Source organism: Peromyscus eremicus, chromosome 6 (assembly GCF_949786415.1).
Source record: "Peromyscus eremicus chromosome 6, PerEre_H2_v1, whole genome shotgun sequence".
Classification (NCBI taxonomy): domain Eukaryota; kingdom Metazoa; phylum Chordata; class Mammalia; order Rodentia; family Cricetidae; genus Peromyscus; species Peromyscus eremicus.
Window position 1 is genome coordinate 7,230,152 of NC_081421.1, and position 65,722 is coordinate 7,295,873.

Sequence of the window (65,722 nt, forward strand, 5' to 3'; positions counted from 1 at the left end):
AGACTCAAAGTGCTATGCCTTCACCGTGAAAAAAAAATTAGGATAGGTTGAACTTTGCCTAAGCAAGAACACTGTATTGTCATATAAAGGCAAATATCTGTAATAGCAGTATTATAAGCCATAAATATGCTGGTTCATTTTCAAGCATGTTTTAAGAAAATTAAAAATAGCAGGTTGTGAAGGGGTACTATTTTAAATGTAAATGCTTAATATTTGTTTCAGTTTCATATACCAACCTTATTTTTCTTTGCCTTTCCTTTCTAATATTTTCATACTGGCCAGAATTCTTCCAAGGTGAATGTCAGTTAAGATGATTTAATAAGTGAATATATTTAAAGGTTTAATAAATCATTTTATGTTATTTTTCCATCTAGTTTTCTAATTATGAAATCACTGTGAATATTTATAGCTATTGAACTTAAGATGTTGCTGGATTCATTATATATTTTAAGAAATTTTTTAACATTGTGCCAGCCACTCTGCATTTCAAGGTAGCCATATGTTCCTTCCTCAGATTTGTTTTATTAACAGAAATTTAAAATGCATGCTTTATCTAATCAAAATTTTTCTCTAAAATCGTTAAGGTAAAGTTTACTTAGGTTTGTTCAAATTAAACAATAACTGACGTAAGTGCAATTCCCCTACACACACACACACACACACACACACACACACACACACACACACACACATACACATACACACTACCAGCTAAGGAGGCTGTTTTTCCAAATGCAGAGATAAAATGGATCATGGATTTAACTATTACAAAAAAAAAAAAAAAACTGAAAGCGAACACTTCCTTCAAGCTTTGCTTTTTAGTGAAATTGATAAGAAAATGAATGGATCAGAAATAGGAAAGTATAATATTAAAAGATAAAACCCAATGAAGAAAGACAAAAATTGTATGTTCTCTCTTAGGCACACATGCTCACATATACAAGCACACACATGTACACACATATGTCCAAACACACGTACACACATCCACAAATGTGGATAAAGCCTAAAACAGCTAAAAAGAAACCGTAAGCCAATAGAAATATGACATTCGATATGTCACATATATATTTGTAGATCAGAAAGACATTTAAAATAACCCTTGAATTGTAACTAAAAAAAAAAATTAAGAAAATACCAAAGACAATTAACTTATGAGCCAAAAATAAGTGAAAAAAAACCTGTATATGAATATATGAATGCAGGCTTTATTTTATGATCACATGAGCCTTCCGTTTTGCATCTGTGGTGACGAACATGGAAGGGAATCCATGGTGGAAGAGGCTGCTTAACTCACTGTGCCAGTGCAGTAAAGGGAAGAAGAGGGAACCGGGGTTCCACACCATTTCCATTCTGAGCATGCTGCAGTGATCCAATGTCATGTACCCATCCTCATCTCCAAAAGATTAACCTAGGTCTCATTTGTGCTATCAGCTGGGGACCACCAGGCTTTTGTGACATAAAAGACTTTGGGAGTGCATTCCAGATGCAATCCATGACAGGCACAATGATAAGTTAAATATCTGTATTTCATACACTCTTTTCAGCACTTCATACATTTGTGTGCTTGAGTGTAATGATAATAAAGAAAGAAAAGGAGATCGTAGACTAGAGAAGTTAGAGAAGTTGAATGGTGGGAGAGGGAATAGCAGAAATGATATACTGCAATATTCATATATAAACTGCTCAAAATATAAAAACCAATTACATTTTAAAAATCATGAAATAAACTGGTAAACAAAAGAAAAATATGCAACATTGCTAAGAACATGATAGATACGTACACTAAAATGAGTATGAGCTAAGAAATCATAATCTTAAAACTTTAAAAAACACACACCTAGACATTATTGTTTAAATGTAAAAGCATAGAAAAATAGTTTCATAATCAAATATTCAGATGAAAGTTACATATATATATATATATATATTTATATCTACCAGTTATTTAAGAATTCAGGCTGTGAACATTTTTATTGATCAAAGTGATACACTAAAAATGAAAATCATATTCTTGGAGAGTACATAAAATACTATAAATATTTATGTAAATAATTTGTCTTACAAGTATACATTAGCCTAATATCAACTTATGGAAATACATGGCAGTGGTGATATATATTAAAATTCAATAACATCTGTTCTTCAGCTGGCCTGACAGATAGCATATTTGGAATTGGAGCCAATAAAATTTAATCAATTCACTTGTGGTACATAAAGCCATGATCCTGTAATTTCAACTGAGATAGACACTGAAATTGATGAAGATGGTTATTAGTATAATCATCTTTTAAGAGACATGGATGATGTTACTAAAGATCTTAGCATATGCAAAACTTTTAAAGCATTATGCTTACAAATAGATACACGTTCAACCATTGAATATTTCAGAACATAAATTACTGCAGTGTTACATAAAAATAATTTGAAGCATTTTTATTATTTGAGAATATGGTTAGGATCAACTGTGTGAAAAGGAAGACATGATATTTTCAATTGGAAAGCAAGTCAAACACTCTGAATGTGGGTCTACTGGGTTGAGGAAGAGGCAACATTAAAAACCAAAGAACTTATATTTTGATCATTTGTTTTCTTTTCATTTGTATGAACTATCTGCTATGAATTTCAAAGGCAAAGTTTGGAGTAATTTGCTTTACTTTGTTTTTAATTTTAAAAATCAGTATCATTTATTTCAGGCTGGATTGTGCTATTCAGCAGGTGACTCGGGATTCTTTTGGGCATGTGCTCTCAGTTCTTCTGAGACTAGCTGTAACCCTGGCCCATGCCAAATTACCTAGGACTCAAAATCTAACAGAGCTGTATGAGAACATCCTTAGTGATCTAGATTTAAAATAAAACACACCCAATGAAACCAACACTCTGGTTCTATGGGACTGCACCCTGAAAGGACATGTATGGCTTTTAGTCGTACATTATCCTTTTCTGGAAGACAACTATCATTTGAAAAATCACAAATCTTGCATCAATAAATTATTTTTGGTTGTGAGCCTAGCCTTTAACGGCTGAGCCATCAATAAATTAGTTCTATAAATATACGTAGCACAAAGCATGCTTTAACTGTTTTACTTGTTTTGTATTGGGAAAAGAGATCACTATGGTAGGCAAAATTCTCAGATGCTCTGCATTCCTGTTCAGATGTCCAAGTTGTAAGGAAACACAGTTGCTTGATTCCTCTGTGGGGCTGGTGAATATGATAGACTTTTCTGGTGAATGGACTATTATATGCACAGATTTTTTGGAGGGCTGGGGGCTGGTAGTTTTTTTTTTTTTCAGATACACTTCAAGTTGTGAGAAGAAAATTATTCTAAGTGAAACTATCATGATCAGATCAGATGAGACATTAAGAAAAGTTGAAGATATTGAAAGGTGAAGAATGTAACACAAGTCTATACATAGCAAACTGTCAAACTAGCCAGAGCTCTACATGACAGTCCATGGTAAGGCCTTATAGAAGCTGGGAGTCTCCCTAAGCTGATAACTATAAAGTAGAGATCTCAATCTTTCAAACACAAGGGATTCAATTCTGTGCCAGGTAATGAGCTAGACAAGGATTGAGAGTCTCAGATGAGAGTGCAGCCCCTCACTTTCATTGTACCAAGCTGATCTGTAGAACCATTCAACAAAGACTGAAATAATTGATTAGAGACTGAAATAAGCAAATGAGTGTTGAAATTTCTTACACCAAAATAAAAGAGCTAATACAGTTACTTTAAGGCCCTGTGTATTTTCATTAATCATTGTAGATGATGAAATAGCAATGTATTCAAATGCAACAGTACTATTTTAGGAGTTAGCATCATTTTTAATATGCATGGATTTAAATAACCTAGAAGCCATGCCTCTGAGTATCTTTGAGAGGGCAGATTCCAGAGTAGATTAAGGAAACCTCCAGCAGACTGTGAGAATGTGGATGAAACATCAAACCACATTACCTGTGGGCCCTGACTTTATAAATGGGAGAAGGGATTGGAATGAGCTGGTTTACCCCATCATCTATGATTGGAAGTAGAGGCTGAGAATTCAACATGTAAGATCATCTTTCACTACATACTGTGTTAGTCAGGATTCTTTAGAGTAACATAATTTACAGAATAAATCTCCCCCCTCTCTCCATATATATATATAAAGTTGATGGATTAGAATGATTAACAGGATGTTGTCCATCTAATCCAATAAGGCCTGGCTGTGAATGGACAGTCCAGTAATACAGTAGTTGTTCAATCCGTAAGGCTAAATGTCTAAGCTCCTCTTCAGTATATGCTGGAATCCCAAACACCTAAAAACTAGGTGCTAATGCCAGTGAAGAGATGGACTTGCTAGCACAAGGAGAGCAAGTAGTCAAAGATGAATGCTTTATGCTGCCACATCCTTATATCAGTTTCCAGCAAAAGGTGTGGTCCAGATCAGAGGTGGGTTTTCCCAGCTGAAAAGATATAGATTAAAGATATGTCTTCCTATCTCAAATATCCAGATTAGAAGTGGATATTCCTACTTCCAATTAAGCAAACATCCCTCACAGTTGTGCCCACAAGTTTTGAGTTTCAGACATAGAAAAATTAACAACCAAAAACGGCTATCATGATAGTAGGTCCAGGGCTGGCCTTGTTTGTAGGAGATTCAGTCAAACAAAACAAAAATAAAAAAGAGAAAAAATAGGATATCATATGGATCCATTCTTCCATCTCTCTTTTTCTTCTGAGTGTGGCCAGTCACACCTATTCTAGCCATCATATACTCCCAACAGTGGACCTTAAATCTGTGAGCTAAAATAAAACAATTATCCTTCAAGATGCTTCTTCCAAAATATTTAAGCAGAGTACAAGAAGACATGTTCACCATCTCCTCCTTGTAGACATGAGGTGCTGAACCTTTGTCAGGCTACACACAAACATACTACTGTAAAACTAGGAACTAAGAAAGAAATGGTGACTATTTTTCCTAATAAAATAGAGTCCATGTGTGAACTAGAGAACAATAGCCATATTTAGCAACAGTAAATCGAAGAAAAAGTGTTGACATTTTTAAGAATATATAAACTGCCTGTGAAGTGGAGAACAATAACCTCTGATTTTATTTTACTAACACCTTCAATAGGTTTATGCATGGTTCTTTATTCTTCAATTTTTAAATTGTTTTTGGTAATTTAGTATTTATTTTTATACTTGTGAAAAATACAACTACTTAATTTTTCAGTGTTAAATGTTGGAAAACAGGCAAGAGTAAAATTAGTAATGTAACTTCTTATTTAATATATAGCTTTCATTTATATATAATTAAAAATAGTCAATACAAACATTATTACACATTCATAGACAGTTCATTCTGCTTTCTCCTAATGAGAATGGAATGGGCATCACTCAAACATGATAATAAAATTAAAAATATATAAAAATCACAATTTTCTTTTTTGTTATCCCTACAGTGAAAAACTAATGACAACCTATATCTAAGGAGGATAACATTTCTAAGAACTACTAAAAATAGAAAAAGTAACAAAGAATGTATTCATTTGCATACTATCTTCATTAGTAAGAGGATGCAATTATTGCTGCAGAAAAAGAAGTAAAACTTGTCTGCCTGGCAAATGGATGGAACTAGAAAAAAATCAACCTAAGTGAGGTAACCCAGATCCAGAAAGACAAATATGGTATGTATTCACTCATAAGTGGATGGTAGAAGTAAAGCAAAGAATAACCAGACCACAGTCCACAGTTCCAGAGAAGCTAGGTAACAAGGAGGACTTTAAAAGGAACACATGGATTGGCCTGGGAAGGGGAAATAAATGAGATCTACTGTGTAAACTGGAGGGTGGGGGAGGAGAGGAGAGTGAGAGTATGGGGGATGGGAACATGAAAGATCAAGATGGTCCAGTTGTGGGAGAGAGGGAGAGCAAGGAAGAGGTATCTTGATAGAGGGGGTCATTATGCGGTTAGGGAGAAACCTGGTGCCAGGAAAACTCCTAGGAATCCACAAGGATGATCCCAACTAAGATTCCTAGCAATAGTGGAGAGGGTGTCTGAACTGGCCTTCTCCTGTGATCAGATTGGTGACTACCCTTACTGTCCTCATAGAACCTTCATCCAGTAACTGATGGAAGCAGATGCAGAGATCCACAGGCAAACACTTGGCCCAGCTCCAGCAGTCTAGTTGAAGAGAGGGAAGAGGGATTACATGAGCAACAGGGTCAAGACCATAAAGGGGAAATCCAAAAAGACAACTGACAAGAGCTCATAGCTAGTGAGCCTGTATGGGACCAACCTATGCCTTCTGCATGTGGATGACAGTTGTGTAGCTTGGTCTGTTTTTGGGACCCCTACCAATGAGACCAGGTGTTGCTAGGGTTTTCCTGCCTGGCCCACAGTCAGGACAAATCTCTCTCACCCGCCAGTCCCACAGGCGCTCAGACCCAACCAAGTAAACACAGAGACTTATATTGCTTACAAACTGTATGGCCGTGGCAGGCTTCTAGCTAACTGTTCTTATAGCTTAAATTAATCCATTTCCATAAATCTATACCTTGCCACGTGGCTCGTGGCTTACTGGCATCTTCACATGTTGCTTGTCCTGGTGGTGGCTGGCAGTGTCTCTCTCACTCAACCTCCCACTTCCCACAATTCTCCTCTCTGTTAGTCCTGCCTATATTTCCTGCCTAGCCATTGGCCAATCAGTGTTTTATTTATTGACCAATCAGAGCAACACATTTGCCATACAGAACATCCCACAACCAGGATCTGTCCCTGGCAAGTGAGCTGGGTTTTTGGAGCCCCCTCCCTATGGTGTGATGCCTTGCTCAGGCTTGAGGCAGGAGGAAGGAGCTTGGTTCTGCCTCAACTTGATATGTCATGCTTTGTTGATTCCCACAGGAGGCCTTACCCTCTCTAAAAAATGGATGGGGGGGGCGGATAGAAAAAGGTGAGGGGAAGAGATTGCAGGAGAGGATGGAGAGGAAACTGGTTGGCCTGTAGAATAAATAAATTTTAAAAACTTGCCTTTCTTTATGACACTGAAGACCAACACACATTTTAATATATTAATTTTCATATAAAATAATTATTTTTGGAGTATTAATTTTCTATCATTTATGAGTATATGCCTGGGCATGCCAGGTGTCTGCAGAGGCCAGAAGAAGGGGCTAGATTCCCTTGGATTAGGCTTACAGGTTATTAACCACCAGGTGTGTAATGAGAACCAAACCTCAGTCCTCTGCAGAAACAGTAAGTGTTATTAACTACATTTTTCCATCTCTCTGGTCCTTATGTATGAAATTTAAGAAGATGGAAATGTCAATCACAGTGATAAAATTGTCAAGAAAAACCAGTGGGACTAAACAACAGTAGAATACATAAAGAGACATAAATATGCTTGCTGTATAAAAAACACTAAAACAAAAATCATATCAAAATCCAGCAAGAGCTGAATGTACATATATCCATATGTGCATAAAATTGAAAATAAAATGAAGCATAATTTACATATATCTTTTGCCTAAAACTTATTTTGCTAAAATGAACCATATGACTTTTCTCTTTTTATAAATAATGAATATATTTCTATTTATTTTTGTAATTATTACTTTAATTTTTCTCAAACAATAAACTTTTTATTTTACTCCACTTCCAACTCCTCTTAGATCCTCTCAATACAAAAGTTTCTTCAATGTATAAAATGGAATACTGAAATTTTTGAAGCAAAAATAACCTCAGTGATCTCAGATTTTACATTTGTGTTCACTATTATGAACATTGTAAACGTCTAAATATTCCTTAATGTTTGCTAGGTTGATGGAACATTATTACTCTAATTTTATTTAAAAGAAAATAAGGTGCAAATTCATTGTTTTCTGCTACAAATCCTCATCTTAGTGAAATAAGTACATTTGTAAATGCAATATTTTCACATAAAATTAATGCAACTAACAGAATTTTGTATGAGATTTAAATGTTTTCAAACCTTTATAGATACTTGCTCTGTACAAGTTACAATTTTAACTTTTAAAAGCATCACTTTAATTATTTATTGATAGTGAGTGAAGAACTGCAGATTAGAACCAGAAACCAACATCAAATTACCAAGAACATGGAAGATTACCAATACAATGTTTGAGTGTCTTTAAATTGTTATAAATACTTAAAAAATAACAAGAGGCATGAAATTAGCCCAGTAACATATAAAGCATGAAATGGTAATTGATATACTCTATGGATAATACATATTTATATATGTGTAGTTAGGGGAACAACAGCTTATGTTGTATATCCAGAAACATCTTTCCTCTAATCCCTACTTCATTCCATGCTAATTACATCTTAATGTGATGGGTTTATGGATGATTTTCCTTATCCTTTTAAATGCGCTTAGGGTACATTTGGAAACTCTATTCTGAGTGTATATTACTACACAAAACCTAATTAGAGCAATGAGCCTAAGTTGGACATATGCAAAGTTACTCAGTTTTCTCTACATTTCCTCATTTTTGAAAGTAAGTAGTTATTAATCATTACATTTTTGAATAATTAATTAATCATTGATTTACCAAAGAAAAATTTATTATATTTTCATGCTGCTTTTTGTTAATTAAGAGATGGTAGAAATATCAAAGAACATAAAAGATCTTTTTTTTTTTAATTAAGTTCTACATACAGGCACAGATTCCCCTGTTCTCCCCCCTCCCGCCCCCCTCACCTTCCCCCCCAGCCTGCCCCCCATTCCAATCTCCTCCAGGGCAAAGCCTTCCCCACAGACTGAGATCAACCTGGTGGACTCAGTCCAGGTAGGTCCAGTCCCCTCTTCCCAGGCCGAGCCAAGCGACCCTGCATAGGCCCCAGGTTTCAAACAGCCGACTCATGCAATGAGCACAGGACCCAGTGCCACTGCCTGGATGCCTCCCAAACAGATCAGGCCAATCAACTGTCTCACCCACTCAGAGGGCTTGACCCAGTTGGTGACCCCTCAGCCATTGGTTCATATTTCATGTGTTTCCGTTTGTTTGGCTATTTGTCTCTGTGCTTTATCCGACTTTGGTCTCAACAATTCTCTCTCATATAAACCCTCCTCATTCTCGCTAATTGGACTCCCAGAGATCCACCTGGGGCCTAGTCATGGATCTCTGTATCCAGATCCCTCAGTAGTTGGATGAGGTTTCTAGCACGACAATTAGGGTGTTTGGCCATCCCATCACCAGAGTAGGTCAGTTCGGGCTGTCTCTCGACCATTGCCAGCAGTCTGTTGTGGGGGTATCTTTGTGGATTTCTGTGGGCCTCTCTAGCACTTTGTTTCTTCCTATTCTCATGTGGTCTTCATTTACCATGGTCTCCTATTCCTTGTTCTCCCTCTCTGTTGTTGATCCAGCTGGGATCTCCCACTCACCCAAGCTCTCTTTCCCTCGACCTTCGCCCTTCACTACCCCCACTCATGTCCAGGCTGTTCATGTAGATCTCATTCCATTTCTCTGTCATTGGGCGATCCCTGTGTCTTTCTTGGGGTCCTGTTTTCCAGGTAGCCTCCCTGGTGATGTGAGTAGCAGTCCAGTCATCCTTGTTCCACATCTAGTATCCTGTTATGAGTGAGTACATACCATGTTTGTCTTTCTGAGTCTGGGATACCTCACTCAGGATGATTTTTTCTAGGTCCATCCATTTGTCTGCAAACCTCATGATGTCATTGTTTTTCTCTGCTGAGTAGTATTCCATTGTGTATATGTACCACATTTTGTTTATCCATTCTTCAGTTGAAGGGCATCTAGGTTGTTTTCATGTTCTGGCTATTACAAACAATGCTGATATGAACATAGCTGAACAAGTGCTCTTGTGGTGTGGTTGAGCATTCCTTGGGTATGTGCCCAAGAGTGGTATAGCTGGATCTTGGGGGAGATGGATTCCCAATTTTCTAAGAAAGCGCCATATTGATTTCCAAAGTGGTTGTACCAGCTTGCATTCCCACCAGCAGTGGAGGAGAGTTCCCCTAGCTCCACATCCTCTCCAGCATAAGGTGTCTTCAGTGTTTTTGATCTTAGCCATTCTGACAGGCGTAAGGTGGTATCTCAGAGTTGTTTTGATTTGCATTTCCCTGATGATTAGGGATGTTGAGCAATTCCTTAAATGTCTTTCAGCCATTTGAGTTTCCTCTGTTGAGAATTCTCTGTTTAGTTCTATAGCCCATTTCTTAATTGGACTGTTGGGCATTTTGATATCTAATTTCTTGAGTTCCTTATATATTCTGGATATCAGTCCTCTGTCAGATGTGGGATTGGTGAATATCTTTTCCCATTCTGTAGGCTGTCGCTTAGCTTTGTTGACCGTATCCTTTGCCCTACCAAAGCTTCTCAGTTTCAAGAGGTCCCATTGATTGATTGTTTCTCTCAGTGTCTGTGCTACTGGTGTTCTATTTAGCAAGTGGTCTCCTATGCCAATGCGTTCAAGACTACTTCCTACTTTCTCTTCTAGCAGGTTCAGAGTAGCTGGGTTTATGTTGAGGTCCTTGATCCACTTGGACTTAAGTTTTGTGCACGGTGATAGATATGGATCTATTTGCAGCCTTCTACATGTTGATATCCAGTTTTGCCAGCACCATTTGTTGAAGATGCTTTCTTTTTTCCATTGTGCACTTTTGGCTTCTTTGTCAAAAATTATTTGTTCATAGGTGTGCGGATTAATGTCAGGGTCTTCAATTTGATTCCATTGGTCCACATGTCGGTTTTTATGCGAGTACCAAGCTGTTTTTATTACTGTAGCTCTATAGTAGAGCTTGAAGTCAGGGATTGTGATGCCTCCAGAGGTTGTTTTATTGTACAGGATTCTTTTGGCTATCCTGGGTTTTTTGTTTTTCCACATGAAGTTGAGTATTATTCTTTCCAGGTCTGTGAAGAATTGTGTTGGTATTTTGATGGGGATTGCATTGAATCTGTAGATTGCTTTTGGTAAGATTGCCATTTTTACTATGTTAGTTCTGCCTATCCATGAGCATGGGAGATCTTTCCATTTTCTGACATCTTCTTCAATTTCTTTTTTCAGGGACTTAAAGTTCTTGTCATATAGGTCCTTCACTTGCTTGGTTAGTGTTACCCCAAGGTATTTTATGTCATTTGTGGCTATAGTAAAGGGTGATGTATCTCTGGTTTCCTTCTCCGCTTTTTTGTCCATTGTATATAGGAGGGCTACTGATTTTTTTGAGTTGATCTTGTATCCTACTATGTTGCTGAAGGTGTTTATAAGTTGTATCAGTTCCTTAGTGGAATCTTTGGGGTTGCTCAAGTATACTATCATGTCATCTGCAAATAGGGAAAGCTTGACTTCTTCCTTTCCAATTTGTATCCCCTTAATCTCCTTATGTTGTCTTATTGCTCTGGCTAGAACTTCAAGTACTATATTGAATAAGTATGGGGAGAGCGGACAGTCTTGCCTCGTTCCTGATTTTAGTGGAATTGCTTTGAGTTTCTCTCCATTTAATTTGATGTTGGCTGTTGGCTTGCTGTAAATTGCCTTTATTATGTTTAGGTATGTTCCCTGTATTCCTGATCGCTCCAAGACCTTTATCATGAAGGGGTGTTGGATTTTGTCAAATGCCTTTTCAGCATCTAGTGAGATGATCATGTGGTTTTTTTCTTTGAGTTGGTTTATATGGTGTATCACATTGACAGACTTTTGTATGTTGAACCATCCTTACATCCCTGGAATGAATCCTACTTGATCATGGTGGATAATTGTTTTGATGTGTTCTTGGAGTCTGTTTGCCAGTATTTTATTGAGTATTTTTGCATCAATGTTCATGAGGGAGATCGGTCTGTAGTTCTCTTTCTTTGTTGTATCCTTGTTTGGTTTGGGAATCAGGGTAATTGTAGCCTCATAGAAGGAGTTTGGTAATGTTCCTTCTGTTTCTATTGTGTGGAACAATTTAGAGAGTATTGGTATTAACTCTTCTTTGAAGATCTGGTAGAATTCTGCACTGAAACCATCTGGTCCTGGGCTTTTTTTGGTTGGGAGACTTTTAATGACTGTTTCTATTTCGTTAGGGGTTATTGGACTATTTAAATAGTTTATCTGGTCTTGATTTAATTAAGGTATGTGGTAACTATCCAGAAAATTATCCATTTCTTTTAGGTTTTCCAGTTTTGTGGAACAGAGGTTTTTGAAGTATGACCTGATGATTCTCTGGATTTCCTCAATGTTTGTTGTTATGTCCCCCTTTTCATTTCTGATTTTGTTGATTTGGATGCTCTCTCTCTGTCTTTTGGTTAGTTTGGATAAGGGCTTGTCTATCTTGTTGATTTTCTCAAAGAACCAACTCTTTGTTTCATTAATTTTTTGTATTGTTCTCTTTGTTTCTATTTTATTGATTTCAGCTCTCACTTTGATAATTTCCTGGCATCTATTTTTCCTGGGAGACTTTGCTTCTTCCTGTTCTAGAACTTTCAGGTGTGCTGTTAAGTCACTAGTGTGAGATTTCTCCAGCTTATTTATGTGGGCGTTTAGTGCTATGAATTTCCCTCTTAGTACTGCTTTCATAGTGTCCCATAGGTTTGGATATGTGGTGTCTTCATTTTCATTGATCTCTAGGAAGTCTTTAATTTCTTTCTTTATTTCTTCCTTAACCCATTGGTGATTCAGGTGGGTATTGTTCAGTTTCCATGAGATTGTAGGTTTTCTGTAGTTTTTGTTGTTGTTGAAATCCAACTTTAGACCATGGTGGTCTGATAGAACACAGGAGGTTATTCCAATTGTTTTGTATCTGTTTAGATTTGTTTTGTGACTAAGTATGTGGTCGATTTTAGAGAAGGTTCCATGGGGTGCTGAGAAGAAGGTATATTCTTTTTTGTTAGGATGGAATGTTCTGTAGATGTCGATTAAGTCCATTTGAGTCATGACATCAATTAAGTCCTTTATTTCTCTGTTAAGTTTCGATTTGGGGGATCTGTCCAGTGGTGAAAGTGGGGTGTTGAGGTCTCCCACTATTAATGTGTGGGGTTTTATATGTGATTTAAGCTTTAATAATGTTTCTTTTACATATGTGGGTGCCCTTGTGTTTGGGGCATAAATGTTCAGAATTGAGACTTCATCTTGGTGGATCTTTCCTGTGATGAGTATGTCATGCCCTTCTTGATCTCTTTTGATTGATTTTAGTTTGAAGTCTATTTTGCTGGATATCAGGATGGCTACACCCGCTTGTTTCTTAAGACCGTTTGATTGGAAAGTCTTTTCCCAGCCTTTTATTTTTAGGTAGTTTCTATCTTTGAATTTGAGATGTGTTTCTTGTATGCAGCAGATAGATGGGTCCTGCTTTCATATCCATTCTGTAAGCCTATGTCTTTTTATAGGTGAATTAAGTCCATTGATATTGAGGGATATTAATGTCCAGTGATTGTTCATTCCTGTTATTTTTTGGTGGTGATGTGTGTGTACTTTTCTTCGTTGGGGTTTACTGCTGTGGCTTTATCTATTGCCTGCGTTTTCGAGGGTGTATCTGACTTCCTTAGGTTGGAATTTTCCTTCTAGTGCTTTCTGTAGGGCTGGGTTTGTGGATAAATATTGTTTAAATCTGGCTTTGTCATGGAATGTCTTGTTCACTCCATCTATGATGATTGAAAGTTTTGCTGGGTATATTAGTCTAGGCTGACATCCATGGTCTCTTAGTGTCTGCATTACATCTGTCCAGGACCTTCTGGCTTTCAAAGTCTCCATTGAGAAATCGGGTGTTATTCTTATAGGTTTGCCTTTATATGTCACTTGGCCTTTTTCCTTTGCTGCTCTTAATATTCTTTCTTTATTCTGTACGTTTAATTGTTTAATTATTATGTGGCGAGGGGACTTTTTTGGGGGGTCTAGTCTGTTTGGTGTTCTATAGGCTTCCTGTATCTTCATAGGCATTTCCTTCTTTAAGTTGGGAAAGTTTTCTTCTATGATCTTGTTGAATATATTTTCTGTGCCCTTGAGTTGGTATTCTTCTCCTTCTTCTACCCCTATTATTCGTAGGTTTGGTCTTTTCATGGTGTCCCAAATTTCTTGGACATTTTGGTTCATGACTTTGTTGACTTTAGTGTTTTCTTTGACTGATGAATCTATTTCTTCTATTGTATCTTCAACGCTAGAGATTCTCTCTTCCATCTCTTGCATTCTGTTGATTATACTTGCATCTGAAGTTCCCAATCGTTTTCTCAGATTTTCTATTTCCAGCATTCCCTCTGTTTGTGTCTTCTTCATTTTTTCTATTTCCCTTTTCAGGTCTTGGACTGTTTCCTTCATTTGTTTCATTGATTTTTCTTGATTTTCTTTCAGTATTTTAATGTTCTCTTCCAGGACTTTTTTGATTTCTTCTAATTTGTTTGCCCTTTCCTCTAGTTGTTTACAGCGTTCTTCACATTTTTTTGTCTTTTCCTCTACACGAGCCTCTAGCTTCTTCATGATGACATTCATAAGGCTATTTTCTTCTGCTTCTTCCAATTTCTGATGTTCAGGTCTAGGTGTTGGAGGAGGGCTAGGGCCTGGTGATGGTGTATTGCTATTCATTTTGTTGTATGTGTTTCTGCCTTGACATCTGCCCATCTCCTTGTGGTTCGTTCTTGGCCTTATCCACACACTTGGTTCAGACAGAGCTGACAGATTCAGGAAGTCTCTCTCTCTTGTCCAGATGGGAGCTCTCTGTGCTGTGCTGTGCTTCAGAAGGAAAGTCCGGGGCAAGATGGGAGCTGGGGGCCGGCCTCTAAGTCTCAGGAAGAGGCTTGGGGCTCAGGCGGATGGGCGTGGGGGCAGGGCGTGGAGACTGCAGGGTCTGCCAGGGGTCTTAGAGAAGGGGATCCTTCCCGGTGGGGCTGTGCTTCAGAAGGGAAGTCCGGGGCAAGATGAGAGCTGGGAGCTGGGGGCCGGCCTCTAAGTCTCAACATAAAAGATCTTATACTGAATTTTAATGTAATCGTTTTAGTAATTTATATTTGCATCTGAGTCATTGTATTTGTGTTGGAATGTTTCTAGATGAGGCCTCCATATATGTTCGTCAAAAAATTTTATAAAGAGGCCCACTGTCAACTTCCTTATAATTTTTTTTGACATTCAATGAATGAAGTAGTCATTTAAAATATACAAATTTCATTATCAAAATATACTATTTTCTTTTTTTAACCTCATAAAATTTTATTTATTTGCTTTTTTAAGAAGTCACTCAAGTAAAATTATAGATAGGGTACAATTAATAAAATACAATGTGAAAAGACCTGAAATTCACTTTTCGTACTAAGCATATGGTTTTCCACAATATTTCCAAGTAGTAAACGGCAGAGATTATGGTATAACTTTAGAAAACTATTCAGTCCTGGACTGCAAAAATGAATCAAAGTCAGATTATTTTTAATTTATTATTTAAAAATGTTTATTTTTACTGAAAATTTCAAATTTTAAGGCTCTACCTTTTTATGCCTTACACCATGAGTCTAATATACAGAAACTAGGGGAAAAAAGGCAGATGCAATGGTGAAAATTATTCTCCAACCTCCAACCTCATTGTGGCATGGTATGCATCAAGGCTTTTGTCTGTCTGTCATCTGTCTGTCTGTCTGTCTCTTTCACACACACAAACACACACACACACACACACACACACACACACACAGACCTCACATGAGTAATTAATAACAACAAACTGTAACATTGCCTACTTAGTTTGACTTTTGTCCACAATGTCTAATAAAGCAGCCAAGGAGTTCTTGTGGACTTGTGAAGTATCTGACTTATTCAATATAGTACTTGAAGTTCTAGCCAGAACAATAAGACAACATAAGGAGATTAAGGGATACAAATTGGAAAGGAAAGTGTCAAGCTTTTCCTATTTGCAGATGACATTATAGTATACTTGAGTGACCCCAAAGATTCAACTGATACAGCTTATAAACACCTTCAGCAACATAGCAGGATACAAGATCAACTCAAAAAAAAAATCAGTAGCCCTCCTATACACAATTGACAAACAGGCTGAGAAGGAAATCAGAGATACATCACCCTTTACAATAGCCACAAATGATATAAAGTACCTTGCGGTAACACTAACCAAGCAAGTGAAGGACCTATATGACGAGAACTTTAAGTCTCTGAAAAAAGAAATTGAAGAAGATGTCAGAAAATGGAAAGATCTCCCATGCTCATGGATAGGCAGGACTAACATAGTAAAAATGGCAATCTTACCAAAAGCAATCTACAGATTCAATGCAATCCCCATCAAAATACCAACACAATTCTTCACAGACCTGGAAAGAATAATACTCAACATCATATGGAAAAACAAAAATCCCAGGATAGCCAAAAGAATCCTGTACAATAAAACAACCTCTGGAGGCATCACGATCCCTGACTTCAAGCTCTACTATAGAGCTACAGTAATAAAAACAGCTTGGTACTCGCATAAAAACCGACATGTGGACCAATAGAATCGAATTGAAGACCCTGACATTAATCCGCACACCTATGAACATATAATTTTTGACAAAGAAGCCAAAAGTGTACAATGGAAAAAAGAAAGCATCTTCAACAAATGGTGCTGGCATAACTGGATATCAACGTGTAGAAGGCTGCAAATAGATCCATATCTATCACCGTGCACAAAACTTAAGTCCAAGTGGATCAAAGACCTCAACATAAATCCAGCTACTCTGAACCTGCTAGAAGAGAAAGTAGGAAGTAGTCTTGAACGCATTGGCATAGGAGATCACTTCCTAAATATAACACCAGTAGCACAGACACTGAAAGAAACAATCAATCAATGGGACCTCTTATTTTCTTAAAATAGTATACTTAAAGCTATCACATGCTACTTAATATTTTTAAGGATTTGTTTTATTTTTTTGTGTGTATATGTGTAATGTCTGTGTGTGTGTATCTGTGTTTCAGAATATGTTTTCATGTACAAGTGTTCACATCTGTACAGTTTTGTGCACACCAAACAGGTTCCTTTGAAGGTCTGAAGAGGGCATCAGATTCCTTAAAGAGGGGCATTAGAGAGTCCCTACATGTAGGTGTTGGGCCTGAACTCTTAACATGATTGCCTGTTCTCCTCTTAATCTTCACAGGAACCAACAGACAAGGGAAGTCTTCCCAGGCTTTAATCCAGGCAATGACAGGCAAGAGAAAATAACTTCCCCAGGAAAGATTCCCTAATTATCTAATACCAAGTTATTATCCCTGAATTCACATTGGATTAAGCATATTATATATATATATATATATATATATATATATATATATATATATATGGAATATATCATAATTATAAATATTTGTAATAAAAATGAAAGAAAATTAGGCATCCGGCTATGCATTTGAGAGCAAGCAGGGAGTAGTTACATAGGACTGACTTGGGGGGGAAGATTAAGAGGAAAATGATAGAAATACATTTTGATTAAAAACTAAAAGAAATAATTTGGTTTTGAATTCTATATACAAGACGTGAAGTTTAATCATGTCTATTTGATGGGACTGAGAATCAATATGAAACGAGTCTCTTGATATGTCTATGAGGGAATTTCTAGATTGGGTTATCTGAGCGGGAGACACACACTAATTGTGCTTTCATAGTTCCATTGCCTGGAAACCTGGACTGAATAAAAGAGAAGAAATCAAGCTGAACACAAGCATTGCATTGCATTGCATTCATGTCTACATGTTTCTGTTTACTGGGTGCTGTATGCCCAACCTCATAATGGGATGAACTCTTAAACTGTGAGCCAAAGTCAGGTCTACCTTTCTTTAGCTTGCTTCTGTTGGATATTGTGTTCCAGCAGTATGTATAGTAAGTAGCAAACCCACAGGCCAACAATGTTGAAAGAGAAGGAGCCTAACAGTTGTTTAATTACTACTCTTTTCAGAACATGCTTGCTTCATTTCTGTTTTAATTCACGGCAGGCTTAAATTCAGACACAGTCGCATGGAAAAAGTCTGTGAATCCTTTTTTTGCTTTGTTATCAGAAGGTTACTGTCGTAAACAAATCATACATAATGCAGGACATTGAAGAGACAATGAGTAAGCATAAGGCTGTGGATCTTTCTAGACTTAATCAAAGGTGGAGATCTGCAAACTTGAGAAAGTCATTTGCAGTGTTGGTAAAGTATAGGAATTCCAGGAGGTCAGGGTAGAAGACATGCACATTATGTATGTTATGTTAACAGAAAATTGTGTAAATGTTGACTCTTTCAGCTTCCAATAATTCCTGAATTTATTTCCTATAGCACATAATTTCTAATTTTTTAGATAATTTGATATAACTATGCATTACAGTTTAAAATATAAAAGAGCTTTTATAATTTGTATGTGTATATATCATATATGTACACACATTTATATAAATATATATATATATATATATATATATATATATATATATATATATAATTCTGTGGAAATATCTTGGCTGAATCATTTCTCTCTGTTTACTCAGAACCAATTCTGTATGTAAGTATCAAATAAAAAAATCAAAAATGCATTATTTAACAAATTCAGAAAGAGGAAATTTAATTCTAGACAAAATACTTAAGAATAAATATATAATAATAAATACTAGCTGTGTTTAGTTTCTAATGGTAGATTAGTAACCAACAGATCAGGTATATATTTGCAATGTGGATTATTCTGCAACCTTAGATTATAATTTTAGACTATTTATAGAGCAATGATAATCACATTGGTTTATTTTAGAAAGTTTTAATGAGCAGGTAATTGTTTTAGGGGAATTCAGTTGTTCCAGGAGGGGGATTGTGAACAAAAGCATAAAAGCATATTTCTTACAGAAGTTTTAGTAAAAGTGTGAATCACAAAAACAAATAAACTTACCCAACTTTATGTGTTTGACAGCTATCACCAAAATCAGAATTCTGAAATAAAGCATGTAGATCAAGGACTGAGGTCAAATGAACCAGGAAATCAAGGTCATCAACACCATCATGCAAGTCATGTGACTCTACACGCAGCAAGGTGTGTTCCAAACTTTTTCTGGTATATGAAACTGAAAAACAATAGAAGATTGTTGATGTGCACTTAAAATTTAATTGGACAGTGTTTTAAATAAAATATTGTCTGAGCGTAAAACTGAGAAGGGCCCTGGCAAAGGTGATTATGCCTTTCGTGTGAGTATTTGTAGATGTGGTAGCATCCCCTAGAATTTAAGGTTAGAAACAAGAGGATCTGTGATTGTCTGAGTGTGGTACTGAAGAATGATATCTCACTTACTGATATGTTCCGCTATGTAAAGACAATGCGTTTACATCAACAAATTTTATGATAAACTTTTATTGAAAGAAATGTTTTCTTTTGAGTTATGTTAACTTTAGAAATTACAGGCAACTAAGCATTCTAAATTATACTATGATCGTCAATTTTTCTCTCTACCTTTTTTTGTCATAAGAAGGCAAAATTCGCCTGGCAGTGGTGGCGCACGCCTTTAATCCCAGCACTCGGGAGGCAGAGCCAGGCGGATCTCTGTGAGTTCGAGGCTAGCCTGGGCTACAAAGTGAGTTCCAGGACAGGCGCAAAGCTACACAGAGAAACCCTGTCTCGAAAAACCAAAAAAAAAAAGAAGGCAAAATTCTTACAAGATTATTCTACTAGTGAGTACTGTCTTTAAACACATTCAGAAATGCAGACTGTCTTTTAATGAATATAGCACCTTGAGAAAGATGAAAACTTATAGCTTTTAAGTCTGAAGGAAACAATGGATGGAGACCTCGCACACTTTTCTAAATTTTCATTTTAAATATTTTGGTTTATCTATTTCATGCAGTTCATCTGAGAACATAGTGGAAAGTGATCATAAGGGCCAGACGAAGTACAAATTTCTTGATAGTAAGTTTTGTTTATGAAATAAATAATGCATGACTCAAGAATAAAAGTGAATATAGATAATCAAGATGTAAACATACACACGTGCATGTACTCATGTTCTGTGTGTGTATGTGTATTTGTGTGTGTGTATGCATAGATTGAGCCACCCTATGAACCTATGAGATTATAATTTTATTCAAATTATACCAGAAATTCAGGCTAATATTTTCCAACAAACATCAAAATGTAAGTAGATATCAGGTATTAAATGTAGAAATTTGAACCAGTGTTGTAGTTAGGACTAGCAATATCATAGGAACATAAAACCATAAATGGAAGTTCCCAGACAGAAGTCACATACTGACTAAAGGTTCTAAAATGTGCATGGACTCATTTGTACACTCTGATTGTGGATTAGATTGTTAGAAGGTTACATGTCCAAATGCAATTTTTCTGGCTCAGTGGTATCCTATGAAATTATTATAGTTTGCATTGTAGTAAGTATATGCTTTTGTTTTTTATATAAACTCTAGGAATATGTTAACACACCATGAGATTACACTGAAAATAACAATGTATAAGATGTTGAAGATAGAACTCCAACAGTTTTTGCCTGCATTCCTGTAACCCAGCCACCTGATTCCCCACCAATATATTCTCAGTGCTTTGATTTCTAACTTTCTTTTGTTCTGTGACTTTGAAAGTTCACATAACTGCTTCCACATTGGAACATTATTCAGAATAACCTGGATCTTCATTCCTGGGCAAGTTACTAATATTTGAATCAAAATAAAATCTGCCCTTCCCCTTTTATACCAGTTGTGTTTTTTTGTGTGAGTATACTAGCATGTAATTATCTCAAGCACCACCACTATCTAAGTAGTAAGCTGAGTTATAAAAATGACACAAAACCTCACAATCAAATGGTCTCAAATTTGAAACTGAGAAAATAAAATTTAGATTGCTAATTTCATGAAAATCAGCTCCAAAATCAAAAGCAGAGACCTAGGATAGCCAGAAAATAGAATTTCAAAAGAAAGAGGATGTGGTGATATCTTATTTGTACTTTAATAAAGTTTGCCTGGCGATCAGGGGAAAAGGTCAGCCATTTTAAGTCAAAAAGAAATCAGGCAGCACACACCCTTAATCCAATCACTTACCAGGCAGGATCTCTGTGTGTTCAAGGCCATACTAGGAAACAGAGCCAAGTGTGGTGACACACGCCTTTAATCCCAGTACCAACCATAGTGACCTGGAGTTCTGTACAGACAGACAATGACAAGGAAGTGAGGTAGCTGGGCTAAAATAGCCAATGAGAGGGCAGAACAGGAAGGCAATAAAGGCGTGGGTAAGACAGGAAGTAGCTCACATTTGGAAGATGCTGAGTTGGTGAAGTAAGGTTGGCTGGTGGCTTTCCCTATTTCCCTGATCTCTCTAAGGCTTTCACCCCTATATTTGGCTCCGTGTTTTTTATTTAATAAGACCATTAAGAAATTCGTCTACAAGATGACAGTTAATATTTAAAAAATTGTTAATAATAAAAAAGAAGAGAACACAGAGAGCCCAGTCACAAGCTGTAGTTCACAAAAGACCTTGATAGAGCATGTTTCAGTAGTATGGTTTTTAAAACAACAACAAGAACAAAAAGGTAAAATGCTGAATAAGTGCAAACTTGTGATTAAGGAGGCTGATTTGAGGCTGTTAGCATGTGTCCCAATGAAGAAATGTTAGAATAAGAGAGATCAGGTTGGGTTTGTGTGTATGTGTGTTTTGTTGTTGTTGTTGTTGTTATATTGTTTGCTTGTTTGTTTGCTTGTTTTACAAATGTCAGGTACAAAAGAAAAGAGAGCCCATAATTCTTACAAGCCTCAAGTCGAGTTGTGGGTTTTCGTTTCTAGCAGAATGGGGTACTTGTCTTTGTTAAAGTGTTCATTGCTATCATAAAATATCATGACTGAAAAGAGCAACTTGGAGAGGAAAGTGTGTTTTTCATCTTATAGCTCTCAGATCACATTTCATCATTGAGGTAAGTCAAGAACTCAAGGCAGGAACCTGGAAGTACTAACAATTTCAATGGAATGATAATTACTGCCTTGTTCTCATGGGATACTCAGACTTCCTTGTACAACCCAGAACCACTTGCTTAGATGTGGCGAAGCCTGCACTGAGCAGTCCCCTCCACATAATCATTAGTCAAGAACATGCCCAAATGACTTGCCATAGGACAATCTACTAGAAGCATTTTCTAGATTGAGTCCCCCCCCCCACCCCCCGCTTAACTGACTGTAGCTTATGTCAAATTGACATGAAATTAACCAATGTATCATCAGTGGAGGAGACTCTCCCCAGCTCTAAAATGCTTTGTCCAGGCACCATAGGTGAAACTACAGTTTAAAGCTGAGCTATATCGGAGATCAGAAACAAGGAATAATCATGAGTCAGGGAATAATAATGAATTTAACCTTAAGCAGGTTAAATTCTCCTTGGAGAAAGTTCTAGAGAACAGGAAGAAAAATGATTGACAAGTTGAAATGTGTTGTTGGCACGAGGACACTTCAGGGAAATGCAGCTTTCCCTTCAGTGCCTTGGAGCAGACTCCATCAGCTGAGAAAGCTCTGGAAATTGAAGGCTGAAAGTCTGAAAACAATGGGTAGATTAACCTCTGGAGACATCTATGTGCCATAGAATTCAATGGTATAGACTCCAAGAGCACAGAAGCTCCAGTGGGATACTAGAAACACACAGATGCATCATTCTGGCAGAGTGATTAATAGGTAATGGGTTCTGAAATGCAGAGAAGGGACCACCTGGAGAGATCTCAGCCCAGAAGTCTTCTTTTCCTCCCAATATCCTGCAAAGATACAAAAGCCTAGAACATTAGCCTCCAGAAAGCAGAACCCAGGGAGTCTTGAGAGACTGGGAAGCCCTGCCCATCTTTAAAGCTGCAATGGTAAGTTTGGCCTGCAGAGGCTGTGTATGCAAATCAGGACAGATACTAAAGTTAAACAAACTTTGGTCAGCATCTGATTCCTGCCGAGTACAGACCCATTTCCATGTCAAAACAGAAATGAAAAGATTCCATACATTAAACAAATCTCCCCTCCTCCTTCAGTATATAATCTATAGTCTCTAATTTTGATACCCAGAAAGAAGCTGATATGACCTTTTTTTGTTTGTGATTTTTATTCCTACTTCACCAATATGTCCTCTTTACTATTCCCTTTCTAATGTTTTCATAGTATATTTATCTTATTAAAAAGCTTTATGTTCCCTTTTTATTACCTTTCTTACATTTACCTGATAATTTTCTATATATTTATTCATTATTAAGCAATCTACTTTCTTTTCCTTGTCTTTGTTTTGTTTAATGATTTTACTTTTAAGAAATTTATACATTTGTAGTAAATCTCCATCACTCACATCTCTCATCACTTTTTCCTTCCAACTCTTATCAGCTTCCCTTACAAATTCATGACCTCTTTTTTATTATAATTTTTTTTTTTGTGTGTATATACCTACATCAATGTGAAAATGGGAAATTTCACAAGGTCCCACTATTAGATGAAGAGATACAGGTAGACAGTGGCTGCCGAGAGAGGGAGAATCAGCATGTTCCTCAAATGAGTTCCTGCTTAAATTGTCCAGTCTCAAGTGGTCTGCCCTGGGCACATGTACATAGGAACTATCCTATATGTTCTGCCCTATAGGATATATATATAGATATATTATAGGATATATATATATATATCTGTATATATATTTATATATATATATATATATCTCCAAACATATCAAACAAAATAAAGCACAGAAAAATATTAAAAAGAGCAAATGTCTAATTAATATTTGAAAAAAAGAAAGTTTTTTATATCTGTTGCCATTTGGGTTATGGAAATTACAACTACATTTACTCTAAAAGCTTTTGGATATTTCCTTTATTATTGGGGAAAAAGACAAAGTATTTTACTCCAGGTTATTGGAGAGAAAAATCATAACCATCATACCCTGCTAGAGACCACACATCTACAAAACAGAATGGCTAACAAGAGGTGACTACAGAATCAAGGTCACCAAACTTTTCAGATTAGACCTGAGGCCCACTCAGATACACTTGCCTTGTGCTATGAACCCTGTCAAAAGCCTATGGTGCAAGGCCATATGACCTGGAGGAAGAGGAAGAAATGGCTTCTTCTGATTATGATGTGACCACTGTAATCCTGAAGACAGTATAGCTCTGACCTCCTGGAAGTGTCCCATTAAAACAATAGAGGTAGAGGGAGGGGCGAGAACAAAGGAGTGAGGGGTGGAGCTGGGAGACAGGAGTCAGCCTGCGTGTGAAGAGCTAAGAGAAGGTAATGGAGCTGGAGGTGAATATGATCACAACACATAACCTACATATGTGATATGGTAAAAAAATATATATATATATGTCAAAAGTATCTTAGTAATAAAAAATGATTTCAGTAATTAAATTAAAAAATAAGAATAGAATGGAACAATTTTTGTATACCAACAAACTAAACCTCTCAGTGACAGTGTAATCTCACATTGTATTTAATTTAAATGTACATTTTTACTGTAGTCCTACATACACTTTCTTCATGAAATCACAAAATACACAGGAACAAAATGAAAGTTAAGCGGGGCTTAATTATGTAGAAGAAACTAAATGATAGAGGCAGATACAAGGGGTCCTTACAGTAAGTTGTCAAAGAGGACTGCCATAGTGTATTGGTTGTACCTGGAAGAAAGTGAAAGGTAAAGTGAGATATGTTCCAGACAGTTATTGATGGTGCTACTTTCCTGATGTAAAGTATAAAACAGTACATGGAGGGAAAAGGGGGGAAAAGGCTTTACAATGACAAAGTTCCAGGACAGGGAGCAGGCATTCATTGATTAAGGCTGCATAGGTTGAGATTATTTTGGGAACAGATTTCTATTTGGGACTTGTGGAGACTATGAGGGTAATCAGAACTGAAACCTACAGTTGAGGACAAATGCATGGGATTTGTGGGGAGTAAATGAAGGTGGGAGTCACAACCTCACAACCGGTGATGCTTGTCACTCCGTGAGGCCGGAAAAAGAAGAAGAAAAGGAAGAGAAACAAACCAATTAATACACACTGTGTGATGTTTGCACAGGCCAGCGCTTGTCTCAATGCATCTAACCTTAAAGAAAGAGATTAAAAGGAGTATAAAGTGATTTTGTTGATGGCCTCCTGTAAATCACTGAGTATGGATGAAACATTTGGACATTACTAGGCTATGGCAATTGAAATTTGATAAGATATTGTGGATCTGTGAGGTAATCTACTAAAGTTAAGTGACCTTCATTGAATCAATTCAGGAACTTTCAAATCAAGAAAAGTCAGTATAATGCAATACTTAAATTTTTGGAGAATGTTGCCATAATTTCTAAGTCTGCTCTGCTTTTATACATTTGGTGAAACATACAAATCCTAAATATAATGGGGTAGCACTACCCTGAGCATTCAGCCTTCTCCATCTGAACAAAACCCTTAAAACTGGCAAACCACTATCTGTTTTTACAAAACAAGAAAGTATCTCAACCTCCAATCTCATTCTCTTTCCCATATTCAGCTTCTCACTTTCTCATTAGCTGGCAGCATCCTTCACATTCCCTCCTCACTTCTAGCTTTATGTTAGTGTCAAAATATGGTATGGAAACAAGATTTGAATTCTGTTTTAAAGTTTAAATTCATCACTTCCTTCGTTTCTCAATCATCCGGTTACATGATATCTATGGGTTCCAAATGAGGTTTCAGTGTCTATGCAGTCGCTAATTCACGCCTGGCTTTAAATAATTGCATATTGATTATTTGAGTGTTTAATTTATGTCACTATTTAATATTTGTACAGTAAGGCAGAGTACTGATGTGTGGCTATGAATAATAAAAAGGCCAAGGGATTTTAAACAGCTGATGTGGAAAGTCATTGCTTAGACAGAAGGACTATTTTACATTAAAACATATACTTTTTTATGGCAGAAAAAAAAGTAATGCCTCTTTGGAACTGGCAGCTTCATGCTCCTTTTATATAATACAAGTTCCCCAGAGTATTTGAATTATCTTGAGATATATCTTCATGCTGTATATCCTTTGCGAAAGCATGAAACGTATGCTGATTTTTGAATATAAAATATATTTTATGACAGAGAGCATTATCATGAAGAAAGCATTTTAAAAATAATATGATATGACCTCACAAATACTAGTAATGATGCCTTCTAGCAGCTGTGGCCTTCTAGGAGCTCAAAAGATTTCTGTTTTGTTTTCATAAGTTGCTAGTTCTTTTCTATTTTAATGTCACATTAATTAGATTTTTATGAGAATACTGCTTATTTTATAGTTACAATTTTGAGCATTGCAAATAATTTTGAAACTCATTGTACTTTTACAATATAGAACAATGTAAATATATATACAAAAACATAAAAACCATGCAGATATTTATTTGACCAAAATATTTCATCTATACACACTTAATACATTGATAAATTTTTTCTATGAAAAACCTAGGGCTATGATTTCTACTTTGTCAAATTAATCATCATTCTACAAAATGATAAGAAAAAAATGATAGTTTTGCAACATTGTATCATCATCAGATATATTTTATACTCAGACATCATATTTATATATAGCATTATTAGCTAAGTGCATTGATAATTCTGTGAAATATTTCTATGAAGCAAAGAAATAATCAATGAAAATAGCATCAAATCCTTCAGCCAGCCCCTTCTCATGAAATGTATCTGCAATATCTCTACAATCCTGAGCAAAGCTGTTTAGGCCAGAGTTAATTCTGCTCAATCAGAGTTTATTGAGTCTTTGGAGCTGCATTGTTGACTACACTATAAATTAAGGCAAGGTGGCAAGCAGATTCTAGAAAACCATTGCCTCTATTAGATCCAAAAGTAATGTCTCAAGGTCTGATAGTTCAGGTGTCCCTCTTCTATAATATGTATGTCATATATTACTTAGTTAAAAAACTTGCATGATATAACAAAAATTGAGGATGTAAGAAATAGAGAATTCTTTTTAGGATAACTAATAAGAGAAATATGTTGATATTGTTGTATTTGGAGTTGATTGAGATGTAGTTTGGAGGGTAATGAACATCAGACAGACATGAAAGAAGATTTCAGAAGATATTGTACAATGCTAAAGATAATAAAATAACATACAAGCTTCCGATTCTCTCCTGTAGGTAAATCCCTGGTTGGTTGCCCAGGAAATATATGGTACCTAGGATAGGGAGAGCAGCCAGGCAACCAGAACTACAAGGCTAGAGCAGAAACACATATGTCTTTTACATCATTTTGTAGGAATCATAAACATTTCATTTGTCTATTAACTATTCCATTATTAATCAAAGAAATTCCAATTGATGAGAAAATAGAATCATGTCTTTTAGAAATAAGAAAGTTATTCAGAAATCTGTTTATAAGGAAACTAAGCAAGAGAGATTAGGAAAAGTATGAATAAAGAACTCAGGAGCTGCTAAGAACTATTTACAGTGCCAAGTATGAAAACTTTAAAATTAATCATAAGAATACTTACTATCTTCTATGCTGTCAAATATTTTTAAATCTTATAGATCTAGGGAACCCTTAAGGATTACCATAGTTTGTTGAGCGTTGATATCACAACTTGCTTCAGAATGGTGTCATAATGTCAGGCAGTCAGCCAAAATGTATTGATGAGACATTGCATGATTTCTCAAGTAGTAACTCCCATGATATTTGCATATTTAAAGAGGTCAATGGTATTGGTATGCATGTGTGCATATGTGTGTGAATATGCATGCATGTGTGTGTGTGTGTGTGTAACAATATTAAGTAATGAAAAGGAGACTGTGAATTTGATAAAGAACAGGCAGGGGAGGGTGTGTGAGAGGAAGAAATGGAAGGGAAAAAATGTACCTATATTTTAAGTTTAAAAAAAAATAGGAAAAAGCTCATGCATTCATTTTATTTAGGCAACCCCATTTTCTTGAATGTCTTTCCAACATCTCTCTTCCATTGTTAGCTTTATTATCAATATGATATTGGTTTCAAATTACGTTCTGTCAAATTCTTACAGTTTTGTCAAGACATGCTTTCTATTTGAACACAACGTTCTAGTGGACAATTTCCTAAAAATTCTAACTCGGCTACTGAAAACATTTTAGTCTTTCTTCACACAATTTGTAATTTGAATTTGGAGACTTGATTTCAACAACAACGTGTAGTCCACTCTGCTCTTGTTGATGGAATGGGGCTGGAAGGGGGGGGGTTCTTTCACTTTAGCCATGCACCAGGGAAGTTTCAATAATTCCTTTCTTGTTCTTTGGCTTCTGAGTCTATGGCTTTCATGTTTCTGCAATTAGTACAATATTCAAACCGCAAATCATTGAACATGACCACCAAACACTGATTCTAGGTTCTTAGTCAAAACTTTTCTTTCTACCCCTGAAACTAAAACCAGATGTGAAAATAACAATTTATTTTTTTCCTCTCTCAGTCTATCAGCTGACCCAAATAGAAATATCACCACAACTGGTTTGCAACTTTGGACTCAGGACTGTTCTATCAGTTAAGGCAATAAGAACATTTCAGGTTATTTCCCACATCATCTTGCCCATCCTTCGTACATTTGGTTTGCATTTTTGTACTTTTGTGGAACTGAGCCTAAGCCCTTACCTGCACTAGAAGAGTACATTAGCATTAAGCTACAACTCAAACCGCATTCTAGGGTTTTTTTTTTTTTTTTGAGATTATTATAGCCACTGAAAAAATGTTTGCTGTAGATTAGGTGGGGATTTTACATGATTTTTTTTTGTGGGAAATATTCTCAGCATCTATATTTTGCTGACAAAAAAGGAACATCATATAATTTAGAAGATCCATAAATTTAGTTGTAAAATTATTCTTGAAATGTTGTATAGGTTAATTACCTACTAATCAATTCTTTTATAAATTCTTGGGAAATTTCTATCATTTTCCATTGCTATAAGTCTTAAAACAATATTACAAAATTGATTTACTATGATTACCAATGACCTAATAGTAGAGAAATGCGTAAAATCCAAGTGCATTAACACATCCAAAGGGAAAATTTTTATAAATTCCAAAGAAATACTTAAAGATAATTTAATAAAACCATAGCATGCAGGCTGTGATGATGAATATAATTAATTTCAGAACTTGGGAGACAGAATGAAACATATCTTTGTGAGATTGAACCAAGCCTAGTCTACATAGGGAGTTCCAGGTCAGCCAGAGCTACATAGTGAGACTCTATCTCATAAACAAACCAAGACAGAAAATAATACTCTAGCATTAACAATAAATTCTCTGCAAAATAAAAGATAAAAATAGCATTATTTTATAAAATATAAATTAAATGTACACAAAATTTAGAACGTAATTAAATTTAAAACTCAAAAGAAATAACTTCAGACACTCTTTTGTTGTTTGTTTGTTTGGTTTGTTTTGTTTTGTTTTTCAAGACAGAAGTTTCTCTGTGTAACATATCTGGCTGTCCTGGAACTCATTCTGTAGACCAGGCTCTCCTCAGATTCACAGAGATCCACTGCCTCTGTCTCCTGAGCGCTGGGATTAAAAACACCTGACACCATTGCCTGGCGAGACTCATTCTTGTAATGAATTTTGAGTATGAAATAATAATAATAAAACCAAAAGTTAATGATTTACCTCCTTTTCTACTTATGTTTCATATATTAAAATTGTGTCTGACTCAATCCTTGAAATACAGCTAATGGACAGTAAACATAAAATCTGTTCCTTTAAAAGTTCACTTATTGCCAGATAGTAGTGGCACATGCCTTTAATCCCAGCACTCAGGAGATAGAGGCAGGCAGATCTTTGTGAGTTCAAGAACAGCCTGGTCTACAGAGTGAGTTCCAGGACAGCCAGGGTTACATAGAGAAACTCTGTTTCAAAAAAAGCCAAAAAAAAAAAAATAAAAAAGAAAAGAAAAGAAAAAAGAAAAGAAAAGAAAAGAAAGAAAGAAAGAAAGAAAGAAAGAAAGAAAGAAAGAAAGAAAGAAAAGAAGGCAGCTCATGTATGTTGTAATGAGAAGAGCTACAAATCGGTGGCTATAATACAAATAAACTGAAGAGCAAGGAGCACTCAATGATAGAAAGAGAACAATTTTGGCATAACTGTCTGTGATATTTTTTTGAGGAAGTCTTATTTTTAATGAAAACACAATATTATAAAAAAGAAACTTATCACAACACATGAAGAAATGTCCTGAGAATGAACTAATACAAGCTGAGGTAGCCTGATGTGTTCTGATGACATAATGTGCCAACACAGGTGACATTGGTGAACTGGATTGGTGATGGCGGACAGCAAGCATCAAGTCTGAGGAGGGTATGTATGTTTCTTTCCTGGGTTGGTTAAAATTCCTTAGACAATAAGGTCTTGAAGGTGGACAGAGGCAGAGAAGCTCTCGCTGACAGTGTCTGTCACTCTACCGACTCTGCTGTCACTGTACCGACTCTGCTTTGTACACATTCTCCGATATTTTTTGGCCTGCTGGTGTTGTCTTCATTCTAAAGCTAAATGGTTATTGTGTGCTCCAGAAAAGTGAAAGAGCTAACAAGGTTAGAGAATATAATTCAGTGACTGTCCCATTTTAACTTGCTCATAAAATCATAGATATTGATTTATTTACCATGATTCGTGTCTCCAACTCACCTAGTTGTTCTTCCTCATCATCTTTTATTCACTGAGATCCAAACCATGTGGTTTCCGTCATCACCAGATGTTAAAATGTTCACTTCACCCATTCAAGTTCATTGATGTAGTTGTCAAGACTCTCAGCTTCAATTCTAAAAGAATCCTGAAAATATGGTTTTAATAGTTTAATTTATCTTTCAATCTTACTTGTTCCACAGTGCAGCTTAAAACTTTTCTGTTAACAGTTTGTGAAAGGAAAGCAAATAATCTCTGTAATTAAAGTTATCTTACCTACTTTGCCTTATAGTTTATTAACTTCTGGGTACATAGAGGGGAACAAAATATTAACACACATTGCAAGGTATTGGTATCATTGGTATCATAGATAATCATAAGCAGTGTTATTCTTTTAATTTTCATTATTCAAATTAGAAAATATGATTTCACATGTGGATTATAGAGATCAAACAAATATCCTTATGTTTGGCTGGTACCATTTTTATACATTGAACTATCTCTCCACCTCATACTGTTATTTCTTTAAATTCCCCTGTCCCATACCTATCCACTATGCTCTGGTTCAATAAAGAAAGGGCATGAAGTGGTATTTACTTTGAGAGTGTTATACTTTTTTTTCCTGATGCCTATTCTTTGTAGTGTCCTCAGTTTTTTAACATCCAATCAATCACATACAGTGCATTGGGTCAAACAAACTTGTTTAGGGGAGTGAAAACATGTAGTCTGTTATCTCTCATAATCAAGAGCCTCCAACATTCCAGGGAGTTATCTGTCATTGGGCAAGTGGGGCTTATAGGTTACCTTTGGCTCTTACAATACATAATTGATATGGCTGGGATAGACCCAATTATGCTATTTTGTGGGAAGTGTATGGAACTTTGGTTTGGAAAAGCGATTAAGGGGCTAGTGCTTAGGGAGCTATTCTGTAGAAATGTAGACAACAATGTTGAGAGAAATGCTGGAAAGTGGGAACCTGACCTAACATTTCAGGAATATCTGAGAGTTTCTCAAAGACTTTATCAGGGAAATATTTGTGATAGATACATTGTATTAAGAATCCATGGAGGCAAGAATCTCTCAGGGAACGGTAAATAGAAGATATTTCCTGGTTGGCTGGTGGGCATAGGAACTTGAGGTTTTACGTTGGGTTTGGAGGAGGGGGGCAGTACTGAGAGAGATGACTAGAAAAGGGGGCATTTCAGAGTCTGGTAGAAGCCTGACACAGGGAAACTTCCAGGAGTCTCGAGGGATGGCCCCAGCCAAGACTCCTGGCAGAGTGGGTGCATAGCCTGAACTGGTCATCCCCTGTGGTAGGATTAGTGACTACTCAGGTTGTCAACAGAGAGCCTTCATCCAGTGATTGCTGGAGGCAGATTCAGAGACTCCAGGCCAAACATTGGGCCTAGCTCAGGGAGTCCTGCTGAGGAGAGGGAGAAAGGATTATAGGGGCCAGGGGAGTCAGGGACATTGGAGGCAAAAATCATAGAAATGGCTAGCCTGGCTCTTGAGAATTCACAAAGTCTGATCCAACAACCGGGGAGCCTGCATGGGACTGACCTAGGCCTTCTGTATATATGAGACAATTGTGTAGCTTGGTCTGTTTGTGGGGTTCTGAGTAATGGCAGCAGGAGATATCCTTAATGCTGTGCTGGCTTTTGGGGACCTATTACTAATGCTGGATTGCCTTGCCTAGCCGGAATACAGGGGGGTGATATTTGGTCTTAGGGAAGCTTGATATGCCATGATTTTCTGATGCCCATGGGAGGCTTGGCCTGTACCGAACAAATATGGAGGAGGGGTGCATTGAGGAGGTGGTAGATGGGAGGTGGAGGGAAGGAGTGGGAGGAGAGGAGGCAGTAGAGGCTGAGGTCAAGATGTAAAATAAAAAAAATGAATGAATAAATAAATAAAAAGAATCTATGGAAGAGCCAGCCATGGTGACATACTCCTTTAATCCAAGCACTCTAGGGAGGCAGAGGTGGATCTTTGAGTTAGAGACCAGCCTGATCTACAGAGTTAATTTCAAGACAGCCATGGCTACACAGAGAAACCCTGTCTCAAAAAATAATAATAATACATAAACAAAAAAGAATCCACAGGGGAAAACCTGAACTTCATGGGAAAATTGATATTAATGATAGTTAACTGGGGCTGAAAAATTAGCTATTGTTAAGGAATGACTATCAAGAGTTGAAATATTCTAGGGAATGTTTTCCCTTGGTCAGCACTGTAGTGGGTAGCCATTCCAGCTTTGGTCTGGAAGTCCAACCCCCAATGAGGCTTCGGTAACTATCACGCCTACAAGGCGGGGCCCAGAGAGGGACATATTAAGTATTAGATTCAGGTTCTTTAGGATAGGACACCTTTTGGAATGATCTTTGTAACATATCATTTACCTACGCTCTAGACTTCTCTGGATTTTAATATGTGTTTCTTGCTTGATATTATTCACATTGATTGTAGTTCCATCTTATCTAGGTCATTGTCCCTCATTACTCCTGGACAATATTTGATAACCATTCCTTTATATATAGTCTTGTATTAAGTTAGAACCTTCTTATTTAGACAAAAAGTGGGAGATGTAGTGGGTAGCCATTCCAGCTTTGGTCTGGAAGTTCCAACCCCCATTGAGGCTTCGGTAACTATCACGCCTATAAGGCAGGGCCAAGGGAGGGCCCTGAAGACTGGAGATTGGGATACACTGCACTCTCTTCCTTCTTGGACCGTGGACACTAGAGGTAGACCGAGGAGAGTTCTCCAGAGAACAGCGCCAGACTGCGCTGCATCTTTCACAGAACCCGCAACCCACCTATCCCTTCATTTGTAAGTTACACCATTAAATAAATCTCCCTTTTAACTACGTGGAGTGGCCTTAATAAATTCACCAATACAGCACACAGAAGTTGTGGTCCAGAAAGGACCAAGGCTACACCTTGAGTTAGAAGACAAATTAATATGTAAGAATCTTTATGTGGAGCTGGATTTGAAAGTATGAAGGGATTGTGGAGGAGAGCTGAGGCTTGTTTGTTGTGAGAGACTGTGAGAGACCATTGGTGAAGGTCCACTCTCATTTGTAAGGAGAACCTAGGACTGAGCTAGTCATGGAGAGAAGTGAGGCTTGATATTGAGAGAGACCATGAGAAACTATTGATGAAGGTGAACTCTCAATTGTGCTAGAAAATCCAGTATATGTGAGATGTCGGGATGTTGAACGTCCACCACTGACAAAAGCTGGTGTGGAATGGAGCTGTCCTTGCCCAGAAAATCACGAGTGATTTCCAGATGCCATATACTGAGTTACAGAATTCAATTTGTGCTACTATATTTCTACTTTGATTTGAATTAATTGTAAATGTGCCTTGATTCTTTACTCTGGAACTAAGAATGTATTTAATTTCCTTTTAATTTTATAAGAGCCAACAATAAAGACAGTTTGGATGTTTTAGACAGAGTTATAACAACTTAAGTGTTGAAATTGTTTAAGGACTGTAGTACTTTCAAAGTTGCCCTGTGTTTTACATTGTGATAATAACATGAGATCTTGGGGGAAAACAAAAAGTTAATGTTACAGTATAATTGACATTTATTTCTGTGTCAAGATGACAAGTAGACAATTGTGCTGGTTTGTTTCTGTCAACTAAACATAAATAGAATTGCCTAGGAAGAGGCAATCTAAATGAAGGAAAAGCCCCCATCAGTTTGCTCATTGGCCAGTCTGTGGGCTATATTCTTGGTTAATATGGATATAGAAAGACCCAGTGCCCTTCGATGATGCCTGCTTTAGACAGGTGGTCCTGAGTTATGTGAAATCAAGTTCAGGTAAAGCTAGACAATAAGTAGCATTCCTCCAACTTCTCTCCATGAGTTCTACCTTGACTTTCCTCAGTGGTAGACTGCATAAGCCAAATAAACATTTTCTTCCTAGTTGATTCTTATCAGTGTTTTATCACAGCCACAGAGAAGTAACTAGAACAGATTGAGAATTTCTGAGAAAAGTAAAAAGATGAGAATGTTATATTTCAATTCATATTGATAAAATAGTTTTCTAAATAATTTTATTTATTGCATATACACAAAATTTTAGGTTATTATAATACACTCAAAAATCAATTACATTTCTATCAATTTTTGGTATCCTGTAATGGATTTGAAAGTCTTAAGAGCAGATATGTACCTTTTGTGACAGCTTTAGATAGTTCTTGCAGATTTTCTTCTGTGGAGTTTCTACATAGTCCTTGACTAGCAGCCAGTTTTCAGACTCTCAAATCACTCAGACAGTCCCACAATGGCAAAAGCCTCCAGTTACACATAAGCATGCAAACACTTGAACATACATGCATGCATGCACACACAAACACACATTTGTTCATAGATACATGATATAAATTCATACATATATCTGTAATAAAAATTGTAGTGAAATGTTATATTTTAAAAAAACTTTCTATTTTGTGTTGTTTTTGCCTCTGAATATACATACATACCTATATACATACACATACGATTACCCATTCATGAACATCTGCTCTTGTGAGTATGTAAATAGGATACCTGACCTTTTCCACATAAAATATTAAATTAAGATGAGTACAGAACATCTTGTGTAATATCTTTAAAACAAATTTCCCATTATAAATTCATATCAATTAGAGGTTGCACATATATTCTTTCAAATCATATATATGATAACATAATTTATTACAAAAGGAATGAAAATACCTGAAAGATAAAAATATGAATTTAAATCATACTTCAAATAAATTAAACTTCTTAAATTTTGTTTTCACAACAAAAATATTTTTTAAAATGTTTAATTGTTTATCTATGTGTATGTTTGTATATCTTTTTATACAGTGCCTGCCCAGGTAAGGAGAGATCTCAGATCCCTTAGATTTGAAGCAATAAGGTTGTTTCCTTCTGATTTGGATGCTGGGGAGTCAACTACTGTTTGATGCAAGAGTAGCACATGCTATTAGCCCCTAGTCATGTACCTAGCCCAGAATAGTAGTATCTGGTTTTTACACATACACAGTATCACAGAATTTGGTAATAAATATCTTAAATCAAATAATAAAATATTTTGAAATTATAGGCTGTGATAACTGAAAACCAAAATGAATACAAATTGAAGATTTTAATCTACTTTGTTAAGGATTAATTTTTAAATGTTAGCATGATAGAAATTTTTATTTTGAGCATTTTATAGAAAACAACTATGTTGGTTGAGAGCTGATTAACATGCACATAAGTATCTGTAATATTTATTTGCATGATTATCTTTTCACATTGTATATAATATTTTGCTTGTTTGATTTAGTTTTGCCAATATTTCTCTCTTCAACCTGGTCTGTCCTGGAGCTGACTAAGCAGCTCAGGGTCATCTCAAATTCACAATTTTAAATCTCAAGAGCTGCAATTACAAATATTTACCCATGCGAAGCTTTGTGGGAAGAAATGTCTTTTAGCCCACAGATCACTAGGAAATTCAGGGATCTTATTCACAAAGAGGTGTTTCATCAAAGGAGGAAATACCTGTTTTACACTCAGGGGCAGGGTGTGGATATTGCGATGATCTTGCTATCTGTGGAAGCAGACCTCACACAGTTTGTGCTATAGACGAATGAATACCACACTCAGAATGTTTATCCCAAACTCTTCCCTCCCTAGACCTGTATCTTTAGCTCCTGGTTAATAACATCTAATCTGAGGGTTAATGACAGGTATTTTATAGATGGCTGGTCTCTATGCAATTGGTCAGAGACCACTCTATATCCTATTTTAGCTATAAAACCACCCTCACAGTCACATGTGCTTTGTAAAGGAGTTTCTAAGTAGTCATAGCTTAAGCATGATTGTACATCTGAAATTGGAAAGATTGTTGCCAGGAAACTTAGAATTGGAATGGTAGTTGCCTGGAAACTTTTTTCCGAGTTGTACTGTGTTTTCAATATGTTGACAATGAACAGCCTGGCATCAGACTCCCCAAGTCTGATCAAGGTTGATAAAGTCAATCTGAACAGAGTCTTCCTTCTCATCTCTTTGCAGTTTGATTCCTTGTCTGGACACCTGCATGGTACCTCTCACCCAGCAATATGCCCTTTATATCATGAAATTATATGTCATGTTTGAGTACAAATAGCAATGATATAGCCAAGAATGAGAACAATAACCTGCGTGATGTAGACTGAGGAAACATAAGTGGATACACTCAGTCTAATACAACTCAATTTCCAATTACATGTCTGAGTACGTTATCATTAAAAAATGAAAAGTCATGATAGTATACAAGTTAATTATTAAATAGTATAAATTGATGAGTAATAGTTTAGAAAACAGTAGCACAATATCCCATTTTAAAATGTATTCTGAGATTCACATAGTGAGTGACCTAGGAACTTGCTGGTTTTAAAAGTTAAGGAGGTATGATGGACAGGGTCTTAAGGCAGTTGTAAAAGAACAGTGCGTTAAATCAAATAGTGAAACAAGCATTTCAGACCTTTCTCAAGTTGATATCCACTTTTAGGGACATGTACTGAAAACAGGAAGAGTGACTCAGTGTTCCTTAACAAGCTATCGACACCATGTCTAAGATCTCCAGGAGGCCCTGACCTTAGGATAACATACATCATTAGATGCAAATGCTTTGGGATAGGCAAGAGTGAAATTTACATGCACACGAGGAGAGCTGAACTGATAAACAGTGCCCCAAATAGAATAAGTAAATGATAAATGTTTCATTTCATATATTACTTTTAAATACTAATCTTTCTTCCTGAAGCAATATTAATTCAATTTATGAAAAATATTTTTCTAAAATCATCTACTTCTTCTGGTAAAGGTTAAACAGTTTCTTGTCAAATAAAAGCATGCTATTTCTTAAATAAAAGGGCAGGTATGTTAATATAACTTGGATTTACTTGCATATATGTCTTAAGTCTTACGGGATGATTGGATGAGATGACCTTTATGACCATCAGACTTGAGATTTATGATTTTACGATTAAATATTTTTATGTATTCTTATCATATATAAAAGCAAATGTCATATATTACCACCTATTCTAATTAATCAGTATTTTTTTTGTATTTATACAGGAGTTATTGGGTAAATAAGAACAACCACTTCTTAAAGGGTCACATTTACTGATAATAAACAATGTAATTTGCATATAGCTTATAGGAGTCAGAAGTTTCAAGCTGATTAAAAGTAGATTTGAAAGTCCCATAATAGGTAGGTTGATATGAATCAACAGCCTACCATTCTTTACCAACTATTTGTTCTGCATAAGGTGGTTTTAAGACTGTTTTTCTGTAGATGATAATCAATACAGAGAACTATAACTGGCCAAAGTGCACAGAATAAGAGACTATGGAGTACTTAGTACTAAATGTGGTATCTTTATCACATTCTTTCTTCAAAGGCACAAAAATGATTGCAGAAAAGAGGCTAGAAAGAGTGTAGAACGCAGTGTCTTCTGGACACAGCATTGCAGCTGCACATATGAGCTCCCAATGGCTGTGATAGCATGAATCCCACCAGTGCAAACTCAAGCCAGAAAAAAAAAAACAAAAAAACAAAAAAACATGTCTGAAGGTGGGGAGGTAGGCACAAGCGCAGACTCCTATCCTTAACTGAGGAGCTGTTGGCTCTTGACAGTTGCTGTGAGAGGGAGAGTCAGTTTTCTCTAAGAGTGTGGTCCCTGCTCCAGTGAAAAATCACAAAACAGTGTTGTGGGATATTTATACACTGTGCAAAGATGTACATGCTGTGATTGGTATAATAGAAAGCTGAATAGCCAATAGCTAAGCAGGAGATATAGGAAGGATTTCCAGGGAAAGAAAGGAAGAGGAGAGGTTAGAGATGGGCAGGAGATACCAGTGGGACTCTAAAGAAGTTGGAAATATGGTAAATTAGCCACATGACAGAAAATAGATTAAAATAAATGAGTTAATTTAAGCTATACAAGCAAGGTAGGAACAATCCTAAGCTATAGGATAAGATTTCTTAGTTAATAAGAAGTCTCTATGTCATTATTTGGGAGCAGGCTGGTGGGACAGAGAAACACTTGTTACAAAATGGCAGTACAAAATAGATTGGATAGATTTTGAGGAAAGAAGAAAAAGAGGAGGAAATGAGTGATAAGGGAAGGGTGAGAGTCTTAGAGGATGTGGGAGGGAGATGAATATATTTAAAATACACTATACACAATTCTATAAGAACTAATAGAAACAGAATTTCCATACAAGAAATTTTCCTGTATTTTCATAAATGATGCTATGAACAATGAATAAAATATGTTATATTAAAATATCTCTCCAATTACAAATTTAAAGTTTTACTTTTGCATGCATAGAATTACTTATATTTTTATTTAATGTCCTAAAGTAGACAAGGCAGGGAAAGAGAGATGGGGAGGAGAGGGAAAGAGAGAGAGAGGATGAGAGAGAGAATATTTACTTTGTTTTAAATTCTTTTTCATATACAAAAAACTATGTAAAACTAAAAGTGATAATTCAAGATAAGGGCAAAAATCTGCCTCATTTCTTAGAATGGCTTACTAAGGTCCTCCTTCAATATATTAGTCTAGATCTTAAAATCCCAGAGTGCAGACAGCTCCTTATGAACCACTTTGTATCACAGAGCTTTGCTGTGGGATATTCTGTATGGCAAATGTGTTGCTAATTAGTCAATAAATAAAACACTGATTGGCCGTTGGCTAGGCAGGAAGTGTAGGCGGGACAAGGAGGAGAATAAAGCTGGGAAGTGGAAGGCTGAGTCAGAGAGACACGGCCAGCCGCCACGATGACAAACAGCATGTGAAGATGCTGGTAAGCCACGAGCCATGTGGCAAGGTATAGATTAATGGAAATGGATTAATTTAAGCTGTAAGAACAGTTAGCAAGAAGCCTGCCACGGCCATACAGTTTGTAACCAATATAAGTCTCTGTGTTTACTTGGTTGGGTCTGAGTGGCTGTGGGATTGGCAGGTGAGAGAGATTTGTCCTGACTGTGGGCCAGGCAGGAAAACTCTAGCTACAGAGCTTCCCCGACATAAGGGCAAAACTTAAACTCTTGGAGAGAGGCCCGCTCACTCTACAGGCAGAACTGTTAGCTGTGGCATTTAAAGTGTACCATGGAAGAGATGAAAAAGCCCAAAAAAGGAACTGCCGGATGCTGGCACATGCTGTCCAACCGGCTCCCCAAAAGCCACCGGGTCCGTATTTCAAGTGCGGGAAAGACAGCCATTGGGCCTGGGCTTGCACCACTGCCCCAAGGGGGCACTGATAGGGCTTTGCCCAAAATGCTGCCAAAAAGGCCACTGGTCAGCTAACTGTCCTAATGCACCTAGCAGCATGGCAACACCAGATCAAGGCCACCTTCTGGCTGACTTTCTAGGCTTGTCTTTCAGTGACAACTGACACTGCCCGGTTTCTACCCTGGCCACTCCCATCTCATATGGGGAACCCAAGGTAGCAATAATAACATTTGGGAGAACCATCTCCTTCCTTCTGGACACTGGAGCTACCTATTCTGTACTGAGGGAGTACTGGGGCTCTACTTCTCCTTCTTGTCTCCTTGTTTTCAGGGTGTGGGGACAGCCTTACCTACCTCATCAGACCTCACAACTTAATTGTTTTTTCAGAGGCATTCCTCTTACACACACATTCTTAGTGGTTCCAACATGCCCTGTGCCTCTAATGGGAATGGATTTTCTAGCTAAGGTAGGAGCATCCATTTCATTTGCTCCCCAGACTCACCAGCAGCTCCTCTTCTTCTTCTCCTAGCCACCCACCCTACTAACTCTAACAGTTCTTTTCTGAGTCAGCCTCTTAGGTAGACCCAAAAGTCTGGGACACCCAGAACCCTTCTATCTCTAGGCATCATCTGCCTATTACTATCCAGTTACAGGACCCTACCAGATATATTACCCAAGTTCAGCACCCTCTCTCACTCAAGAGTCTAAGAGGACTTAAGCCTATCATTTCTGACCTCAGGAGAAAAGCTGCTCCACACAAACTCTTTGCCTTCTAACATCCCCATACTTGCAGTTAAAAAGTCTAATGGAACCTACCACCTGGTTCAAGACCTCTGGCTTATTAATTCTGCAGTGGTCCCCCTCCATCCGTTAGTGCCTAACCCTTATACTCTCCTGTTTACTGTCCCTTCAGGAACCTCTCACTTCTCAGTTCTAGATCTCAAGGATGCCTTCTTTTCTATTCCTCTCAGTCCTCGGTCTTAAAATATCTTTGCTTTCACCTGGACTGACCCTGACACTCATCTGTCCACACAACTGATCTGGATTGTTCTGCTACAAGGATCCAGAGACAGTCCACACATATTTGGTCAGGCTCTGTCCTCTGACCTGCTCTGTCTGTCTCTCCCTGACTCTAAACTAACACAGTATATAGATGACATTCTGTTCTGCAGCTCACCCTTACAAGTTAGCCAAACTAATACCTCTGCTCTCCTAAATTTCTTATCCAGCTGAGGTTATAGGATATCCCCTTGTAAAGTTCAGCTGTCCACTCCCTAGATCACCTATTTGGGTCTGACCATTACTCCAACCCACAAGGCTATTACTGTAGATAGAAAGCATCTAATTCAATCTTTTGCAGTCGCTTCTTCTAAATGGGAGATTCTGTCTTTCCTAGGAATAGCTGGCTTCCTATGGTCTTGGGTTCCATCTTTTTCTCCCTTGCTTGCCCCTTATATGAGGCAGCTCAGGGCTACCCACATGAGTGCCTCCTTCACCCTGTTACTAAACCTTTCCAGAAGCTCCAATAAGCTCTTCTCCAGGACCCTGCACTTCATTACCCAGACCTAACCTATACCTTCTCCCTCTCCGTAGCAGAGAAGGAAGGATTTGCCCTTGGAAACCTCGGGCATCATCTGGGACCCTCCTTTGCACCTGTAGCATATCTGTCGAAGGGATGGGCACCCTGTATTTGTGCTTTAGCAGCAACCGAGCTCCTTATTCGTGAATCAAAGAAACTAACCTTTGGGTCACCTATTACTGTCTTTTCTCACCATAACCTGTCCCATCTCTTAACTTATAAAGGCTTACAAACTTTATCTCTCTCCCAGGCTATTTCTTTCCAGGTGGTATTACTAGAAGATGCCACCCTTACTTTCCAGACCTGTCCACCCCTTAATATTTCAAGCCTCCTCACTCAACCTAATGCTGACTATTCTCCTTCTCATTCCTGCACCGAAACTTTGGAGGAACTGTTACCTCACCCTTCACACAAACAGGAAGGCACATTGCCTCAGGCTACATATACAGATGGCAGCTCCTTTTTACATGAGAGGACCCATAAGTGGTCAATGCCGTAGTTTCAGATACTGAGGTAACAGAAGTACAGTCATTACCTGCACACACCACTAACCAACAGGCTGAGCTGATAGCTCTCACTTGTGCCTTCCAATTGGCATAGGGGCAATCTCTAAATGTTTACACAGACTCCAAATATGCTTTTCATATCCTCCTGTCCCATGCTGCTATTTGGAGGAAGCATGGCCTCCTCACAACAAAAGGGGTATCCATATCTAACTCAGGCCAAATAATGGCCATGCTAAAGGCTTCCCACCTCCCCAAGGCTATAGGAAATATTCACTGCCGGTCTCATCAGACCAATAGCTCCATCATCTCTAAGGGGAAAAATCAGGCTGGCCAGGCAGCCAGGACAGTGGCCCTCCAGGGCCAAGTCTCACCCCACCCACTGCAGGGAATCCATTCAGTACAGCTCACATCCTCACAGGGGACCCCTGGCACTAGGCAAATTCTGTCCTATCTATACCAGCTCTTTCACCCTAATCGTCTTGCTCTGTCTCAATTTGTAAAAGCCCACCTGCAGCCCACCTATAGCTGAAGTTTTCCTGTGTCCCACCTGGCCCATGGTCAGGACAAATCTCTCACCTGCCAGTCTTGCAGCCGCTCAGAACCAAATAAACACACAGAAGCTTATATTAATTAAAACTATTTGGCCATTAGCTCAGGCTTACCACTAGCTAGATCTTACACTTAAATTAATCCATAATTTTTATTTATGTTTAGCCACGTGGCTTGGTACCTTTTCTCAGTTCTGCCTTGTCATCTTGCTTCTCATAGCAGCAGCTGGCAGTGGCTCCTGACTCAGCCTTCCACTTCCTAGAATTCTCCTCTCTCCTTATCCCACCTATATTTACTTCCTGCCTGGCTACTGGCCAATCAGCATTTTAATTATTAATCAGTCAGAGCAACACATTCACAGCACACAGAAAGACATCCCCAGCACTTCCCCTTTCTTCTTTTCAAAAAGGAAGGTTTTAACTTTAACATAGTAAAATTACATATAACAAAACAATTATCAAGCAAGACTTACAGTTACAATATCTAGTCTATTTATAATATCTAGTCTATTTGTATTTGGCAAAATTAAAGAAGATATCCTATCTATCCAATATTTGTGAGTCTAAGGTTTCATATCTAACTTATCTTTTATCATAACTAGGGAAATTATAACTATCTAGTCTTCAACTACATCAAAGACCTCAGAAGGATATAATATTACCTAAGTAAACAGGAAGTGCATTATAAGCAAATTTCAAAAAACTAGAATGACAGAGACAGCTGGTTGCCTGGACAGTCATCCAAAGTTGCCTCTACAAGTTGGGGCATCTGTCTTCAGCCCACAGGCCTAGAGTCTCTCAGTCACTTCTCTTTGTGTCCTGTAGAATGTCTGGCAGTTTCTTCTGTGAAGCAGGAACCTGAAGGACCATTTTGCCAAGCAAAGTTCAGTGGTCACCTTCCTATGGGTCCTACGTGTCCAGTCAATCAAACAGTCCAAGCAAGAACAGTTTCTTGTCCAAATGACAATTTTTTCCAAGAAGAAGATAAACTCTATACAGAGTGTCTTCGATGCCCATCCTCCTCTCTGAAGTAAATCAGTGCTGCCAGGAGCAGACATGTCTCATTGTCCAGAAAGTCTAAATTTTTAAAAACATTTTAAATGCCATATTCTGTAGGTCTTTGAAATGTTTGAAGATTACCTATCTATCTGAAATATATCTATGTATGCCTAGAAGACTTAACTAACATGGCTGCAAGTTTGACTATCATAGATGACTAATTATTAATCTGTATTTTTTTTTGAGACAGGGTTTCTCTGTGTAGCTTTGCGCCTTTCCTGGAACTCACTTGGTAGTCCAGGCTGGCCTCGAACTCACAGAGATCCGCCTGCCTCTGCCTCCCGAGTGTTGGGATTAAAGGCGTGCGCCACCACCGCCCGGCTAATCTGTATTTTTTAATTATCCATTACAATCTAAATGAGTTACATGAACATAATACCTCCAACAAGAGTAGAAAAATATATACAGTGTAACGAAATTAAGTTTAAACTTGTATCAATAAACTAAAATCCATAACAATGTAAAACATTTCTAAACAATTTGTTGCTCTTTAAAAGTAGGTTTATTAATCTACCATTTCATCTTATACTGTCCCTTTTTCTTCTTTAGAAAAAGATTGCATTTATAATCAACCTGGTTTAAATAAAAATAAACATTCATAAACAGCATTTTAAAAATTTGGGTGTAGCTTCTCATACTATTCCTAATGGATGAGGGTGCTATATTCTTATGGGGACACACAAAAAAAATTTAGGATTATGGAGTAGTCCATGAGGGTGTATCATCTGAACCAGTTGCCTTGAAACCATTCTGGATGTTGGATCATCTGGGCCATGGTGTCATCAGAGACCTTTCAGGGGGTCTTGGCTGGTTTAACCTGATGTATCTTAATCTGGAACAAAGCCATAGCCTCTTGCTTGATGTGGAAACAAAATCAGAGCCTCCTGTCCAAAGAAGCATATTCTTGGATCCAAATTTTGAAATCAAGATACCTTTGAAATATACATATTGGTTTAACAGTCCTTGCCCACCCCCAATCCACATTGGGGATCAGGTACTTCTTTCCCCTTCAGGCCAGTGCCCTTCACCCATTTCCCCTAAATGGCTAGGACCCTTCAAGGTAATTCTTGTAACCCCCACAGCTGCTAAACTTGAGGGCTTTCCTCACTGGGTCCACATGTCTCGTCTAAAAACTTTTATCTCACCTCCATCCCAGAAGAATCTCTCTTCATACACAGTGACACAGAGGACACTGGGATCCACTGCTTTTTCACCAATTCCAAAGGAGTGAGGTATCACCTCATAAGCTCTTCCTTTCCTAATTAACCGCTCACCTAATTGTTATAGGGTCACCACAGAGCCAAAGGCAATAGGATCATCAGGTGTATCTAGGTGGTAAGGAAAAAAGAACAGTAATAATCAAAAGATATTTACACGCCCAGACCCAAAAGTGTCTGGGCTCTGCAAAAACAGACTCTAATGTAACAGTCTATCACTATTGAATGCTCTCAGCAATTGATCACCTGTGTCTCCTGAATACTAAACTAATAAAGGAAACAGGCGCCTTAAATAATCTACCTCTAATAAAGCTTATCTCAGGTAAAAATTAAGCAGAGTACTAAACACTACAATGATGATTAATTTTCTCATGGCTGCTTCTTAACATGTTCAAAAATTTTCCCAAGCTCCAGAAACCAGCTTAAATCCATCTGGACAGGTCGGATCTACTTCAGATAAGTGCCAAACCCAAACTTCCCTGGTTTGGGAACACTCCAAAGAAAATAAAAATAATAATGATTCTTATTTCCTAAGGTTTTTCTGTCTCACCAGTATCCTGTCAGCCAAAGAATTCCAAGACAGAAAAGATGGACAACTCCAGGGCAGCAGACAACAGCCCACCATCCCAGGACACCTGTCTACTTCAGAAGCCCCCTTCCCTATTCCCTCCAAGAGCCAACCGATGCCCACTAAGTCAGCTGGAAGCAGTTTTCAAGAGAAACAATGCCCCATACACACTCATCCACTATCTTTTATAAAAACAGAGTCCAGGATGATAAGAATTCCAGCCACGCTCCCATGGTCATACATGCCCTGGCAGGACACTAAGTCATTTCCACCTACTCATTTCTGGGTCATACATCTTACATAATCCTTGCACTGTGTGGTCATGTAATCATGTGCAGTGTGACTATGTGATCTATGCACATGCAAGGAGTATCCACGTGGGCCTGGGTGTGCATGTGCAGGGTGGCCCTGAAAAAGGCAGGCCCCATGTCCCCTTGCCCCCTTCTCCCACATGTATCCTATCAGCAGGCCTGATCACATCTATCCCTTTTTTCCTTGTCTTAATAAAACTCTTGTTAGTGGATTCTGTCGTGTTTCGTGACTTTCCCTCACAGGGTAAAAGCATCGCTAAAAACCATCAAGTGTCACTTGTGTTTTTGATCTAGCCATTCTTGTAGGTATAGGATAGAATCTCAAAATTGTTTTGATTTTCATTTCCCTGACGGCTAAGGCTGTTGAACATTTTTTTAAGTGTTTCTCAGACATTTGTGATTCCTCTGTCTAGATCCATACTCTAATTTTAAATTGAATTATTTTGTTTGTTAATGTCTAGTTTCTTGAGGTCTTCATATATTTTGGATATTAACCATTGCCAGATGTGGAGTTGGAGAAAAATTTTTTTTCATTCTGTAGGAGGCTGTATAATCTAGCATATGCCTTTGGTTCACTGTGTAAGCGTCATTGCAGATTATGTGTGTGCTTTACTTACAGCTGTGTCCCAAGGCCTTTTCCTAGAAGAATTTTTCAATAAACATCTGTTTTTTGAGACTGAAAGCAACATTTTATTGATATTTTATATCTATATAAGAATTCATTGTCTATCATATTACATAGTAAGTGATCCTTCCCTGACACATTATAAAACTGAATAGAACCTCAGAGATGTGATATTATTTCCAGTGAGTATTTTATCAAGTGAGAAGCAATGGTTGATAAAAAAAAATCACTCCCATACTTGGGAAATATATATACACTCTGAAAATCCTCAGGAACAAATCATTCAATAAGAAATTCATTATATAGAGTTATTTTCTAAGTAGTAGCATGCAGTAAATAAAGCTGCAGTTGGCCTAATTTCTGCAGATTAGTTTTACTTTAACAGCCAAGAAAACTAAGATTTTTCTGAAGATCTTGAAGAAATCTTAGTATAATTCATTGAGGATTATTCAATATTCTTAATAAAAATGTTTTAAATACATTTTAAGGGATAATGATTTATATTTTTTGCAGGTGTTGCATTGTAAGATCCTTAGAAAACATTTGGCTTCTGATGACCTACCTTGCTTAGCACTAAAATGTAATTTTATTTGTAAGTTTTAGCTTAATAGTGGAGCTAGTAAAAACTATAAATTCCTAATTAAAATTGTTTTAAAAATAATCAAATTATGTTGCTTCTGTTACACATACCTTTAGATAAGTCAGTCTGTCTTAATTAGAATCTGTGTATAGTGACACAAAATTGAGGAAACTGATAACCATGACTAATATTAATTAACAAACTTAGGGAAAAGTTAAATGCTACAGTAATTCCGGCTTAAGTTTCACTCAAATGTAATTTCATTTCTCAGTCAAATATTTGTTGAACTCTATCATGCATCAACTACTATTTTAGACAGTACAACTTAGTAAGTAGATTGTGTAATTTTATAAAAAAAATATGATGAGCAAGCAATGAAATGTGTAGCATCTAATTATTATGTGTGTCGTGACTATATACTATAGGATTATATTGACCAGACATTTACTGAAAGTGGACACTATTTAAGCAAATTATTTTGCAATGGTGAAGAATCCATTTGAAAGTCATTTACATATTTTTGGAAACAGTGATTTGAGAGCATGCATAAAGATAAGGAGAGAAACAGTATCAAGCATCAGATTTCCTTTAAGATGGTGTGTGCTGTCCAAGAAAAATATAGAAACATAAATTAACCTCTTGTCCATGAGAAGACTCTGATAAACTGTAGCTAGAGTTTTCCTGCCTGGCCCACCTCAGGACAAATCTCTGTCACCCGCCAGTCCCACAGCCATTCAGACCCAACCAAGTAAACACAGAGACTTATATTGGTTACAAACTGTATGGCCATGGCAGGCTTCTTGCTAACTGTTCTTACAGCTTAAATTAATCCATTTCCATTCATCTATACCTTGCCACATGGCTCGTGGCTTACCGGCATCTTCTCATGCTGTTTGTCATCATGGCGGCTGGCAGGCTGGCAGTGTCTCTCTCTCAGCCTTCCACTTCCCAGAATTCTTCTCTTTGTCCCGCCTATACTTCCTGCCTAGCCAATGGCCAATCAGTGATTTATTTACTGACCAATCAGCAACACACTTGACATACAGACCATTCCACAGCAATAAACTTTAGTGTGTATACAAAGTGTATAACATTTTCCCACTTAATAGAAATAACATGGCAAACAACATAGCTATATACATAAATTGTAAACTGAAATCACATAATAGATTACCTTCATTTCCTGTCAAAATAATCTGAAATGCTCTACAGAATGAAAATGGGGCTTTTGCAGGAATTCTCAGGATTAAAATGTTAGTTACTTCATATTCCAAGTTATTAACAAGCCTTGCTATTTTAAAATATTGAGCAGCTCAAACTTCTTAAAGTTTATGTTTCAGTATAGTCTTTACTCATCCACAGATATTTGGGTATAATAGGAAGTCATCTTTAGAGATAAAAGAAAAAGTATGCATGTGTACATGTGTGCATGCATGTACATACATGAACATGCTATTTTCATAGACTTGGCTTTGAATGTAGACAAATTGTATGTGTTCATATCAGTTTGGAATTTTACTTGTGGGGGAAAAGACTACTGTCGATTTCTATTCACATTTATATGGCTGCAGATAAAAGAGACTAGACAACTACATGTAGGGCAGTTACAGGATATCCATTTGTACCACAAGAGTCCTAGAGGCATTCTGCCTGTTGCTGATATATAAAATTGGCAGCCATATTCTATACTAGAAGGATGGAAGAGAGTAATGGATCATAGCAGGTGCTGTAGATGACACAGGAAGATACAGCTGCTACAACCAGTGAGTACTCTTAGAAAGCACCATTGTGTCACGTGCATGCCATATACCTGTGTCTAGACCACACCAATGGCTAAGCGTAAGAGCCCTTTGTCCTTAACTGCTTCCCGGTAGGTTCAGCTCCTTTGGAGAGAAGTAAAGCAGGTGGCATATGGGAACAAGCAAACCAGCTTGAAATAAAGCCTTGTGCTGAAATAATATGATCATGAAATATTTGACAGCAGCAAGTGTTTTAATTAAAAGTTATACCTTGTAGTCACTCACCTGCACTGAGAATTTTTTTTCCTCAAAGTAGAATCCAAGACAAGTACCACTATAGGTAGGGAGAGAAGATAAGAGGAAAGAGAATGGCAGGGAGGGTTGTTGAAACAGCCATTGTGTGGATTACTGTGGTCTCATATCACTGAGGACAATACCAGGAACAATGAAGAGCACATCAGAATTGTCTTGGATGAGAAAAGAGAAAATTGGGTTACTTATAAATTAACATAGATTAGTTTCCTGGGTGTCTGCTTCCATGTGGGTGCTTGGGAACTGTTAATTTTATAGCAAATATGCCCTGCTGCATGAGTGCTACATATAGAGTCAAGAAAGTCCACAAGAAATTGATGCGGAGGGCAATGAAGTAAGGGTTGTTCTCTCTATATCCCCAGTTCTGCCAGTCATAGCCATCAGATGGCATCAGGACACTCAGTTTAAAGGGTTACTATACCAGGCAAATACCAGTTGGCTCCTTTTCAAGAAATACATAAGAGGCTAAGGTCATAGAATAATGTGTAGCTTTCACACAATTGGATATATATATATATATATATATATATATATATATATATATATATATATATATATATATATATATATGTTTTGTCTATTGTTATGACTAATTGTTCAGATTCTATTTGGGATAGGATTATAAGGAAGTTATGACTTATCAGGAGTAAAATGTGTACTAAAAATACCAAATTACTTAAAGTAATTTTATTATTCTGCTTAAGGCCTTGTTATCCCTACTTACAAGAGAAAACACACAAAAGCTTTATTTCTAATTTTCATATCTAGGATATAAGGATGACATTTAATATTAAATTTCCAATGACATCTGTTGATAGACATAGAATAAGGTTAATTAATAAATGCATTGTGTTCAACAACCAAGGATGAGAAGTTGATAAGGATTTTAAATGATGAGCATTTTAATAAATATGCTTGCTATAAATGTACCATTTTGAAATATTCTCATTTATGTGGCCATCGAATTCTTCTAAGCCACAGTGGGTTGAGATGTCATATTTTAACCTTTCTTCAATACGAAACATCATTCAGAAATCACACCTTGTTCTTCTGGTAGCCTTCTCATGCTCTGCTTTATGTTTTCATGTCCTGTGACCTTGTCCAATAGGACTCGCTCTTCAACAGGAAAAACAACATTAGGTATGCATTCAGACCTGCCCCAAATCAGATACTTCATCTCTATTTCTTTGAGCAACAAAATAGAAGCTTAAGGTTTTCTATTGTCAGGCATCAAATGCAATAATTTATAAAATATACTTATTAGGAATAAGTCTCTTATTTCACTTGTGTAGTCTATTTAGTGAGACATCTTACTTCTCTGCTTGTGTGAATTTTCTTCATTATCCATGCACAACTGCTACATTTTGTGTACCACAGATGAGTCTTCTGATCTTATATTCTTTGTAAGTTTAGCATCAACACATTTCAGAGTGTCAGAGCACTGAATGGCAAGTACTCTCCTAGATTATGACCAGGCTGAGACATCTTAGCAAAACATGAACTGAAACAAAAACTATCCATATATGATAATTTCTAGATCTAAAATTTCTCAAATACACACTGTGTGCCCGATATTGTATATTATATTTATATAGAATTCATCTAATTTAATCTTGAAAATAACTTTATCATTATGGTACTTTATCCTTATGAATGATCATTGGATAACCAAAACTTTGTGGCTGTTAAATAAACATACCATCAATATATTAGTAAAAGATACTGAAAATACGATTTTGAAAAATAAAGCTTAAGTTCAGCACATAAAAAATATAGAGTTCTTAATACTCGATTGTAATTTCACATACTAATCTATAACCAAAAATCAGAAATCTTAACATGAAACTGTAATCCAGAGAACATCCTCTGCTAACGATCTGCCAAGACTCAGGTATCTATCTCATGTGTAACCTTTGAATTTGATCACAGAACTCCAGGTGTGTGGTTGTAACTCTGGCCGCATTACAGAGCACCATCGGTCCTTATGAAGATGAAAAATGGAAGAATATTTTATACTCTTTTTCATGACTCTGACAACTAGAAAACAGATGATAAATGACTTCAAAACTAGCTTGATCCTGTAAAACTACTATTAACACCAATTGACAATGTCCTTTTTTAAAATCAGCACTAAGTACTAAATTTTAAGGAGAATAATTACACCATCACAAGTTAGACTTGCAAAAAATAGATAAATAATATAAGAAGTAAGACAGGAAGTAAATCAATACTTATTAAAGAAAGATGGAATGATAAGGAAGAGAGGAAACTATGGAAATAACAGGAAGAAACAGATATCAAGAATTATTTCCAAGTAGAAAACAGAACTGCAACAATAGCAAAACTTTTCCTCTCATACATTATCTAAAATGTATTGGCATCACATTTTTAACAAAGACTAGAACACAGTATGCTGTTTGGAAGTGCCATTTATAAGAGGGAAATAGTTAAATATTAATGGAATAAATGGCTTTCAGAATGTAAGGGAAATAGGGAGTTTAATGTCATAGAAATCTACATAAAATCTCCATTATAAACAAAACCTGACCGTCTATTTTATGATTATGTAGTACTTATCAATTAGAATATGAGAATTTTCCCAATTTAAAAATTAACAAATTTTCGTAAATGCCATAAACTGAAAGCTGAAAAATTCAAATTATAGTCTAGTAACATGTACAAACTAATTTAAAACATCCTGTGGCCAAGTATGAGACAATCTCTAGGTTGTAAAAGTCTATTTATAATTTATAACATTTGTGTCTATAACTATGAATGAACACGTTCAGAGCAGTATCAAAAGAAGTCCAACTAAGTTTGACATATTGGGGACTGATTATTTCACATCTGGTCATAAATATACAATTCAATCTATATGCAATGGACAATTATATTTATAAATAATTGGCTATCCCCAAATAATCAAATTTAGCATGGTCATAGGACCTATGCCCTATGTCTGTACATATATCCTTACAGTGTATTGTCTTTATTCTTACATATTTTCCATGTAGGAGCATCTATACACTCTTGCTGTCTTCATAGTAAAAACAGAAGATATATATTCAGCTACAATTCATAGTAAGGAACAATTAAAACAGTGCCACTAAGAGCAAAAAGAAAGATATGAGTGAAAAAGAACTTCCATATTAATCTTGAATTGGAGTGAGCAAAATATTTGGAGAGTTGAACAAGGATTACTCTAAAGGTGCAAGTTATGGGGCTATAGATTAAGCTCAGTGGCAGAGTATTTGCCAAGCACGTACAAGGCTTTGGGTTTAAGCATGAACACCACAAATAAGTTAACCAGTAATCAAATACACACAGTGATGGTTAAATCTTATCTTGGTGGAATGTAGAATCTACTAAGTTCAACTTCCTGTGGTAGATCTAAATATAGATACATGAGGAAGGCAGAGTGTTATGATGTACCCATCATAAATACATACATGTGTGTAAATATGCATGCATAAAACAAGTTCTCTAGCTAGGGGATGCGAATGAAAAAGGCTTACCGGGATCTTGAGTTGGTCAGCAATGGCCTTTCTGGCCACTGAAAATGAGTGCATAGAGAGTGTGACAGCCCTCCAGCCCTATAGACTCCAGATAGAAGGTGTATGTAGATTTCTGTCTCTGTGTAATAGTGATATCTGAAACATATTCTAGTCTATACAGCATAATAGGTAAGGATGGCCCAGGTAGGTTGATGGCCCAGTTCATGGGCTCTAAGAGTTGTGTTATATCTAACATATTTTTGGTTGCATTAACACACTCTACTAACATTGCTGCTGAAAGGGCTGTTTATATTAATGACAGCTTTGAAGCTTAACTAGTCTGATCTCTTTTAACTAATCTTTATTTTCCAGTAAGGCAAAATTTAAAAACTCATCTTTTGTGAATAACTGTTTTCTCAACATCCGTAACAGTTTGGCTGATACATGTGTTTGATACAGTGTGTATTTGTCTTGCTTTAATTTGTAATAACTTGCATTTTTAATTTCTTCACATTTTCAAATTATAATTTCATATTTTCCCTTTAAATTTATATTTATATTTTCACTGCTATTTATGAATCCTCACTGGGGACAAAATGACTTGCTCATATTTAGAACTTGTGAAAACCCTTGCATCTAGTACCTTTCAGTCCAATATTCTTAATCTAATTCATGGTAAATATGTATCTAAAATAAAATATAAAAGTATTAACCATGATCAAGATTTAGAATATAGCATTGTATTGATTTGTAAGCCTGAAGTGTTTTGTGCCCAGTGGACTTAGTTCTTATTGAGGACAGTCATAAATAACTTTAACATATTCCAATGTGATAAGAAGGAACTGTGGATTGGGTCATTGTGGAATTACAGTCCCCTGCTTAATGATTGCAGAAAATTGCCTGGCAGTAGAACAAAGGGAAAGAGGGCGATGTGGTGAATGCTGGCTAATTAAACCAGTAATTGCTTCTTGTTGTGCACCCAGATAATGTGCCCCTGATAATTTTAAACGGAGTCTTGGAGCAGCGCTCTTGAATGAGAGGCTGTGCCAGTTACAGCTCTTCTCCATATGATTCTCCTTGTGCTTAGAGGTGGCCTACTTATCAGACTTCCCTGTCCTGCGTGATTAAAAACAAAAACACAACAACAAAAAACTGTGGCCGGGGAGAGTTCTGTTCTTTGGTGTAGTTAGCAGACAATATTCCTTGTGTGGCTGTTTTTATCTCTCACATTTAGTCATACTATGCATTTGAATTTTGAAATTAATTGCCCTAACAGGAGAGATCTTATGTATGTAAATTTTGGAGGAAATTTTAGAATATTAAGATGTATTTCAAATATCATATTACTCAAACTTATTTTATGTACATGGCCTCCTGGTATTGGGCTTTTAATGTCATAATTAACATTTAATTTCACTTGCTTACACTTCAAGAATATTTATGCTTTTTCTCAGGCTACATAATTATTTATTTTTGGTTTTAACAAAATGTCACAAACCAAATTTAAGTACTATTATGTTTTGATTATTTAATATTTATTGTATCTATATTTTATTATAAAACCTCGGAGTTAATTTATCTAGACATACTTTCCACAAAATCTACTACATAGTACCAGTATTAATAACAGACTTTCTTTACTTAAGAAACAAAAAATTTACAGCTCTGAATGCTGTATTGGATGAAGAATGCTTTCAACTTGTAGTTTCCTATGTTTCATAAGACATTTTGAGCACTTATTGTTTTCTGTCTAGTTAAAGTATCATTACTCTGCTAAGAACACAATGCAGTATTTCAATCACTTTCCTATTAGTGAACTTTAAAATGTTAATTATGATTCAGGGAAAATCACTATATTTATTTGCCATTTCTACTCATTTAGTTATCACTTGAGTGAAAGTTAAATGTTACAGGCATATGATTACGTATCATATGTTGTTGTTTTGTTGAAATACTCAATTCAAAATAATATCTCTATAAGTATCATTGTCATATTAAAGTAAAGTTTATGCTGTATACAAGAATTAAATCTTCTTAACAATCATAAAGAATTACTTAAGAAAATATCTCACTTGGGTAAAACATATTTAATTTCAAGTCCCCAAGTCTATGTACATTTTAATAGTATCACAAATAATATTTATATATTATCCACATTATATCACTTCTCTGTTTGTTTATTTATTAAGACAAGATCTCACTATGTATGACATGTAGCACTCAATATTGTCATCCCCTGAAACTCAAATTCTGGAATTTTAGACATTTGCTACCACATATTTTCTATTTTCCCTAAGTAAATTGTCTTTAATGGCTACACATATTTAATGCTTTCCTCTCTACATAAGTAATCCTGAAATTCTATGCACACTTAATTTTGCCATGAAAATACAGCTATGATATGCTCTTGGAACCACATGATAATGATTTTTAGATAACATGAAGAAAGAACTAGTATTTTATCAGTACTTTACAGATCTGCTTGGCGCAGTACAATGCTTGACAGATGCAGTAATTTTAACCTTTAAATGCCCACTAAATGACCTGGGGCCATACCATTAAGGTGGCCTAATGTTTAGTTTATTCTATTATGTATTCTGTCATATTTAAAAAATGCAAGAAAATATCTTCTGAGGAATGTAGAAATAGTAAGCTTTATATATTTGTATATGCAATTTTACACAGAATTTATATAAATTTAGAGTAAAGTAAAATTCTATCAAAGTACAAAGGCAAATTTTTTAATTTTATTAAATCATAATATATAGTTCTCCAAATAAAATGTGATTTACATATTTTTATCTGGACTCTCCAGGAAAATTGATTGGAAATAATAGAAACTATGATGATAAAAGGGACAGAATTAAGTTTGAGTAGCAAGGAATTTCACATGCTTTGGCGATGTAAAATACTTATTAAGGACTGCAAGCTATTACACAGAACTTACGATGTAATCCACTGTCGGTCTGTCTCACAGTCCAGAATCCTTGACATTCTGTTAATGTCATTATGGCTGGAACTCTAATCTTATATCTGAGTTTGCAGTAACTTGACCTGTATCTCACTTCCATAAAATCAGTTTCTATCTTTACCCAGTGCAAACTAAGATGTCCAAAGCTAACAGTTTTCGTTGACCCACTGTTTTTCCGGTTGATTTTTTAATTTGTGAAATTAACCATTCAATATATAAAAATATATATTACATATTATTATATTTGACAAGAAGGACTGAATTAAAATTGAGTATCAGTGATTCTACATGATTTGATAATACAGAATAGTTATACTATTTATCTTACTGCTCTATATAGAGTAACATACATAACACATAGTGGATTTTTTTATTGTGTTTCAATGCCAATGTCTGCATTGGTATACTCTACATGATATACATGAAGTAATATATATGTGCACATATGTATACATGTACACATATGTGTATATATACACATATAAATATATATATTACTCCACATGTACATGTATGTATTTATGATACTCCTTATATATACTTATATATACATAGGTACATATATATGTATAATCATATATTATGAGAGAGAGATGTTACTTCATATATATCCTGTATAATATGCCTGTGCAGACACTGGCATTGATATACAATAGCAAAAATCCACTATATATCAAGTCAGCATCACACATTTTCCTGTTTGTGAGCATTTTTCCTTTTAATGTTCTTGCCAAAATTAACATTTTTAATTTTATAATTATAGAAAGGAGAGAAAAACCTACATCATTCATATAGAATGTTATTTGTATTTTTCTAATTTTATTGTATTATTGCATTCAAGCTTTGGAGACTCACTTTATTGTCACAGCCTTTCATTTTGACAAGACAGATCTTCAAATTACACTGCAAGTATATTTATCTGAGAATATTATTTCTTACCATGCTTTTTGAAATATTTCATCAATGTTTATTTTAACAAAAAAAATCGATGCAACACTTTATTAAGTAGAGCAAGACCTCCTCAGCAACAAACCATAATTTTTCTTTCTATACACTTGAATGTTCTTTAGAAAGCATTTGACAGTGAGGCTGGAAAATTATTTAAAATCATTCAAACTTTGCTTTTATGCTTTTGTGATGAAGGACACTTTAGTTTTCTAAGGGTATTTGCTTAACCATAACATCAACATGACCTAAATTTCCTAGCTCAAATTATGATCTCTAATTCTTATACCTCTAAAGATACTTTAGTCTCTCCATTTTATGCCAGCATTTCTATGGTCTAAGTGTATTCCATTTAAATTCTAGTTGCTTTACACTCAAGGAGAATTTAATTCAGTGTTCAGAATAATCCATTTTCCTAGATCAATCAACAATTCAGAGAATGAAAGTGAGCCTTGCATACAGATTTCTGCCAAAAGGAGTTATGGCAATCTAGTATTATTATTTTTAACAATAGTCATTAAGTTAAAATTAATGCAAAAAATATTACCAAATAGGTTTTCATAAAAAAAACAACATTTAAAAACGTGCAATACAACATTAGCCTCTGAAAAATACACATACACCTTTTAAGTCACTAGATAAAATTTCATAGATAAACACATTCAATATGTTTGAGTTGTTAGAATTTCAAACAATGAAAGGCAATTTGGCCATGAAAAAAAAAAAAACTTACTTCTATTTGCTGTCTGTCTTAAGCCATCTGTTTAAAACTTGTAAAAATAGTCTCCCAATGCGTGTAATTCTTAGTGCCATAAATTACTTTACTCCTCAAATTCCTGCGTGTTCTGCTGATATAGATGATTCTAGATGATGAATGAGTACACAGAGAGACGCAGCATGCCTGTTTCCAGTGAATAATTGAATATCATTAGTGTTCCATGTAAAAGTCATCCCACACTCTCATTTTAGTACTCATTTATACTATAAACATTTGAGTTTAGAGCAGAATGTTTATCTTTACCTAAATCATTGTGTTTTGTTGCATTTGCAACATAAAAATCTCAATATAATGAAATCTTAAGTTATTGTCAGGAGAAATGAAAACAATACTCTACCTGAGAATGTAAATTTACCAAACATGATTTGACTTCTCTTACACATTGTTTAACAAAACAATGCACAGCAGATTAATGATATAGTCACAACAAACAACACAATGCTCCTAACTCAGTAGTTAAACGAGATTTTCAATATTATATAGAAGTGATAAAAATTTTAAAATATGATATAAAATTCAAAATGCCTAGCAAACCTCTTAAAAAAGGTCAAGTGAACATACATTTAGTAGCTCACATATACTGAAATCAGAAGGCTGACATAATCTTTACCATGAAGCCCAACACGATAAAAGGTATAATTAGAACTGTGAGAAGTTCGAATACCTACCATAGTGTTCATGATAGACGTTCATCCAGGTTACTACAGATAAAAATAGTCAAGTCTTAAATCACATCCTGTGAACCATCACTGAGAAGTGGTAGTTACTCAGTAAGATACCCTGAATAAATCATGGCTCTCCCAACCCGTTGTTCTGTGCTGTTCATTTATTACCAGGACCCTGACTCTCATTCTTAGTGGTAAAACAGAGATCCAATTCCATCATTTTCATAGGCCTATTTTATTAGTAATTAAATGATCACATAAAATAATTTTAAGCTTAATGTATTTGTCCATATATGTAGAAATTAACTATATTCATTTCTTTGATTCATGATTTATCTGTCTCTAAAAGCATAATATTATAAAGTATTTTTCCTCTATTTTTTAATAAAAACCATCTCAAATACTGGATTTACAGTCACATTTTCCTAATAAAAAAATTGACAATATTGGTAAATCTGTCAAATATGCTAAAACAAAACATGATGCATCAGGTATCATACATCAAATGAGAAATTCAAGCATCAATTCCATTAGTTTGTATAAACATGAATATACTAATAACTTATTTAGAAGTAAAATGCAATAATAATGCACATGGCCTACCTATGTATAAATAAAGAACATTATTAGCTTGAATAAATGGAAAAAAGACAAAGAGGATGGTAAAATACTCCAGAGATACATCATCCAATGTAGTGACTAAATTCATGGGGTTATTTACATACTAATGGAAATTCTCAGAGAAAATTACAAAACTTATTTTTTATCATCTTAAACAACTACAAAAATCTTATAACTTCTTAAATGATTCCATGCCATGAGCACATTCCAGCACCTCATCTTTATGAAGGACATCTGTGAGTGATTGGTGTCTTTCTTTGCAGCTCCTGGGAAAAAGCTTGGGAATCCCACTCTAGATCACTGAGGATATGCCTCGACTCATGGCTAAACGTTCCTGGCATCTCAGGAAGTGACCTAATGGCCCGACACACACTGAACTGCACTGCCTTTGCAAAGATGCCACCAGCCAAAAGTACTATTCACTACCAAGCATCGAGTTAAAAGCAAGTCTGTGGAAAGTTCCACTAAAACATAGGCCACAAAATTTGGGATTACGTAACTTTTAGCCAGCTGTGCTAAGCAGTCTAGAATTCATTTTTCATAGTTGTTTATGTAAACATGTTTTGTAATGACTAATCCCCTATGAAATCATTTATTAATGATATTTGGATTTTGACATTTGAATTTTTACATTGTTTTCATTTAGTTCCATGCAACTTGAATAGCATATGTACTATGTGAAAGGTGTGCTTTAAATTTTTTGTTTGTTTGTTATACTATTGGCAAGCAGAAAACGATGATTTGGAGGGCTTTAGAGTTTAAAAATACATATTTGTATAAGAAAAGGCTGATGTGAAGTTGACTCACTTGCTCAGAAACAGTTGTGATAAATTGTGAGGAAGCTCACTGTGAGCTTCTGCTTTCTCTGAGCTAGCAGGAAGTCTTAGACCTTGTATTACTTCCAAGTTGTTCTAACTGCAAATTAGTGTAATAGCATGGCTAACATGTTTTTTTTCTCACTGTAAAGAATTTATGATTTTATATATATATATATGCTTTTCTAACAATATTACTTAACTGAATATAATTTGTAAATCACCACCCTTTAAATTATGCAATGTCCTACAATTGATTAGAATATAGTCCTCTTAATTTTGTTAATGAAGCACTGTGTTATTCTACTTTTTCTTTGTAACTCCCACAGAATTGAATATCATACATTTAACTTAGTTACACTGCCAGTATACCTACTTTGCATTTGTGGGTTTTAGATATGACAATACACAGTGTATTCTGGTCCAGTAATCCAGATAAAACTTTTTCATCACCTCCAGGCTGCTTTAACCACATCAAAGCAAGCAGTCTCCTTCCCCCTGCTGAGAGTGACTCCTGCTCCCCTGTTGTTCTGAGGCATAATCCCTGGTGTTACTTCACACTGAGTTAATCAGGGCTGGTTTTGAGTGACTGTAGATTCCTCACTTGTCTAGTCAACGGAACTTTCACTTTTAATCCATCAAAGCTAGAATAACGGGAGTGACTCTCTGCTTAGCTTCTTAGACTATAAGGAATTTGGTTCCAGCAGATCACCTCATCTCTTACAGCCATTAAAACTGCAAATTCCTCTATTTTAGCCATTTGAACATTTCTATCCTCTCAGTTGCTAAGACACAGCTCACTTTCAAAGTTCTGATTTTTATTGATTGTCTTTCCGGTAATAATTTCCTGGCTCCTTTCAATCATGAAGGTCTATTTAGTTTCCTTGGCTGAGACTTGGTCACCATTTTTCACATCATCATGCTCACTGCCTTAGGAATGTCTACAGAATGTTTCCTAGAATCAGGATCTCTACTTACCACCAATTATCATTTGAATTAAAGACATTCAGTTTGCAGGAACTTGAGTAAAGGTAAAACAACTAACATTTTGGCACCTTCAAATTTAATTATCTGATAAAGAAATCAAACCATCTTTTCCAGTTCTTTGTAAAGTGTCCATTTCAATTCATCAGTGTTCTACAGTTTTCACTCCTCAGCTCATTCAAGTAATTTTATTCAGACATACACATTTGAAAATGTGATGTATTTTTCTTGATGTTTTTGTCATTGTGAGTGGGAATTCATTCTTTTATACTTTGCTTTGCATGACAGACTTAATTAAAGTTTTAAGTTAAAATATAATTATATAATTCCCTCCTTTTCCTATCCTCCCTTTAACCCCTCCCATCTTCCCTTCATCCAACCTTGTGATGTCTTCTGCTTTCTTTCTAACAAATTGATAGGCTCGTTTTGATTATCATTGCTACATACGTATACATAAATATGCACACACACCCTGCTGTTAGTTCTGCTCCTATGTATATGTTCTCAGGGCTGATCAGTAGCTTTTAAATAACCAAGCAGCAGGCAAAGACCAATTCTCTCCCTCTCAGCTGTCGTTAGTTGCCTATAGTTCTTTACGTAGGGGTAGCCCATGATATGTCTCCCTTCCATAGGTTGTCTATTAATGCTGTTTTTGCTTGGGTCATGTTTAGACAGCCAAATAATTGATTCACGGTGTTGTTTACCTGCTATTTCTAGGAGACACAATCTCATAGCAATGGTCCTGGTCCTCTGGCTCTCACAATCCTTCATCACAGTCTTCCTTGATGTTCCCTGAGCCATAAGTGCAGGGGTCCTGTTATGGATATACCCACTGGGACTTTTTCAGTGTTACTATTAAATGTTTGCAGATTTACATGAGCTTTTGTAACATTAAATATTACATTTATTTGTCACTTTTACCATGTTTCTTGTAGAGACTTAGAATTCTTTTTACAAATTTTCTTTATTTTTTTTATGATTTAGTATTATTACAGTTATCATTATTTACACTTGGACGGCAGGTTCCCCTCCCTCCTCTCTGCCCAGTTCCTCCCTCCACCACTCCTCCCCTACCCACTCCTCCTCCACTTCTATTCAGAGACGGGCAGGCCTCCTATGAATATGAACCAAACATGGCACACCAAGTTGCTATAAGACTAGGCACCTCCCCTTATGTTAAGGCTGACAAGGCAACCCAGGATGAGGAATAGGATCCCAAAAGCCAGCAAAAGAGTCAGAGACAGCTACTGCTCCCATTGTTAGGAGTCTCATAAGAAAACTAAGCTACACAATTGTAACATATATGCAGAGGGCCTAGGTCAGTCGCCTGCAGGCTCCCTGGTTATTGGTTTAGTCTCTGTGAGCCCCTACGTGCCCAGGTTAGTTGATTCTGTAGATTTTCTTTTGGTGTCCTTGACCTCTCTGGTTCCTAGAATCCTTCCTCCCTTTTTCACAGGATTCCCCAAGATCCACCTAATGTTTGGCTATGGGTCTTTGCATTTGTTTCTATCATTTGCTGAATGCAGCCTTTTTGATGACAATTGGGCTAGGTACCAATCTATGAGCATAGCAGAATATCATTAGGCATCATTACATTGACTTTTAAAATATTTTGCCAGTTATATGTGGTTCTATCCTAGGTCTCTGGAATACCCAGCCTCTGGGTCCTGGCACTCCAGGCTGTGTCAAAGGTAGGCTTCCTCTTGTGGCATTGGTCTCAGGCTGAACCAGTCTTTGGTTGGCCACTCCCACAATTTCTCTGTCACCTTCACCCCAGCACATATTTTTTTTTTTTTAGAAAGGACAAATTGTAGGTCGAAGGTTATGTGGTTGGATTGGTGTCCAAATCTCTCCATTAGAAGCTTGGTCACAGGAGATGGTCAGATCAGGCTATGTGATGCCTTTTGCTAGGAGTCTTAGGTAAGATCACCCTTGTAGACTCCTGGAAATTTCCATTGTACTAGGTTTCTGCTTCACACTGAAATGCCCTCCCCTTTCCAGTAATCTTTTCCAGGACTCTCCCCCTCCATCTCCCTCCACCTGATTGCTCCTACTCCTATCCCCATCTGCCCCTCCTCCAGCTGCAGAATCTATTCTATTTCCCCTTCCCAAAGAGATGCAAATGATTCCCCTCTAGCCCTCTTTGTTACTTAGTTTTCCTGGTTCTGTGGATTGATTGTAGCATTGTTAACCTTTACAGTTGTTATCCACTTATTGAGTAAATACCATGTTTGTCTTTCTTGGTCTGGGTTAACTCATTCAGGATGATTTTTTTTCCAATTTCATATTTTTCAATACTCCTTTATTCATATACCTCTTATAACTTATTTTGATATTGATTTTTTTTGTTTCATTCTACTGTGATATGAAAAGATAAAGGAATTATTTTGATTGTTTCTCTTTGTTTTTACAGGTTTTAAAGCTTTAATTGTGTCTTATTTGAGAGAATAAATAGGATGATGAGAAAGATATATTTTCAGCAGTTTTTTTTTTTTTCGTTGTTGTTGTTGGAAGAGTCTGAAGGTGTCTGCTAACTATATTTGGCAGATGATAATATTCAATAATGAAGTTTTTATGGACACTTAGAGTCTGGATGGTCTATCTCCTAATGAGAATGGAACACTGATTCCACATACTATTATCACATTTTGATCTGTCTGGCTCTTTGTGTCCAAAGTGTTTCATTATATCTTTTCCATGTATTGTCTGTCCTCTTTAGTAACATGTAATGGTGTTCTTACTTCCAACCCAGTTCTCATTAATTAGCCTGCTGGAACAATGAGGCTGCAAAGATCAGTTGTCAGCCTTTGTGTCAGCCGACTTCAGGGCAGTTATGAGGAGGAGAGGAGGCTCTCATATTGACCATGAGCTCAATATTATATGATCCCACAGATATCATCAGGAGATACTGAACAAGTCATCAATGGTAAGGCTTCTTACACACTATTATTGGTGGTGGTTTTTACTCTGTTGGGGGGGCCTGCCAACCAGCGACAAAATAAATCACACCTGGAGGCTTATTCTTAATTATGAAATGTCCAGCCTTGGCTTAGTTTCTAGCCAGCTTTTCTTAACTTATCCCTTCTACCTTTAGCCTCTTGGCTTTTCCCTGTCTCATCTGTAAATCTTACTCTTACTCCATGGCTTGCTGTGCAGCTGGGTGGCTGGTTCCTGGAGTCCTCCTCCTCCTCTGGCTGCTGCTCTCCTCTTTTCACTCCTCCATCTCTTTTTCTTCTTCTTCTCCCAGATTTCTCCTTCTCTGTATCCTCTCTGCCTGCCAGCACCAACTATCCTTTCTCCTGCCTTGCTACTGGCCATTCAGCTCTTGATTAGACCATCAGGCGTTTTAGACAGACACAGTAACACAGCATCACAGAGTTAAACAAATGCAACATAAATCAAAGTAGCACGCCTTAAAATAATATTCCCCAACATACTACCCCTCTACTGCCTAAGCCAAGCATCTTGCCACTTGAACTATACCAGTTCCTTCTCTTCCCAACAACCTCCACTACTCTCAAGCTGTGGCATGTTGAATCTAGGGCCCCTGACTTGTCACATTTTCTTGCCCTAGACTTCTGTGTAATTTGTCTTAAACAATAGATTCACTTTCAAGATAGCATAAAAGCACAACATTATCATCACTGAATGGTGACAAAATGAATATCCTTCTACTGCTAAAATTCACAGTGGCAGTCCGAGTCTGACTGTTGATTTGCAGGAATTCAGACTGTCTTTGTCAGCAGGACTGGTCTCTTTTTAACAAGGCCACTTGGGTACCTTTTGTGTGGTTAATCTTTCTTTCCACCTACATAGACCTGCAATCCTAAGAGATTTCTGCATGCTCCTGTTCTCTGTATCACCCTTCTTTTCTGCTCATTTCTCAGGTCTCATAAACCCATTCATATTTTCTGGCATTCTTAGAGTCTTTTTCTATTGCAAAAGAGCCTGTCTTTGTTTGGTTGACTTACTTGGTTACCATATCACACAGCTCCAAATCTACTATTTTTTTAATTGAATTTTTTTCATAAAACATATTTTGATCATGCTTTTTCCCTCCCCCATTTTCTCCTTACCACCCCACCAACTACCTAATGCCCTTTCTCTCTTTTTAGAAAACAGACAGGCAAAAAGAAATATCTGCTCTCTATCACTCCCTTTCTCTCTCTTGCACAAACCACACACACACACACACACACACACACACACACACACACACACACACACAAACACACACACACAAAACCAGAAAAACCCACATACATGAAAAATACTAATTCAGAAAGCATAATATACAAGCACAAGTAAGACAAGTGACAAAATGCCCAAAGAAAGTAATACAAGACAAAAAAAAAGTCTACTAAATAAAATGAATTCATAATCTTATTTCTGTTCTTCCCCTGTTGTTTCTTGTACTGTTAAATATCTTCACTGTATCTCATTCAGAGTTTCATAATTTTATGGAGCTTAGCTCTAAATATTCTCTAGAACATAACCATATTCAGGTTTGATTATGCCATCAGAAAACAGCTTTAATTGAAATATCTTCCTCAAAGAAGCTCCACCAGGAAGCAAGAGGAGGGCAAGAATTTCTGGGAAATAATGTCTTCTCAACATGAAAGGATCCCTGCAGCCATGAGCACACAGCAGCTGTGGTTACTCCCACAATACGCTCACAACAGAGTTTCATGCAGAAAATGGTTCAGCATTGGGAGAGGAAGAACTCAGGACTCTATTCCCCTAGCTAAGGAGCTATTGACAGTTGATGGGCAATGGAGAGTCAATTTTCGTTAGTGGCGTTGTTCATGAAGGTTTCCAGTACTCTAGTGGATGGCTACACACATAAGGAAATAATTGGATCCAGTGGGTTATAAAAGGAGAATAATAGAATGTTGGTGGCGGGGCTATGAGGAAGCAGGGCTTAAGAAAAGTAAGGGGGTGCAATAAGAGGTGGATATATTTAAAATATATTGTGTACCTGTATAAAAGCCCCTAAAAGAAGGTTATTAAAGAGGCCTATACTGTAACTTAAGATAGCTACAAAAACAAAAGAAAAAGAGAAGTGATGTTGATTCTTTGACCCCCACATGATAATCAAAACTCCATCGAAATTCTGTTCTCAGATAGTATACTCTTCCTTTAACTGTCCTATAAGCTTGTTGAATTAATAGGTATTCCTTTTTTTCAAATTGGAAACAGTGATAATTTATAGCTTTCAGGTCCCAGTATTTCCAATCCATTCCCACATTGTCATAGCTGAGACACGATTTCACTTTCCTTAAAGACATAAGGATATTGCTGACTGCATTTCAGAATGTACTTCTGTCCTTGCAAAGGAAAGTAAGAGCATGTTTTGTCTATGTGGGGCAAGCTGAATGGTTTGCACAATGTTTTTTTCCCTCTAATGTCTCTGAATATATATATATATATATATATATATATATATATATATATATATTTTTTTTTTTTTTTTCGAGACAGGGTTTCTCTGTGTAGCTTTGCGCCTTTCCTGGAACTCACTTGGTAGCCCAGGCTGGCCTCGAACTCACAGAGATCCACCGGCCTCTGCCTCCCGAGTGCTGGGATTAAAGGCGTGCGCCACCACCGCCTG

At 36.5% G+C, this 65,722-nt stretch overlaps 1 long non-coding RNA gene across 2 annotated transcripts; it reads right to left on the reverse strand.

Moving 5' to 3' along the window:
* Positions 1-28,099: 28,099 nt before the first annotated feature.
* Positions 28,100-44,815, reverse strand: LOC131912348 (uncharacterized). 2 transcript variants are annotated; one of them, XR_009379599.1, is made up of 3 exons: positions 44,761-44,815; positions 30,538-30,682; positions 28,100-28,189 (listed from the first exon to the last, which is right to left on the reverse strand). It is a non-coding gene; the product is annotated as an uncharacterized LOC131912348 (long non-coding RNA). The 2 variants fall into 2 exon arrangements; XR_009379600.1 differs by lacking the exon at positions 44,761-44,815 and adding an exon at positions 34,409-34,519.
* Positions 44,816-65,722: the final 20,907 nt, after the last annotated feature.